Below are 65,570 nucleotides of genomic sequence, written 5' to 3'. Positions count from 1 at the left end.
TACTGCTGTCATATTAAACATGATCTGACACTTGCCTGTGCTGCCTCTTCCAGTCATGGGTGCCACCAGGTACGCAGCATAATATTGCTCATTCCCTCCTTGCCAAGGAGTGTATCAATATGCAAGCAATCAATAAGCATTGGTAGCAAAGCATCAGGTATGCATACTTGGCCAACTGGAGTGATCCAGAGGCATTTTGACGCAGAGTGCGAACACCCATGCGTCTTCCATATTTGTTTTTCTGAGTCAGGGGCATCCCCCTGTAAGCACGGTGCTGCGACAAGGTCTGGTATGCCCATTGTTTCTGAGGCAGGTGAACGACTCACTACCTGCCGGTTCATAGAGGACACAATAGAATTGCAAGCTGTTGCAGCATCTTTGGCAGCTTGATCAGCTCTGGCATTGCCATTACATGGGCAACACATTTGATTATGGCCAATTGCTTGGGGAGGAGGATGGCTTTGCAGAGGTATTGGACATATAGTTAGTTCTGAATAGGTGTCCCTGAGGAGTTCAGAAATTCGCGTTGCGACCATAGCTGGCCGACGTCATGGGCCACGCCAAAGGCGTATCGTAGGTCCGTGTGGATGTTCACCGATTCTCCTGTAGCCAGGATGCAGGCTCATGTTAGAGCAAAGAACTCTGCTTTTTGAGCAAATACTGGGGGATCGAAGGAGGCTGATTCCAGGGTGGTTGTGTGGCTCACAATTGCATCTCCTGAAAGGTGAACCCCTAAAGGTGATATCGAAGAGCTACCATCCACAAAGAGGGTAAGATCCCGTGTGGGGAATGGGGCTTCTGAAGGGTCCGATCGAGGGGAGGTTAAAAGGCAATCACCTGGAGCTCTTCTGGTGGGCTACTCAGAAAAGTCGCCGGGCTCACAGTTGAACAGTAGGAGAAGGTCAGAAGGAGGTTATTGAGGAGACCGACCTCATAACTTAGGAGTGCCTGTGTAAGATGTTGAGTCCAATGGGAAGTCAAGAGGGCTACATTAGCATGTGAGCAATAGACATTCAGGGGTTGTTGGAGAGTAATATTGGAAGCAGCAGTTACAAGAGAGTAAATAGCAGAGAGAATTTGTGAGCAGGGTGGGAGGCCCATGGCTACAGGGTCAAGGCGAGTGGAGTAGTAGGCTACTGGTTTCTTGCAATCCTCATGGGCTTGGGTCAAAACAGCAGTTGTGCAGTCCTCTAGATACTAGCATACAACTGAAAAGGCCTGTCATACAAAGGTCTTTTGAGTGCCGGGGCACTGGCAAGGGCCAATGTAATTCAGTGAAGGCTGACTTGCTCATCTCATAGGGTGAAGGTCTTTGGGGCCTTGCTTGAGTCCAAAGGGATTAACTATTTCATGAGTAGTGTTACGTTAGGGAGCCACTGTCAGCAGTAGTTAACTAAGCCTAAGAAGGCACGCATTTGCTTGGGACTTGTGGGCAAAGGGGTCAGCAGAATGGGTGCGATACGTTCCAGGGTCAATTGTCTATCAGAAGCGCTGAGCAAAGTTCCCAGGAATTTGACTTGGTGCTGGGTGCGCCGAACCTTGGCGGCCGGTATGGCATACCCCAAGAGTGGGGAGCGATCAGGAGACGGTTGGTATGTGCAACGTTCCGAAGGGCTAGCCAGGAGCAAGTCATCAACATACTGGACAATGGTAGAGCCATCCAGGAGCTGCCGGAACAATACCTGGGAGAACAAAGTGGGCAAATGAACAAATCCCTGAGGGAGGCGTGTCCAAGTGTACTGCTGGCTCTTGAAGGTAAAGGCAAACAAATATTGGGATTTTTCTGCCATAGAGACAGCACAGAAAGCATGCTGTAAGTCAACCAGTGTGAAAACACAGGCGTCGGCGGGGATGCTGCTAAGAATCGTCACAGGGTTTGGCACAACCAGGTGTAAAGGCTGGACTATTTTGTTGATCTGCCTGAGATCCTCACTAATCTCCATTCCAGGCATCCTGGGTATGGGACAGATAGAATGGGGATGTTGCAGGGAAATGGGATGCCTTGGAGGAATGATTCTATCAAGGTTGATATCCCTTCTATTGCATCTGGTCTTAGAGGGTACTGGGGTATTGAAGGCAGTTTCATCCCTGTTATAATCTGGATCTTGATAGGCTCTCTGGGGCTGCATCCAACATCATGTGTAGAGGCCAACCGGAGATCGGGAAAGGGTTCTTCCGAGGGGTTGTGTTGGGGTTGATGGTGGTAGAGTGGGCCTGTTACAATGAAAGGGTCAGAATAATAGGTTAAACTCCCAACGGTCAGTTGTTGGGGTATGTCAGTGACACCGGGGTCTGACTGCCAAGGCCTTTGCTTTGTATCCCTTGTTCACAGACCAGGTGATATGGGGAGATACCAAGCCTGGTTGATGCCTGAGGTGGACGGGAACGTCCACCAGGATGGTAGATCCCTCAATACATAACTCAAGGGTAACTCAATACGTCCTATAATGGTAACAGTGACAGTTGACCCTAGGAAAGGAGCAAAGGTGGTGAACAGCTCAGCGGAAGCTCCAGTGGAATCATAACACAGGGTTAAATAGGATTCAGGGACCTGCAGGGAAGGAGTAACATCCTCTAGCCTCAAGTCGACAGCTCACCACTAGGGGGAGCAATAGATCCAAACTTGTCTCTGAGTGATACTGTTTTAATGGTGATACCCTCGTTAAGGCAAAGAATTTCCACCACAAATCTCTTCCTGCTATATTAATCCCAAAATCAGGGGTTTGGGTGCATTGCACAGTAAAGATCTGAGGGCTAAATTGGGCAGTTAGTGGTTCTGTCAGGGGGTATTGTCTCTCCTGCCCGGTAAAACCGCTGAGGTTCGCGGAGGCAGATGAGAGCCTAAATCCGTGCTGGCTCACATAGGAGAGTTCAAGTGTTGAAGCTGTGGCCCCGATATCAATTATACAGGGGATTTCCTTGCCCTCAACAGTCATGCATACTAATGGCTCATCCTCAGGGTCCTTTGTCAATATGGGCAAGTTCGGAGGGAAGGATAGTCAGGACTAGAAAGGGTTACTGGTGGAAAAAGGTTGTTTTCTGCCCTGGGGCCTATTCTGCTGCTGTGTCTGTGGGCTGTTCCGTTGCCACCACAGTTAAAACAGCCCTGTGTTGAACTTATAGCAACATAGAAACATAGAAAATATGTGCAGGAGTAGGCCATTCGGTCCTTCCAGCCTGCACTGCCATTCAGTATGATCATGGCTGATCATCCAACTCAGAACCCTGTACCTGCTTTCTCTCCATACCCCCGATCCCTTTAGTCACAAGGGCCATATCTAACTTCCTCTTAAATATAGCCAATGAACTGGCCTCAACTGTTTCCTGTAGCAGAGAATTCCACAGATTCACCACTCTCTGTGTGAAGAAGTTTTTCCTCATCTCGGTCCTAAAAGGCTTCACCTTTATCCTTAAACTGTGACCTCTCATTCTGGACTTCCCAGCATCGTAAACAACTTTTCCCTTTAGAATTTTATACGTTTCAATAAGATACCCCCCTCAATCTTCTAAATTCCAGTGAGTATAAGCCTAGTCGATCCAGTCTTTCTCCATATGAAAGTTCTGCCATCCCAGGAATCAATCTGGTGAACCTCCTCTGTACTCCCTCTATGGCAAGAATGTCTTTTCTCAGATTAGGGGACCAAAACTGCACACAATATTCCAGGTGCGATCTCACCAAGGCCTTGTACAACTGCAGTAGAACCTCCCTGCTCCTGTACTCAAATCCTTTTGCTATGAATGCCAACATACCATTTGCCTTTTTCACCACCTGCTGTATCTGCATGCCCACCTTCAATTACTGGTGTACAATGACACCCAGATCTCGTTGTACCTCCCTTTTTCCTAATCGGCCACCGTTCAGATAAAAATCTGTTTTCCTGTTCTTGCAACCAAAGTAGATAACCTCACATTTATCCACATTAAATTGCATCTGCCATAAATTTGCCCACTCACCTAACCTATCCAAGTCACCCTGCATCCTCTTAGCATCCTCCTCACAGCTAACACCGCAGCCCAGCTTTGAGTCATCCGCAAACTTGGAGATGCTGCATTTAATTCCCTCATCTAAATCATTAATATATATTGTAAACAACTGGGGTCCCAGCACTGAGCCTTGTGGTACGCCACTATTCTGAAAAGGTCCCATTTACTCCCACTCTTTGCTTCCTGTCTGCCAACCAATTCTCTATCCACATCAATACCATACCCCCAATACCGTGTGCTTTAAGATTGCACACTAATCTCCTGTGTGGGACCTTGTCAAAAGCCTTTTGAAAATCTAAATATACCACATCCACTGGCTCTGCCCTATCCACTCTACTAGTTACATCTTCAAAGAATTCTATAAGATTCATCAGACATGATTTTCCTTTCACAAATCCATGCTGACTTTGTCCGATGATTTCACCTCTTTTGAAATGTGCTGTTATCACATCTTTGATAACTGACTCTAGCATTTTCCCCACCACCGATGTCAGACTAACACCTAACTATCAGACTAACTATAATTCCCCGGTTTCTCTCCCACCTTTTTTAAAAAGTGGGGTTACATTATCCACCCTCCAATCCTCAGGAACTAATCCAGAATCTAAGGAGTTTTGAATAATTATCACTAATGCAACCACTATTTCTTGGGCTATTTCCTTAAGCACTCTGGGATGCAGACCATTTGGCCCTGGGGATTTATCTGCCTTTAATCCCTTCAATTTACCTAACACCACTTCCATACTAACATGTATTTCCCTCAGTTCCTCCATCTCACTAGACCCTCGGTCCCTTACTATTTCCGGAAAATTATTTATGTCCTCCTTTGTGAAGACAGAACAAAATTAGTTATTCAATTAGTCTGCCATGTCTTTGTTCCCTATGATCAACTCACCTGTTTCTGACTGTAAAGGACCTACATTTGTCTTGACCAAGCTTTTTCTTTTCTCATATCTATAAAATCTTTTGCAGTCAGTTTTTATGTTCCCTGCCAGCTTTCTCTCATAATCTTTTTTCCCTTTCCTAATTAAGCCCTTTGTCCTCCTCTGCCAGTCTCTGAATTTCTCCCTGTCCTCAGGTGTGCCTCTTTTTTTTTGCTAATTTATACGTTTCTTCTTTGGAATTGATATTATCCCTAATTTCCTTTGTCTGCCACGGGTGCACTACCTTCCCTGGTTTATTCTTTTGCCGAAACTACAACAATTGTTCATCCATGCAATCTTTAAATGCTTGCCATTGCATATCCACTGTCAACCCTTTAAGTATCATTTGCCAATCTATCTTATCTTAAATTCACGTCTCATACCTTCAAAGTTACCCTTCTTTAAGTTCAGAACCTTTGTTTCTGAATTAACTATGTCACTCTCCATCTTAATGAAAAATTCCACCATATTATGGTCACTCTTACCCAAGGGGCCTCACGCAACAAGATTGCTAACTAACCCTTCCTCATTGCTCAATGCCCAATCTAGAATGGCCTGCTCTCTAGTTGGTTCCTCGACATGTTGGTTCAGAAAACCATTCCGCATACATTCCAAGAAATCCTCTTCCTCAGCATCCCTACCAATTTGGTTCACCCAATCTATATGTAGATTGAAGTCACCCATTATAACTACTGTTCCTTTATTGCACAGATTTCTAATTTCCTGTTTAATGCCATCCCCAACCTCACTACTACTGTTAGGTGGCCTGTACACAACTCCCACCAGCGTTTTCTGCCCCTTAGTGTTATGCAGCTCTACCCATATCGATTCCACATCCTCCAAGCTAATGTCCTTCCTTTCTATTGCGTTAATCTCCTCTTTAACCAGCAATGCTACCCCACCTCCTTTTCTTTCCTGTCTATCCCTCCTGAATAATGAATATTCCTGGATGTTGATCTCCCATCCTTGGTCACCCTGGAGCCATGTCTCTGTGATCCCAACTATATCATATTCATTAATAACTATCTGCACATTCAATTCATCCACCTTGTTACGAATGCTCCTCGCATCGACACACAAAGCCTTCAGGCTTGTTTTTACAACACTCTTAGCCCTTATACAATTATGTTGAAAAGTGGCTCTTTTTGCTTTTTGCCCTGGATTGCACCTGGATGCAGGTGAACTGGGAGAATCAGGTAGGTGCTGGACCCCAGGATAGGGAGTTTGTGGAGTGTCTAAGGGATGTATTTTTGGAACAGCTTGTGCTTGAGCCAACCAGGAACGAGGCTATTTTGGACTTGGTGATGTGTAATGAACAGGAATTGATAAGTGATCTTGAAGTAAAGGAGCCATTAGCAAGTAGTGATCATAACATGATGTTTTTATCTACAATTTGAGAGGGATAGGGGCAGATCAGAGGTGTCAGTGTTGCAATTAAATAAAGGAGACTACGGAGCCATGAGGGAAGAGCTGGCCAAAGTTAAATGGGCGGATGCCCTGGCAGGAAAGACAGTGGATCAGCAGTGGCAGATATTCTTGGGCATAATACAAAAGATGCAAATGCAGTTCATTCCAATGAGAAGGAAGGATTCAAAGAGTGGGAAGGGGCCACAGTGGTTGACAAAGGAAGTCAGAGATTGTATAGCATTAAAGAAAAAGAAGTATGACAGGGCTAAGATGAGTGGGAATACAGATGATTGGGAAAGTTTTAAGGAACAGCAGACCTTAACTAAAAAAGCAATACGAAGAGAAAAAATCAGGTATAAGCTCAGTCTAGCCAGGAATATAAAAGGGGATAGCAAAAGCTTTTTTAGCTATGTGAAGAGAAAGAAGATAGTTAAGAACAATGTTGGCCCCTTGAAGAATGAATTGGGAGAAATTGTTATGGAAAACAGGGAAATGGCAACAGAATTTAATGCATACTTTAGATCTGTCTTCACCAGGGAGGACACAAGCAATCTCCCAGATGTATGGATGGGCCAGGGTCATAAGATATCAGAGGAATTGAGACAGATTGACATTAGTAAAGAAACTGTGATGAGTAGACTGGTAGGACTGAAGGCTAATAAATCCCCGGGTCCAGATGGTCTGCATCCAAGGGTTCTAAAAGAGGTGGCTCAGGAAATTGCGGATGCATTGGTAATCATTTTCCAATGTTCCTTAGATTCAGGATCAGTTCCTGAAGATTGGAGAGTGGCTAATGTTGTCCCACTTTTCAAGAAGGGAGGGAAGGAGAAAACGGAGAACTATCGCCCTGTTAGCCTAACGTCAGTCGTGGGGAAGATGCTTGAGTCCATTATTAAGGACGAAATAGTGGCACATCTAGATGACAGAAATAGGATTAGGCCGAGCCAGCATGGATTTACCAAGGGCAAATCATGCTTGACTAATTTGTTGGAGTTTTTTGAGGGTGTAACAAGGATGTTAGACGAGGGTAAGCCAGTGGATGTTGTGTACCTAGATTTTCAGAAGGCATTCGATAAGGTGCCACATAGGAGATTGGTGAGTAAAATCAGAGCTCATGGCATTGGGGGCAGGGTTTCAACATGGATAGAAAACTGGTTGGCAGATAGAAAGCAAAGGGTAGCAGTGAATGGGTGTTTCTCGGACTGGCTGGAGGTGACTTGTGGGGTACCACAGGGCTCTGTATTGGGACCACAGCTCTTTACGATTTATGTCAATGATTTAGATGAGGGCATTGAAAACTATATCAGCAAGTTTGCTGACGATACTAAACTGGGTGGCAGTGTGACATGCGAAGAGGACATTAGGAGAATACAGGGAGACTTGCATAGGCTGGGTGAGTGGGCAGATACTTGGCAGATGTCATTCAATGTGAATAAATGTGAAGTTATCCACTTTGGAAGCAGGAACAAGAGGGCAGAGTATTGTCTGAACGGTGTCGAGTTAGGTAAGGGAGAAATGCAAAGAGACCTAGGAGTCCTAGTTCACCAGTCAATGAAGGTGAATGAGCAAGTGCAACAGGCAGTGAAGAGGGCAAATGGAATGTTGGCCTTTGTTACAAGGGGAATTGAATACAAGAGCAAGGATGTCCTTTTGCATTTGTACAGGGCCCTGGTGAGACCACACCTGGAATATTGTGTACAGTTTTGGTCTCCAGGTTTAAGGAAGGACATTCTGGCAATTGAGGAAGTGCAGCGTAGATTCACTAGGTTGATTCCTGGGATGGCAGGGCTGTCTTACGCAGAGAGATTGGAGAGATTGGGCTTGTACACGCTGGAATTGAGGAGATTGAGAGGGGATCTGATTGAAACGTTTAAGATAATTAAAGGATTTGATAGGATTGAGGCAGGAAATATGTTCCAGATGTTGGGAGAGTCCAGTACCAGAGGGCATGGATTGAGAATAAGAGGTCAGTTATTTAAAACAGAGTGAGGAAGAGCTTCTTCTCCCAGAGAGTTGTGGAGGTGTGGAATGCACTGCCTCGGAAGACGGTGGAGGCCAATTCTCTGGATGCTTTCAAGAAGGAGCTGGATAGATATCTGATGGATAGGGGAATCAAGGGATATGGGGACAAGGCAGGGACTGGGTATTGATAGTGAATGATCAGCCATGATCTCAGAATGGCGGTGCAGACTCGAGGGGCCGAATGGTCTACTTCTGCACCTATTGTCTATTGTCTATTGTCTATTTGCCTACCTGCCACTTTTACTTTTCACCTTACTACTTTTTGCTTCTATCCTCATTTTACACCCCCTCTGTCTCGCTGCACTTGTTCCCATCCCCCTGCCTCATTAGTTCAAATCCTCCTGAACAGCAGTAGCAAACACTACCCCTAGGACATCGGTTTCAGTCCAGCCCAGGTGCAGACCGTCCTGTTTATACCGGTCCCACCTCCCCCAGAACTGGTTCCAATGCCCCAGAAATTTGAATCCCTCCCCCTTGCACCATTTTTCAAGCCACATATTCATTTGAAATATCCTCCTATTTCTACTCTGACTAGCACGTGGCACTGGTAGTAATCCAGAGATTATTACCTTTGTGGTCCTACTTTTTAGTTTATCTCCCTAAATTCATCTTGCAGGACCTCATCCCATTTTTTACTTATATTGTTGGTACCTATGTGCACCATGACCACTGGCTGTTCACCCTCCCATTCCAGAATGTCCCGCAGCCGCTCAGAGACATCCTTGACCCTTGCACCAGGGAGGCAACATACCATCCTGGAGTCTCATTTGAGGCCGCAGAAATGCCTATCTATTCCCCTTACAATCGAATTCCCTATCACTATAGCTCTCACACTCCTTTTCCTTCCCTCCTGTGCCGCAGAGCCACCCACGGTGCAATGAACTCGGTTGCTGCTGCCTTCCCCTGATGAGACATCTCCCCCAACAGTATCCAAAACAGTATATCGGTTTAGGAGGGAGATGACCACAGGGGATTCCTGCACTACCTGCCTACTGCTACGCTGTCTAGTGGCCACCCCTTCCCTTTTTGCCTGTGTAGCCTTGGTGTTGCCGAACGGGGCGACCACCAATGGGTGGGAAGTTGTTATGATTGCGGAATCAGGGTGAAGGGATGTAGGGTGGTCCAAAAAGAGGTGCATTAGGGCCATATCTATTGGCCCATTCCGGGACACAATACTGGGGTTCCATTTGATAGCCTCTGAGGTCATCAAAGTCTATAACAATAGCATCTGTGCCCCTGTGATGGGACTGACGGGAAGGGCGCTGTATCATCTCATGTTTGACCTTAGCTGGCTTAGATTCTTTAATGCTATTCCAGTAATAAGTGAGCGCCCTTCTCATTCGCGGGCAAGTGTTACGCAGCCGATCCATATTGTTGGTCCTTGGACTGAGGCTGAAGTGGGGGGGCACTGGCAGGGGTATCAGTGTATATGGGTTGATATGGTTGGGCGGGTGGGGCACTAGGTGGATTTTGCCAATCCTTCTCCTGATCATCGGTGTCATTATTTTGGAACAGCATTGGCAGACCAGACATGTCAGGAGATACCTCCATTTCATTTCTGTACGGTAGTTCGGCTTGGCATTTCAATCCTGATTCCTTATTTTGTCTCTCCTTTTTCAACCTTTCCTGTTTTTTCTCTATTCATATCGTAATCCTCACACTGCTGCTTCAACACCTCCCAAGGCTTAGGGTTTCCCTCATGATCACATGGCCTAATCCCTCTCCTCCACACGTTATTCTCCCAGCTGGCCTGCTTAGATTTATTCGTTAATTCCTCAGCAGTCTTCCTCCACGTGGATATTAAAGAACCGACATGACACCCCTTTATTTTAGGAGACAAGCAGAGCCAGATATTTGGTGTTGGGCCCATTTTATAGTCAGGAAATGCAGGGAAAACACAGCAGGTCAGTCAGGATCTGTGGAGAGGAACCGAACTTGTGTTTCACGTCGATGAGCTCTCCCGGAATTGACTTAAACACTGCCTGTCCTGCTGCAGATTTCAAGTTTTTTCTGTTTTGTTTTTATTCCTCAAGCATCTGATTCAAAAAGAAATGGGGGTGCAGTCTAATTTCCTCCGGAAGGATCTCAAGAAGGTATCTGATAGTAGAGGAGAGGGGACCATTAGAGAAATCAATGTACATACCATCAGGTTAGAGGGTACACAGACAGAATATGAGGTGTTGTTCCTCCGACCTTTGTGTGTCATCGTGGCAGTAGAGGAGGCCAAGGGCAATGAGAATGGAAAATCCGGCCTTTTGTGGTGGGCAAAGCGAAAGTGCTCGATGAAGCATCCTCCAATCTACGCTGGACCTTACTGATGTAGAGTGGGCTGGACCAGTGTGCCAGATAGACTGGCTGACCCCGACAGTGTCGCAGATGGAGTGATGCCTCTGGAGACCTGAATGCTGGTGAGGGAGGACATGAAGAGGCAGGTGTAGCAATTGTCCCGCTTAAAGGATAAGTGCCCGGAGGGATGAGTGGACAAGGGATCACTTAGAGAACGGTCCCTACGGAAAGTACAGGAAAAGATCCCCACAGGAATTTGATGTTCTCCCTTTGTGTAAACGAGTATGGCAGTTAGCCTAACTGTTACAGCAATCACTTTGCAGTGCAGCCTGGAGGTCGAGTCCCAGGTTTCCTTCGGGTGCTCTGGTTTCCTCACATATTTCAGACAGGTTTATTCAGGCTTAGTGAGACGTGGACATGGTATTTTGGTGCCGGAAGCATGGCCATACCTGCTGGCTGATCCGTTCTTCGTTGACACAGAACGACACCTTTCTATATGTTTGTATGTGTTTCTGTATGTCATGTACATGTGATAAATAGAGCTAAGTTTAAAATTATCTTTCTCTGGTTCACCGTTCTTAATGCCCCAAATCCAAGAAACCACATGCTGACTGCAGCCTAATGGCGGAACATGAACCCATGCTCGGCTCCATTACTCGCTGATCTCGGCAATAAAAGCTTCGAGCAAGATTGAAATCAACCAGGACAAGAGCGGAAGTCGAGCTGGTGATTAGTGCTGTCTGCCTGAGTTTGATTTCAGATGAACATAAGAAGTAAGACCACGAGCAAGCCATCTGGCCTGTTGAGCCTGCTCTGCCTTTGAGTGAGATCATGGCTGATCTGACCATGGACTCATCTCCACCTACCTGCCTTTTCCCCATAGCCCTTAATTCCCCAACTATGCAAAAATTAATCCAACCTTGTCTTAAATATATTTACTGAGGTAGCCTCCACTACTTCATTGGGCAGAGAATTCCACATATTCACTACTCTCTGAGAGAAGCAGTTCCTCCTCATCTTCATCCTAAATCTACTCCCCTGAATCTTGCGGCTATGTCCCCTAGTTCTAGTCTCACCTACCAGTGGAGATAATTTTCTTGCTTCTATTTTATCTATCCCTTTAATAATGTTATATGTTTCTATAAGATCTTTCATTCTTCTGAATTTCAGTGAGTAGAGTCCCAAGCAACTCAATCTCTCCTTACGGTCTAACCCCCTCATCTCTGGAATCAATTTGGTGAGTCTCATCTGCACCACCTCCAAAGCCAGTATATCTTTACTCATTTAAGGAGACCAGAACCACACACAGTACTCCAGGTGCAGCCTCACCAGTACCCTGTACAGTTGCAGTATAACCTCCCTGCTCTTAAATTTAATCCCTCTAGCAATGAAGACCAGTATTCCATTTGCCTTCTTGACAGCCTGCTGCACCTGCAAACCAACCTTTTATGATTCATGCACAAGCAGTCCCAAGTCCCTCTGCACAGCAGCATGCTGCATTTTTTTACCATTTAAATAATAATCTGCTCTTTAGTTTTTCCTTCCAGATGACCTTGCATTTACCAACATCTGCCAGACCCTTGCCCACTCGCTTAACATATCTATATCTCTCTGCATCTTCTTCACAATTTGCTTTTCCATTTAATTTAGTATCATCAGCAAACTACACTTGGTCCCCTCTTCCAGCTCATTAATATATATCACGAACAGTTGTGAGCCCAGCACCAATCCCTGCAGCACACCGCTCACCACTGATTGCCAGCCAGAGTAACATCCATGTATCCCAACTTTCTGCTTTCTATTAGTTAACCAATCCTCTGTCCATGCCAATACCATCCCCCAACTTTATGCATCCTTATCTTAGGGATAAGTCTTTTATGCGGCATCTTATCAAGCACCTTCCGGAAATCCAAGAAAATAACTTACATCTGTTCCCGTCTCTCCACTGCGCTTGTTATCCTCAAAGAACTCCAGTAAGTTTGTCAAAAAGGACCTGGCTTTGCTGAATTCATGTTGAATCTGCCTGACGGAACAATTTCTTTCCGGATGCCTTGCTATTTCTTCTTTAATAATAGCTTCAGGCATTTCCCCAATTACAAATATTAAACTAACTGGCCTTCAGTTACCTGCCTTTTACCTTACATCCTTTTTTGAACAGTGGTGTGACATTCACCGTCTTCCAATCTGCTGCTACCTCCCAGAGTCCAGAGAATTTTCGGAATTTATAACCAAAGCCTTTACTATAACTTCTGCCATTTCTTCACGTACACTGGGATGCACTCCATCAGGACCAAGGGACTTATCTATCTTCAGGCCAACAACTTTGATCAGCATCATCTCTTTAGTGATAGCTATTGAGTCGAGGTACTCACCTCCCATCGTATCCATAACACTTCTCTTTGGTATGTTAGATGTGCTCTCCGCTGTGAAGACAGATGCAAAATAATCATTCAAAGCTCTGCCATTTCCTCATTACCCAATATCAATTCCCCCTTCTCGTCCTCCAAGGGACCTTTGTTCAGTTTAGTCACACTTTTCTGCTTTATATAATTATAAAAACTTCTACTATCTGTTTTTATATTTTGTGCTAATTTATTTTCATAATCTATCTTCCCTTTCTTTATTGCCCACTTGGTGTTCTTTGTTGCTTTTTAAAGTTTTCACAATCCTCCAGTATATCACAACTCTTGGCGAGTTTGTACGCACTTCACTCGTTTTCGCTCGCTGATGCCAGAGGAAGGTGAAGAATCTTGGGTATTGGACAGGGTTTGATTGGCGTGGCTTGTGGATTCAACTTGTTTTTCGAGAACATGTTACACTTGTTTCTGGTTGTTGGTAACTTCTTTTTTTACTTGCTACTTAGTGTGATTTTGAATGGGGAACTTTAGGGCTGACTGGCTCTGTGGCCTGCAGAGAACGAACGACACAGTGTTAAATTGAACCGAGCTGAACTATACTGAACATTCTTAGACCATTTCAGCGACTCTGCGGTTTGATGTTTAATATCCTGTGTGTTCTTTGCTTGTTTTTTGCTATTTGGACTATTGGTTCTTTTTTTTTGCATATTGAGTGTTTGATATTTTCTTTGAAAGGGTTCCATGGCATTTCTTTGTTCCATGGCTGCCTGTGGGAAGATGACTGGGATGTATACTGAATACATACTTTGACAATAAATATATTTTGAATCGTTGCAGATGCTGAAGACCGGACAGAGTGTAGGTGTTCAGCGAAACGGTCTCCCAGTCTGCATCAGGTACGCCACCTATGCTCTGTCCGCCAGAGAAAGCAGGATCTCCCAGTGGCCACACATTTTAATTCCATGTCCCATTCCCATTCTGATATGTCTATCCATGGCCTCCTCTACTGTTAAGATGCCTCCTCTACTGCCACACTCAGGTTGGAGGAACAACACCTTATATACTGTCTGGGTAGCCACCAACCTGATGGCATGAACATTGATTTCTTTAACTTCCGTTAATCCCCCTCCTTCCCTTCTTACCCCATCCCTGATTTATTTATTTTCTCCCTTCCCCTTTTTGTTCTCTCTCTCTGCCTATCACTCTGCCTGTTCTCCATCTCCCTCTGGTGCTCCCCTGATGAAGGGTCTAGGCCCAAAACGTCAACAGTGCTTCTCCTTATAGATGCTGCCTGACCTGCTGTGCTCCACCAGCATTTTGTGTGTGTTGTTTGAATTTCCAGCATCTGCAGATTTCCTCATCTTCACTTTTTTACTAATTTTTTTCAACAGATACTCTGGATTTGTATTTATCCACCGTTTAAAGCCCCAGTTGGCGTGTTCCTTCCCGTCCTGAACAAACTGAGACAAGCCCTTCTCTCGGTCATTGATTTTCAGCCTTATTTGTGTCTTCCCGATCCCTCCGTCACTCAAGATTAACTGGAAGAGACCAGGACACCTTACCATTGAACATCAGCAGAATGTTCATTCCCTGAATTTGCAGCGCTTGTGGTGGGCAATCGTGGTACTGCAGGGGTTCAACAGTTTCTCGAGAGTACAGTAAAAGCATTTTGAACCAGGAAGTACGTACCGGGAGCTAATATGGCTTCGAAAGGACAGGACGAGAATTTAACCGAGGAGGTAATTTGTCCCATCTGCCTGGATTTCTTTATCGATCCGGTTATACTGGAGTGTGGACACAATTTCTGCCGCTCCTGTATCACACGCTTTTGGGAAAGGGAGGAGAGAAACTCCTGTCCGGAATGTAGAGCGCAGTTTGCAGACCGCACCCTCAGGTCCAGTCGACTCTTAGCAAGACTGGCTGAAAAAGCTCGAAAACTGCACCTGAAGCCGAAAGAGAATGAAATTAAACGTCACTGCGAGGAACATGAGGAAGAAATGAAGCTGTTTTGTGAAACAGACAAGAAAATGATCTGCGTGATTTGTAAGTGTGCCCAGGAGCACAGAGGGCACCGCTTTCTGTCGATTAAAGAAGCTGTTGAAATCTACAAGGTAACTATCAACCGAATTCGATCACCTCTCTACCATTTTGCGTCTGTATTGTCTAATTCCTTTACTCTCTGGTTCTCAGGACCAGGTTAAATCTTCTATAGAATCCCTCACAAAAAAGAAATCAGACTTTCAGCAAATGGAGAAGCAACAGATTCAGAAGATTTCCGGAGTTCGGGTGAGGCCTGCCTGTGCGCAATTTCTGATCTTATTGTTTGGTTTTCGTTTCCTCGGTGGATGGCAGCTCCGTATCGCAACAGGCAGTGCTGCCTTGCGATCCAGTGACCCGGGTTCGGCCCCGATCTCTGGTGTTTTCTGCGTGGAGTTAGCAGGTTCTCCCTTTGATATAAACGGGTTTTGCGCCAATTTCAAAGCCATGCCGGTTGAATGGTTGTTTGCGATGACAGCGGTGGTGTAGGAATCGACTAGGAGTTAATGGGTATGTGATGGAGAAGAGATCTCTTAGACTGAAGGAATGGGATTGGTGGGATTGCTCCGAAAATCAGCACAAATTTTGCGGACGAAATGATCACTTTGTGTCATGGTACAGTCACATGATACGTTAATCTTTATTGTCATTTAACAGGAACAGTCTCGCCATGTTCAGTCCCACATCACAGCCCATTTTGTTGAACTGCACCAGATTCTTGCTGAGAAAAAGCAACACTTTCTCCGAGATCTCAGGGAAGAAGAGGAGAGGATTCTAAATCCAATGGAGAAAAATCTTCGTGAGATTCAAGAGAATTTAAATTCTATTCAGGAGGAGATTTCAACATTACGAGCACGGATGAATCTAACAGACAGTGTGAGGTTTCTCAAGGTGAGAGACAATATTACAAGCACATGAGATTCTGCAGATGCTGCTGTTTGAGAAAAACAAACAATGCTGGAGGAACTCAGCTGATCAAGCGGCATCTGTGTGGTCGACATTCCAACAGGGAATCTTCATCAGGACCGGACAGGAAAGAGGCAGGGCCAGAATAAGAAGGTGGGGCAGGGAGAGAAGTACAAGCTAGCAAGTGATAGATGAAACCAGGTGAGGAAGAAGGTGGGTGGCTGGGAGGTAAATTAAGAAGCTGGAGACGATGGGTGTAAAGGGTATCTAATAGGAGGATGAAGAAAGGGAAGGATGTGGGGCCCTAGAGGGAGATGATGGGTACATGAGGAAATGAGAAGAGGTGAGAGGGGAAACAGAATGAGAAATGGAATAAAGAGAAGGGGGATGGAGTGAAATTGCTGGAAGTTAGAGAAATTGATGCTACCTGGCCTACTACATTCTTCCAACATTTTGTGTATGTTTGCTTTGCATTTCCAGCAACTGCGGTATTTCTTGTGTAGCAAAATTGATGTTCATGTCATAACATTGGAGGCTACCCAGAAGGAATATGAGGTGTTGCTCCTTCAACCTGAGTGTGGTGTCATCGTAGCAGTTGAGGAGGCCATTAACTAACATACCAAAGTCAAATTGAAATGGGTGGCCACTGGGAAATCTCACTTTCTGCAGTGGACAGAACAAAATGCTCGCTGAAATGATCTCCCTGTTTGCGTAGGACCTCACTGATGTAGGGGAGGCCACACTGGGAGCATTGAAAAGAGTAGATGACCTTGATAGATTCACAGGGAGAATGATGTGCTGGATACAGAGGCTCGTGAGGTGGTAGGCAGAGACAAGGGGAACACTATCCCTGTCATAGCAGCAGGAGGATGGGGTGAGAGCAGATGTGTGGGAAATGGAGGAGATGCAGGTGAGATCAGCTTCAATGACAGTGGGCAGTGAACTCCCATTCTTTGAAGAAGGAGGGCATCTCTAAAGTCCTGGAAGAGAAAGTCTTGTCCTGAGAGAACAGAAGTCTTGTCCTGGCGGAGACTGAGGAATTGGGAAAAGTGAATGGCATTTTCACAAGTGACAGTGGGAGAAGGTACAATATAGTCAAGATAACTCTGAGAGTCAGTAGATTTGTATAAGATATCAACATTCATCTCTGGAGACAGAGCTTGGAAAAGGGCAGAGAGGTGTCAAAGATGTGAAAGGGAAGAGAGGTATCAGGCCAGGGTGGAAGTTCGAGGCAAAGTTGATAAAATTGATGAGCTCAGTATAGATGCATGAAGCAGTACCAATGCAGTTGTCAGTGAAGGAAAAAAAGCATTAGCAAGGAAGGCTGGAACACGGACTATTCCACGAAGTCGACAAAAAGGCAGGCATAGCTGAAGACATGCTGGTGTCAATGGCTACACCTTGGGTTTGGAGAGAGTTGAAGCAGCCAAAAAGGAAATTGTTGAGTGTGAGGATCAGTCCACCAGGTGGTGGTGGAGGTGAAATGTGGTTCAGTGAATGTGCACGGTAACGAAATTGCAATTGGCAGTTTTGAAACAGGTGCGATGTTTACCACCAACTCAGAACATATTGAAACTGTTCCAGCCTATTTTTGATTCTAAACTGACTTCTCACTATGTGCAGACTTCCCAGGAATAAGCTACTGTAAGCTATAGAGCTGGGGATTGTTTCTGTGAATTTCACATCTAAAATCCATCGAGACTCTTATTATCATCCAGTTACACTCACATGCTGTGAGCGTGTCTGGTGCGGTGGGTGTGAGCGTCTTTTTGTCGATGTGTGGCAACTACATTTGAATTGTAGAATGTGATACAACATCTGGCTTTCTCCAGTAGCAACTAATGTTATCAGGGAAATGTGTACAGTTTCCTTTCACAGATAAGTTCTGCATGATATTCCACTATTTGCTACATCAAGGACAACCACTTGGCCATCCCTGCTGTCAGTCCTCAGACCCAGACAAGTCTCCTTCGCCAACTGACCAGCCCCATCAACAGTGAACAGTGAACCATGGTCTCTCACGTGTTTCTCCAGCTTCCCCATTGCATTCCATCTCTCCTGCATAGGTCAATGGTACCGATGGCAGCGAGATCCACATTCTCTTTACTGAATTTATTGCAGGATCTATTGAAGACCACCTTACATTTTATCTTTGGCTAAAGACATCCACACACATTCGTTATCTTCTCCCATCCTTTATAACCTATAAATAATGTTAAATATCTGTCTGATCACCCCAGTATCTTACTCAGATGAGAATGCACGACCTGTCCTAGCTTTCTTGAAAGTCTTATCCTGCTGTCATAAATTTCCCAAATTTTCCTTGTACTTTCTCCTGTGGTCCTATGTCAGTTCCACAGTGACCTTTTTTAAAAATTATGAGTCAGCCGGAGTGAAAGTTCAGAAAAGGAAATATTCAACACTGAAAATATTGGCATAAAATCCCTGCTGTAGAAATCCAGTCTCAGTTATTTCAAACCTGTGTTTATTTTATTTTATTTTAGGAAGAAGTTCATCAGAAGAGAAGGTAGGACATGCTCTTGGCACAATTCCTTCTTAAAATAATTCAAGATTGTCCGATGCTCCGTTTATAACCAGCTGTTTAACATTTGCAGCGTAAGCGATGAAACCCCAATGTTGTCGGTGACAGACGGTGCCCTGACGTTGGAGAAATTCAATAATCTCTTTTCGCTAGAAACATTGTTGAAAGAAACTTATATTGCCATTAAGCAAGGTAAAACTTGCACCGTTTATTTCATCTTTGCACCGTTAAATAATAATTAGAAGCAAAAATTGACTGCAATAAAGTTTGTGGGGGGATTGACCTTGGGGCACACCCTAACCAACATGGCTAGGTTTTGATTTTGACACAAACCTCACTGCATCCTGCACCTATCCACACTGCATAAGTACAATACAGTCAGCTCTCCTTATCCGCGGATTCAATCAACCGCGGATCAGGAAAACCCAGAAGTTCTCTCTCCAGCACTCATTGTTTGAGCAGACTATTCTTTCTTGTAATTATTCCCTAAACAATACAGTATACCAACTATTTACATTGTATTAGGTATTATAAGTAATCTAGAGATGATTTAAAAGTACAGGCAGTTCCCGGGTCATGAAGGAATTCCGTTCTGAGTCTGTCTTTAAAATGGATCTGAAGTCAGAACAGGTACATCCGGTATTATTTAGCGTCAGTTAGTCAAACGTTTTTCTTAGTATATAGTATATATTTTACCTTTCTATGCATATTAAACACTTAAGAAACATATGTATTTCAATAATTAAACGACTGCATTGCTTAGTAATAATTGTAGCTTTCATTGGGGCAGGAGGTTTCGCACTATCCATTAAAATTGTTCCGATCTTTGACCAACTGTAGCCTAACGCTTTTCCAATGACCGATGGTGTTTCACCTTTTTCTGATCGCTTTATTACTTCCACTTTATTTTCAATCGTGATCGTGATTATTTTCGTGAACAGAAACACTGCGGATTCAGAGCTGCGCGGGTCCTAAAGACCACAGCACTAACACAGGTTAAATAAGGTCTGGGGTTCCGCTGGGTCCTAAGGTCCACCAGATTGGGACAGCTTAAATAAGGGACTTGAGCATCCGCGATGTTTGGTATCCGCGGTGGGTCCCGGAACCAATCCCCCGCAGATAAGGAGGGCCGACTGTACATGGGTATGAAATTCACCATAGTACTTGGGAAATTAAAATTTCTCTAATTAAACCAGAGGGAATAACAACTAAAATTGTTATGGAAATAGACCTGCACCCAGCAAGGCAGGAAATCTGTGCCACTCAGCCTGTCTGACCAGTCCATGACTGCAGACTCTGCTTGATTCAGGTCTGCCCCCTGCTGGACTTATGAGTCAAGCCATTGTTATCACTTCACCACATAGAAGCATTTTGGACTGAGACTGGAAGGAGCAATAACCTTGTCCCAAAGTTGGGTTTTGAGGGAAGCGCGCGCAGTCTAGCTGATATGGTAAAGATCTCCTCACATACGTTGAGAAGAATGATTGGCAGATTAGGGCCAAAACCATCACAATGTTCATTGTTTATGTAGGTCACCTGGCCCCTCAGCACCTGCCCATTTTCAATATGGCCACGGTTTCTCCACCCCAGGATTCATCTCTTCTTCGCTGCCAGACAGATTGCTCTGAATTCTCTAACATTACAGGAAATTATCTGCCTCGTTCCAGCATCCAGTAACCAATCACGTCAGTCCCCTCCATCATCCATTTGCCTCCCATTCTATGACTCCGCAGTAAAAGTTCCAAACATTGCACCCTTCCCGTTATAGTCACCCGCAAGATCATCTCCCGTTTCCCTCACTGTTTCTGTCTGCATGCCTCTGCACTCTCCCGGCAATCCCAGGAAACTCGCTCCGTCCAACCCAATGAAAATGTTCGAGAAGTTTGTTTTCCATGTATCCCTAGAATGGTGACTGTTGCCATTCAACTGGGCCTGGGGCCAATGAGTTTGACCTCCAGTCCCGACGCCACACTGCTCAATCCTTTCTCTAATTCTCTGCTTCCCTCCTCTCCACCCAACTCTACAGTCTCTGTGACCCTGGATGTGGAAACAGCAGGTCCGGGGCTCGTGGTGTCAGAAGACCGGAAGAAAGTGAAATGGACCAGGTCCACGCCAGATCTTCCTGACACCGGGAAGAGATTTACAGTCGGTGATTATGTGCTGGGATCAGAGGGATTCACATCGGGAAGACATTACTGGGAGGTGGATGTGGCGGGAAATCGGCGCTGGAGGCTGGGAGTCGCCGCGGAGTCTGTGGAGAGGAAGAGAGGGGTTAAACTGAAAACAGACAATGGATTCTGGACCATCTGGCGTCAGAATGATGAGATTAATGTGAACACCTCCCCTCCATCCTGTCTTACTGCCAGTTCCATCCCTGGGAGGGTGGGTATTTATCTCAGTTATGAGTCTGGGAGAGTTTCATTTTACAACGCGGAGAACAGATCCCATCTCCACACCTTCACTGGGAATAAGTTCACGGGAAAACTTTATCCTTTCTTTGGAACTGTGGATGAAAACGAATGGGTCAGAATCTGCTCTGTGCCCCTGCAGATCTGTACACGGGAGGGGTCTGGGCATCGGCGTCAGATGCCAGGCTCAGGTTCTGTGAAAAACCTCGCTGTCACCAGATTGGTGCTGAAAGGGTCCCTTTTAATTCCCAAATTCCGCACTGTGGTCATCCAGTGAGCCTGGAAATGGAATGCCTGTAGAGATATAAATGTTGACTTTAGTATTTTGGTTGATTGTCTGTCCTTTTGGGTGTGGTCTTACATTGAAAGTATTATGCTTCTTGGATTTTCTGACCATGTCAGGGTTACATATGGTGACATATATTTATTTTGATCTTGAATTGGAATTTACAAGACATGTCATTCAGGGATTTGGGTTTTATATATATATACAGATTAACAATGGGACTCTATGTGTACTGGCATCCTAAATGTGCCTTGTGCTCTGTATGACTGTTGGTATTGTGTTTTGCCCTGCAGGAAAACTCTTTTGCTTGGCTGTATTCATGAGTATTCTTGTAAGATTGGATGATAAATAAACATGAACTTGAACTTTCAGTCCTGATGAAGGTCTCAGCTCAAACCATTGACTGTTTATTTTCCTCCATTGATGCTGACTGACATGCGGAGTCCCACCAGCATCTCCTGTTTGTGTTTTATTTTGCTCAAGGGCTAAAGAGGGACAGACAAGAGAGTAAAACTGTGATGAAATATAATTTTTTGGCAAATATTCTTTTAGTTACTGCCTCACAACTGTGGGTGTGGAGACAATATTGTGTTGCAAAGAGCCAGATGCCATGGAGGGTGGACATCATGATTGATTGAAGCATATGGAAAAAGGGGGCGTAAACCTCATTGTGTGGGTCCTCCATTGACCTGCTCCGCCTGTACTGCACAGCCTGATGGTGACAAAGGTGGGTGACTGGTCTTGACAGATTTCCACCACAAGGATATTGTGGCTGGTCTTAACGGGAAGATAGAGGATATCCAATGTCAGTTTTCAACCTTACTGTCTGCCCCCATACTCCTCGCTGCCAACATCCTCAAGCCTCCATCCAATTATCTGTCCAGCATCTCCCCCAGTCACCTGGGTTAATGTTCCAGTCTCACCTGTTAGCTACCTGGCATCCCTGACACTCCACAAATGATCTTTTTCATCCCTTTCTCCAATCGCCTGACCCTCCCCAAAATAAATCACTGAACCCCTTCCCCCATTTGCTCAAACACCACCTCACCTTCACAACCACTTCCAATCATGTGCACGACCCCCTCCCAACACCCTGATTATCCCAAACAAGAGAAAATCTACAGATGCTGGAAATCCAAGAAACACACACAAAATGCTGGAGAAACTCAGCAGGCCAGGCAGCGTCTATGGAGAAGAGTAAAGTCAATGTTTCGGGGCAAGACCCTTCAGCGAGACTGGAGAAAAAGATGAGGAGTCATTGTTAGAAGGTGGGGGGAGGGGAGGGAGAAACTCAAGGTGAAGGCTGAGGATGGGGAGGGATGAGGTAAAGAGCTGGGAAGTTGATTGGTGAAAGGGATGCAGAACTGGAGAAGAATAGGAGAGGACAGACGGCCATGGAAGAAAGAAAAAGGGGAGAAGCACCAGAGAAAGGCAATGTGCAGGCAAGGAGATACGTAGGTGAGAGAGGGAAAAGGGGATGGGGAGTGCTGAAGAGGAACGTGGCCGTTACTGGAAGTGTGAGAAAGTGTGAGAAATCAAAAGTTATGCCATCAGGTTGGCGGATACCCGGTAGGAATATAAGGTGTTGCTCCTCCAATCTGAGTGGCCTCATTGCCACAGTAGAGAAGACCATGATCTAACAATTTGGAATGGGAAAGGGAAGTGGAATTAAAATGAGTCGCGACTCGGTGATCCCACTTTTTCTGACAGACTGAGCATAGGGGCTCGGCAAAGCAGTCTCCCAATCTATGTTGCTGTTCTCTGGTATAGAGGAGGTCACACTGGGAGCACCAGATACAGTAGATGACTCCAACAGACTCGCATGTAGAGTGCTGCCTCATCTGGTGGACTGTTTAGGGCCCTGAATGAGGGAGGAGGTGTAGGACTGCCAGAGGGAAATCAGTGGGGAGGGATGAATGGACAGGGGAGTCGAGTAGGGAGTGAAGCAGATGGTGAGGGGAGATATGCTTGGTGGTGGGATACCATTTAGATGGCAGAAGTTATGGAGAATTATGTGTTGAATGCAAGGCTGGTGGGGTGGTAGGTGAGGACAAGAGGACTCCCATCCCTGGTGGGATGGTGGTAGGATGGGGTGAGGGCAAACCTGATTGAAATGGAAGAGATGCATTGATGGTGGAGGAAGGTAACCCCCTTCCTTTTCATTCTGGAATGAAAAGCCTCATCCTGAGAACAGATGCAGCGGAGATGGAAAAATTGAGAGAAGGGGGAGGAATTTTTACAAGTAACAGGGTGGGAAGAGGTATAGAGAGACTGTGAGAGTCAGAGGGTTAATAACTTTCCTGCCTCTTTCTTATCTATTTCATAATTTTAAGATTACGTAGTCAACAACAACAGCTGACACAGGCATTATAGACAGTCAGAGTCTCTTTATCCTCAGCATGGGAATGTCAAATACCACAGGGGGTAAATATAAGGTGAGAGGAGAAAGTTTAAAGGAGATTGATGAGGCAAGTTTTTTTTTTGCACAGAGAATGGTCACTGCTTGGAATGTGCTGTCAGGGCACCTGTCAGGGCAGGTGGTGGAATCAGATTGAACAACATTCAGTGGCATTTAGACAGATTCATGACAGACAGGGAATGGAGGGTTATGGGCCAGGTACAGGAGGATGGGATGAGACTGAATTGGCACAATGTTCAGTATACACAAGGGCCGAATGGCCTGTTCCTGTGTTGTATTGTTCCATGTTCAGTATGTTCAGCAGTTTTGAAGGAAAGAGTTAACAACAGCTACTGATATACAGGTTCAGTCACTACGTAAACACACCCCTTTTGCCTTTCTTATTTCCATCTTCAGTGTGCTCCTACACCCCTTTTGGTCCTCAAGAGGTTCACTTTATCCCAGCTGATTTCACCTGACACATGACTCCATTTTTCTGGCCAGAGCCTCCATAACCTCATCAGCCAGGGTTCCCTCATACCTCCAGCCTTATCCTTCACTCTAACAGGGATGTGCGGTCCTGAACTTTTCATGTTTTATCAATAAAGCCTCCCCACTTATCAGATGCATGCTTAACTGTGAACAGCTTCCAGAAATTCACCTATAAAAGTTCTGTCAAAAATCAACCTTCCAATTTAGGACTCCATCTTTTGAACTTTTCCCTAATAAAAATCTAATAGAATTATATTCAAAGGTTTCAAATGTACATTTAATGTCAGAGAAATGTATACAATATACCTGAAATGCTTTTTCTTTGCAACCTTCCACAAAAGCAGAGGAGTGCCCCCAAAGAATGAATGATAGTTAAATGTTAGACCCCCAAAGCTCCCCCCTCCCATGCATAAGCGGCAGCAAGCAATGATTCTCCTCCCCCCACCAGCAAAACTAAGTACTGGCTTCCACTACCGAGCCCTCAGCATAGCAACAGCAAGGCACAGACTTGCAGTACCCCAAAGACTACTCCTTCACCCGATACTCAACATACCACACTCTCTCTCTCTCCCTCTCTCTCTCTCTCTCTCTCTCTCTCTCTCTCTCTCTCTCTCTCTCTCTCTCTCTCTCTCTCTCTCTCTCTCTCCCTCCCTCCCTCCCTCCCTCCCTGATAAGGGAGAAAGAGGTGTCTTCATTTCACAGCAAGAGGGGAGACATAACAAACAACACATTGGTTTAAGATGTTAAAAGGCTGTTGCATCACTTTTTCCGAGCTCTGTGCCAAAGATCTCAGGTCCAGCAACACAGCATATGAACTTCTGACTCCCATGACACACCGATCTGCCTGGACACTGAACTTCGGTCTGCTTGTTTCACACAGAGAGTGGTGGGTACGTGGAATGCACTGCTGGCGACAGTGGTGGAAGTGGATGCAACAGGGTCTTTTAAGAGCCTCTTAGCTAGGTACAAAGAGCTTAGAAAAATAGAGGGTTATGAGCTAGGGAAATTTTAGGCAATTCCTACAGTAGGTTACATGGTCGGCACAACACTATGGGCCAAAGGGCCTGTAATGTGCTATATAGGTTCTATGAAACATTAGAGTTTTTAAAAAAAGGTTCAGCACGTGCTTATTTGGGAAGGAACAGAAATGGTCGATTGTTTAAAAATGCAGGAAATGGACAAATGTTTGAATCATAAACAGTGAGTAATAATCATAAATTTAAAAAGCAGAAATGGCAGGCGACATTGGAAAGATAGACACATTCAATTGCATAAGATATAAACAGATATTGTATACTAAGAAAATTGAGCAGTATTGTAAAGCAAATGAAATAACTAATGAAAAGTGAGAGCCAGTTTTACCGATTGCATTAGGTGGGAAAGCAAGTAGTTTGCTTGGAGGTTTGACTGTTCCAAGCAAATCAGCCAAAATGAGCTTTGCTGATATTGGGAAAGTAATATAGGAACATGTAGAAAAAAAAATTGTTAATTGTAGAATGCTTTAGGTTTTATAAGTGGAATCAAAAGAAAGGAGTCCATTTCAGCCTACATGGCTGAATTGAAGAAATTGTCTGAACATTGTCAGTTTGGTGATGAGCTTAATGATGCATTGAGAGATAATTTCGTATGTGGAATCTTACAAGAAATTACTCAAAAACATCTCCTAAATGAAGCTCTTCTTACATTGAAAAGAGCAATTGAAATTGTTGTATCAAGGGAAACAGCAGTCAGAGATTCAGTTGAGTTGCAGTCTGGAACGAAAGTGAGGGTGAATAATAATAATAATAATAATAATAATAATACTTAATTTTAATAGAATTACAGTATCTAAACAGAAAGCATCCTGGCCAAGCAAATTGTGTTACCATTGTGGCAGGAGCTCATACACACCAGTTCAATGCAGGTTTTAATGCAATGGAAAATTTGCAGCAACAAAGGACACATATAAAGAGCATGTCATGTTGACATAAATAAATGGATTACACAGGGAAGAGAAAAAGATAAAAAGTCAAGCTGCAGCTTCAAAAAGAGTATTATTTTGCATGCTATTGATGAAAAATCTGATAACGATAAGAGTGACATGGGATCGGGTAGCTGAGATTTACGAAGTGAAAACTAACCAAAGACAATCAAATCAAAAAGACGAGAATTTCTGCAATTGTTGGAAATCCAAAGCAACACACACAAAAATCCTGAGGATCTTGGCAGGTCAGGCAGCATCTATGGAAGTAAACAAACAGCCAACGTTTCAGGCCAGGTCTGGAAAAGGAGATGCCAAAATAAAAAGGCGTAACAGGGGAAAGAGGATTGCTAGAAGGAGATAGGTAAAGCCAGGTGGGTAGGAAAGGTAAAGGACAGGAGAAGAAAGAATTTGATTGGACAGGAGAGTGGACTATAGCAGAAAGAGGAGGGGACCAAGAGATGAGTGTTCTATGGAGGGCTATGGTATGAAGGGATAAGTGTGGTATGGAGGGCTATGGTATGAAGGGATGAGTGTGGTATGGAGGGATGAGAGTGGTATGGAGGGCTATGGTATGAAGGGATGAGTGTGGTATGGAGGGATGAGTGTAGTATGGAGGGCTATGGTATGAAGGGATGAGTGTAGTATGGAGGGATGAGTGTGGTATGGAGGGCTATGGTATGAAGGGATGAGTGGTATGGAGGGCTATGGGATGGAGAGATGAGTGTGGTATGGAGGGCTATGGGATGGAGAGATGAGTGTGGTATGGAGGGCTATGGAATGGAGAGATGAGTGTGGTATGGAGGGCTATGGTATGGAGGTTTGAGTGTGGTATGGAGGGCTATGGTATGGAGGGATGAGTGTGGTTTGGAGGGCTATGTGTATGGAGGGCTATGGGATGGAGAGATGAGTGTGGTATGGAGGGCTATGGTATGGAGAGATGAGTGTGGTATGGAGGGCTATGGTATGGAGGGATGAGTGTGGTATGGAGGGCTATGGTCCAGGTGCAGGTCAATGGAATGTTGCAATTAATTAGTTGTCAGTCTGCATCTTTGGAACCAAGCACAAGATCATACAGAGTTACACAAAACTAGGAATTTTATTAACAAAAAAGACTAAACAGAACAGTAGGTTAAATGCCTAGAATAATTTGGCCAGCATTTCATGTGAGAAGAGGTAGAAGGCCAAAGTGGGGAAGAGAAGAAGAGGGGATGGGGGTGTTCAGGGCCCTATAAGTCCTTCCCGGTGCAATAGTGATTCATATGGGAACTTAACAGCGTTAATTTTTTGCATCCTTTTCTCTCAGTGTAGCTTCCTCTCCACTGGAGAGACCTAAAGCAGACCAGGGGATCACTTTGTCGAGCACCTTCGTTCTGTCTACTGAACCAGCCTGCATTTCTGGTAGCCAACCATTTTGATTACACTTCCCATTTCCACATCAAATTATCTGTTCACAGCTTCTAGCACCAAGATTATGCTAGACACAGATCAGATGAACAGAACCTCATACTCCCCCTTGTTAGTCTCCAAACTGATGGCATGAACATTGATGTCCTGCATTCCACTCTCTTCCTTCCTTATTGACTTTCGCCCACCAGTCCCCAATACCCTATCATTCTCCTTATCATCTGGCCTTTGCCCAGACACATGTCCCATTGGATTCCCTCCTCACCTCCCTCACTTTATTCCATGGTGCACTATCCTCTCCTACCAGAGTCCATCTTCTTCTGGTGAGACAATGTCCTAACGCAGGTTCTTAGAAGTAAACGGGAAATATCCATGCTAAGCAGGTTCTTAGAACAATGATTCACTAAATGATCAATTACCTCATAAGTACCTTATGTTACTGTTGCTGGGCAAGTATAGAAGAAATTGCACATTTGCTTAACAAGTGTATGTGACTACATGTGCATAAAAGAGCCATGCTGTACAAGTAATTGCAGACCCCGATGCAGACTCCAAGAGAGTGCTGAAGGAAGGGTCTCTCTAGTAGCGAGCTACTAATAAAAAGCAGTTGCTGTGTGTTCTTGGATCGGGTATTGGGTAATAATTAGAAGTAAGGTTTAACAGAACAGAACAACACCTTATATTCCATCTGGGTAGCCTCCAACCTGATGGCATGAACATCAATTTCTCAAACTTCTGGTAATGCTCCCTTTCACCATTCTTCATCACCTTTTCCCCCTCTCACCTCATCTCCTTGCCCACCAAGCACCTCTTTCAGGTGTTCCTTCCCCACCCCACCCCCTGCCTCCACCACCCCTTTTTCTTTCTTCCATGGCCTTCTGTCCTCTTCTATCCTTCTGTCCTTCTGCAGCCCTATAACTTCCCAGCTCTTTACTTTATCCCTCCGCCTTCCAGTTTCACCTATCACCTTGTGTTTCTCTCTCACATCCCCCATTGACTGTACTCTTTTCCATAGATGTTGCCTGACCTGCTGAGTTCCTCCAGTATTTTGTGTGTGTTGCTTGGATTGCCAGCATTTGCATATTTTCTCTTGTCTGTGTGTGTTTTCTGGTGCTACTCCTGCAGCCATTAAGGATGCTGTGGCCATCGCCACAGGTCGTCTTCCCGCGCTTCCCATAGTAACCTAGGGAGAATTCCATTCTGCTCCGGGGACTTATCTATCTGAATGATTTTTAAGCTCCAGCACATCATCTTCCTTAACGTCGACATGTACCAGCTTATTAGCATGCATTACACTGTCCTCGCATTCTTCAAGGTCTCTCTCACTGGTGAATACATAAGTATTACAGATCTCACCTGCCTTCTCCTCTGTTATTCCTATTCAGTCCTCCCTCGACTCTCGTTGCCCTCTTGTTCTTTACGTACATGCAATATATCTCTGGATTTTCCTTAAACTTACTCGCCTTCTCACGTCCCCTTCGATCTATCTCTCCTTAGTGTCATTTTAAACTCCTTCCTGGGCACCATATAACCTTATCCTTGCTTCCTGTAACTTTAGTTTTGTTTCTTTCTTCCCCTTGACTAGATGTTCCATATCTATTTGCAACTATGGTTCTTCCACCCGACCATCCTTTCCCTGCCTCAATGGTGCTCCCTTTTCACGGACCTACACAGAATAACCACTGCAGTACCTACTGATATTGCTCCAATACCGTAGGCATGGGCCACGCCGTCAAAATAGGGGCATATTTTTTTTAGGATTAAAATATAAAATCTGCTACTCGTACCAACTCTTTCCCTTTGTATTTTATCCACTGCATTCCTTAAAAAGTGAAGCTTCCACCACAGACACCAACCACATCCCCTCCCCACTCCCGCACGCCCCCACCCGGTCACAGGGCTGCACTGCCCGAGGCTTTCTCTGATCCTCTCTAATTCTCTGCTTCTCCCACCATGTTTGTGACTCTAGATGTGGAAACAGTGTATCTGGAGCTTGAGTTATCTAAGGACCTGAAGACAGTGAGAAGGACCGGGACACGAGGTAATACGTTAAAATAATCACAAATACAGAATAAAATGTGACCACTGTAGAGAAACATGGTGCAAGTGAAGATCACAACAAGGTAGTTTGCAAGATCACAAGTTTATTTTGTCATCTGAAGCACCTTTCAGTAGTCTTCTACAGCGGAATAGAAGCTGATCTTTAGCCTTGTGGTTCTTTTTTTTTTCAGGCTTTTGTATCTTCTGCCAGGTGAGAGAGGAGAAAAACAAAATCACTGTGGTATGGGACAGTTTTTAATCCTGCTGGCTGCTTTACTGAGGCAGCAAGAATACTTCAGGAGTAAACCCCAGGAAACTAATTCTGGAGCTGGATTCTCTAAGGCAGTGTCACACTGAGTTCAAAGCTCACTGGCAACCTCTGCAACGCCACTGGTGCCAAACTATCAGTCTCTGCGTTCGTCAGCTGCGTAGGGAGGTGGGGCCTGCAGCATGGGCAACAACGTGATCTCCATATCATATTGTCCTGGCTTGCATATCGATGTCGCGTTGCAGCATCGACACTATTCAGGAGAGGACTCTCCTACCTATAGATGCGGCCTTTGCAACACTCTCACATTTGTCTCCTCAGCCAGAGCCGGTGCTGCACCAACACACTACAGTAGTCAGCTAGGGTGCAACATCCTTGGTCGACCTGGACCGATAGAGAGCCATACATATAAACAACGTCCATAGAAGAGAGAGTGGTTTCCGTTATGTTTTGGGCTGTGTCCACAGCTCTCTGCAATTTCTCGCCATCGTTGACAGAGCAGTTGCCAGAGCAAGCCATTATGTATCCAAATAGGGTGCTTTCTACGGTGCACCAATAAAAACTGGTGAGCATCCATGGAGACATGCCTCCTGTAGAGGCGTTGGTGAGCTTTATTGGCCGTGGAATTTACATGGCTGAACCAGGACTAAGCATTAGTGATGTTCACTCACAGGAACCTGAAGCTCTCAACCTTCTTAAACCTCAACACCATTGATGCAGTTAGTAGCAGGTTCACCCCAGCCTCCCCACCCCCACTTTCAACAGCATTTTCCTCAGTGTTTTGCTGACACTGAGGAAAATGCTGTTGTTATGACTACTAAGGTCTCTATCTCCTTCCTGTACACATACACCATTATTTGAGAAGGCCCAGTATGGTGGTATCATCTACAAACTTGTAGATGGACTTAGAGGAGAATACGGCCACACAGCCAAGATTATACAGGGAGTAGGGTAGTGGACAGAGGAGCCAACCTTGTGGAGCACCAGTGTTGAGAATAAACGTGGCAGACGTGTTGCCAGCTTACCCTTACTTATTGTGGTCTGTTGGCCAGGAAGTAAAAGCTCCAGTTGCAGGGGAAGATATTGAACCCCAGTTCCTAGAGTTTGGTCATGTTTGCTTGGAATTATAGTATGGAAGGGTCAGCTGTAATCAATAAACCACCGTTAAATGTGGAGAGGGCTTGACCCAAATGTATAGGTGCGGAGACACTTCAGCTGAGAATGATAGCTTTAACAATAAAGTGCACAATAACAAACCATGAGGGGGCACTAAACAAGAGAGGAGATACTGAACACAACAAGGCACCAAGGTAACAGAAGACTAGGGGCAACTGGTTTACACTGACTGGTTCAATGGGTGAACAAGAACTGTGGATGAGAGCTGGGTTTAAATAGGCTGCAGGTGTTGAGTTGGAAACTGATAGCTGTGTAGAGACTGAGCGGTATATGCCTGTGATGGCCTGACATAAACAATAGTCTAACATAAGTGCCTTTGCTGTCCAGATGTTCTAGAAATGAGTGTAGGTTCAGGAAGAAGGTGTCTGCCTGTTTCAGTCAGGCTAATTGCAGTGGGTTGAGATAGTCTTGGAGGCTGGAATTAATGCATAGCATGACCAACCTTTTCAAGCACTTCATAATGGTGGGTGTCAGAGCCACAGCTGGTAGTCATTAAGGTATATACATTATTTTGTTTTTTTTTCTCCTCTTGGATGCCAGGATGATAGTGGTCTTCTTAAAGCAGACAAAAGCCCCGGATTGAAGCAGGGAGAGGATTAAAATGTCTGCAAGTTCCTCGCCCCTCGCCAGCTGACCAGTACAAGATCTAAGGACAGTGCCAAGGATACCATCTGTGAGGGTGGTGGTGTCATTCCAATTCCCCTTCTCTTCCAGCTATTCTTTAATGGATATGCTGTTATCAGGAAAGCTTACCGAGTTAGCTGCAACCTTTATGTTTTCACAAGATTATTTCTGTTCCATTGATTCATGCAGTTAACTTGTTAACAATATCTGTTTGATAGCTCAAATATCAATTATTTTTATTGACATTTCCAACATTTATATTTTCTCTGGTTCCATGTTAACCTATTGCCAAATAATTTTTGCCTCACATAGCCCAGGTCCCGTTCTTGACACTGGTCCAGCGACTCAACCATTTTACATAATTTGTCTGACAGCACATTGTATTGAATTGACTTGATTATTTACATCCTTTATATACATTAGGAGTAAAAATCTTTATATTATGTCTCTGTCTCAATGCACAATGTGCAATTTATAGTAATTTACAATAAATAGTGTGTACAACAGGAAAGTCAGTATAACATAGAAATACAACTGTGTCAGCATGAATTAAGCAGTCTGGTTGCCTGGTGGAAGAAGCTGTCCTGGAGCCTATTGGTCTTGGCTTTCACACTGCGGTACCTTTTCCCGGATGGAAGCAGCTGGAACAGTTTGTGGTTGGGGTGACTCAGGTCCCCAATGATCCCTTGGGTCTTTCTTACATGCCTGTCTTTGTAAATGTCCTGAATAGTGGGGAATTCACATCTACAGATGCGCTGGGCTGTCTGCACCACTCTCTGCAGAGCCCTGTGACTGAGTGAAATATAGTTCCCATGCCAGGCAGTGATGCAGCCAGTCAGGATGCTCTCAACTGTGCCCCTATAGAAAGTTCTTAGGATTTGGGGGCCCATACTAAACGTCTGAAGTGAAAGAGGCGCTGTTGTGCCTTTTTCACGACACAGCCAGTATGCATAGACCACGTGAGATCTTTGGTGATGTTTATGCCGAGGAACTTAAAGCTGTTCATACTCTTCCTTGATGTCACAAGCTCACAAGACAAAGGAGCAGAAGCAGGCCATTCGGCCCATCGAGTCTGCTCCGCCACTCCACCATGTGCTAAACTATTCTCCCGTCTAGTTCCAATTTCCGGCTTTTCCCCCATATCCCTTGATACCCTGACTAATTAGATACTTATCAATCTCCTCCTTAAAAACCCTCAATGATTGGGCCTCCAGAGCTGTATGTGTCAACAAATTCCATAAATCCACAACCCTCTGGCTAAAAAAAATTCTCATCTCTGTTTTAAATGGGTACCCTCTAATTCTAAGACTGTGACCTCTTGTCCTGGACTCACCCACCAAGGGAAACAGCCTTTTCCACATCTACTCTGTCCAACCCTTTCAACATTTGAAATGTTTCTATGAAATCCCCCCTCATTCTTCTATTCTCTAATGAATACAATCCAAGAGCCAACAAACGCTCCTCATATGTTAGTCCCTGCATTCCAGGAATCATCCTCGTGAATCTTCTCTGAACCCTCTCCAACATCAGCACATCCTTTCAAAGACAGGGGGCCCAAAACTGCACACAGTATTCCAAATGTGGTCTCACCAGTGCCCCGTAGAGCCTCATCAACACCTCCTTACTCTTATACGCTATTCCTCTTGAAATGGAATGCCAACATAGCATTCACTTTCCTTACTAACCTGGTGGTTAACCTTTAGGGTATCCTGCACTAGGACCCCTCTGTCAACAGGGACTAGTCTGTCCCATTCCTCCTGTTGTCTGTGGGACAATGCTGCTGACTGGCATATTGCAGGCTGAAGTATTATTTGCTGGGGGTTGCACTGAAGCTTGGCAAAGCCACCATAGGGTTGAGTGGGGAAGGACCACTGTATAGTGCTCTTCTGCTACCGGAGAGGGGCAGGTTTAGGTGAGGAAGCCCCTCAACTACAAGAGTAATTAACTACCCCATGGACCAATGTGTGGCAACAGTCCCATTGGCTTCAATAGAACACATTATGTACTTTCTGAATACTTACCTCAAAGTGCTTTTGATAGGCACGTGGATGACAGAGAAATGGATGGTTATTAGGCTTTTCTTTCAATTCTGGAGCATCTGGATAGCTCCATCAGGACATCTTTGGACAGCAAAGATACATATAGTAGGATACTCTTTTATTGACTGCAACTTGGCATTCAACACCAACATTCCCCCTAAATTAATCAACAAGTGTCAAGACCTTAGTCTCAATACCTCCTTGTACAATTGGATCCCCAGTTTCCTCACTTTCAGACCCTAGTCCATTTGGATTGGCAACAACTACTCTACAGTTTCTATCAGCCCAGGGGCACCACCAGGCTAGGTACTTAGGCTCCTGACTAATGCCTGTGGGACTAATCAGAGCTCCAATGCCATATTCAAATTTGCTGATGTTATCACTGCCATAGTGATAAATTAGCATCTAGTAGGATATTGGAAGTTTTGCTGAGTGGTGCCTTAACAACCTTTTAATCAGTATCAGCAAGACAAAGGAGATTATTATTGACTTCAGGAAGAGGAAGCCAGAGTTCAATGAGCCAGTCCATATCAGAGGATCAGAGGTGGAGGGCGTCAGTAACTTTAAATTCCTCAGTGTTATGATTGCAGAGGACCAGCATGTGAGTGCAATTATGAGGAAAACACAGCAGCACCTCTACTTCCTTAGTAGTCTGTGAAGATCCAGCATGTCATCTAAAACTTCTATAGACGTGTGGTGGAGAGTATACTGACTGGCTGTATCACAGCCACATATAGAAAAAAATGCCCTTGAATGCAGCATTCTACAAAAAGCAGTGGACATGGCCCAGTTCATCACAGGTAAAGCCCCCTACCCCTATCATTGGGCACATCTACATGATGTGTTGTCATAGGAAAGCAGGATCCATCATTGGAGACCCCAACCAACCAGGACAAGCTTTCTTCTTGCTGCTGCTATCAGGAAGCAGGTACAGCAGCCCCAGAACTCAAACCACCAGTTACTACCCCTCAACAATCAGACTCTTGAACCAATGAGGATAACTTCACTTGCCCCATCATTGAAATGGTCCTACAACTGATGTACTAACTTTCAATGGATTTTCATCTCATGTCCTCAATATTTATTATTATTATTATTTTGTTCTTTTTGTATTTGCATGGTTTGTTGGCTTTTGCACACTGGTTCAGCACAAGTGTTGATTGGCTCTATTATGGGTATTATCCTATTATGGATTTATTGAGTATGCCCACAAGAAAATGAATCTCAGAGTCGTATTTGGTGATATATATGCACTTTGGTAATAAATTTTATTTGCAGGAAGGGCTAGACTGACAGGCAGGTTAATAGGTCAGCACAACATCTTGGGCCAAAGGGCCTGTACTGTGCTATAATGTTCTATAAATATAATAGAACACAACTTAAAGTATTGACTATGAATGCAAGAATGAAAGGCACTGCATGGCTGATTGTAAATATTTTTATAGTGAAAAACATTTATTTTGGCTTATAAAAGTGCTTCCCGCTCAGTTCACTTTTCCCACCCCTTCCCCCTCCATAACCTCATTTGATCTTCTCATCATCTCTCCGTTATTTGGTTTTAAGGCTCAAGAGGCTGCAGGTGCTGGGCACTGGCTGAAGCTAGTCAGTCAGTCAAGGAATGGTCAGCGTTTGGAGTCAATAACCTGCACCATGACTTACAATCCCAGCAACACACAAACAAAAGCAGTAGGAACTCCACACATTTGTGGAGGGAAATGGACGGTCAGCGTTTCAAGCCAGGACCCCTTATCTGGACTGGAAAGAAGAGGGGAGGCCACCAGAAAAGAAAGGTGAAGTAAGAGCTGGCTGGTGATAGGTGGAGCCAGGTAAGGGAATGACAGACAGATAAACGAGGGGTGCAGTGCAGAAAGGATGTCAGAAGCTGGGCAGCAGTTAGAAAGGACTGAAGATGATGGAATCTGATAGGAAAGGACAGTGGAGCATGGAGGGTGGTGGGGAGGAGTGTTTAGGTGATGGACAGCAGATAGAAAAGGTGGGTGAGGAACATTCAGATGGTCCCAATGCTACTGCAGTTTATTTTCTGGTCTACATTCTCAGCCACTGGTTTCCATCCCAAGTCCAGAAGAAAGGATAGAGCCTCCCTGTGAATTTATCCCCAGTGAAGGTGTAGAGATGTGACTTGTTCTCCATGTTGTAAAATGAAACTGTCCCAGACTCATAACTGAGATAAACTCCCACCCTCACGGGGATGGGACCGGCAGGGAGACGGGATGGAGGGGACCTGAGAACATAAACTTCATCATCCCGCTGCCAGATGGTCCAGAATCCATTCTCTGGTATCAGCTTGACATCTGTGCTCCTCTCCAGGGACTCTGCAGTGACTCCCAGACACCAGCCCTGAATACCCGCCACCTCCACCTCCCAGTAATATCTGCCCGATGTGAATCCCTCCCGACCCAGCTCACAAGGCCCATTTGTGATCCCCTTCCCGGTGTCTGGAAGACTCCTCAGGGTCCCGGCACAACTTGCACTTTCCTGATCCTCAGACACGTCAAGCTGCAGAGCTGCTGTTTCCACACCCAGGGCGACAGAGACTATATGGGGAAAATAGAAAATTAGAACCCCCGGAGATCGGGAAGTGCGGAAGAGGAGACTCGCGTAGTGCAGCCCTGGGTCCAAGAGAGAGGCTGCTGGATCTTTGTTAGAATTCATTCATGCAACAAATAGATAACAATCTTCTCCCAGGAGCTTTCTCTGGACAGAAGAGCAGAGGGAAGGGTAGGGGTATGGATGGCAAACATGATCAGAGAGAGTGGAGGAACGTGGATGTGAATAGAGAGCTGTGCTCAGCAATAAAATGCTGAAAGTAAGTCAATGGAAAAGGCACAGGGGCCGGGTCCAAGACTGAGGAACTACCCGAGGGCTGGCCAATTTAAGTGCCAGGCCATATTGAAAAGGTCAGAGTGTCTGGGCCAAAGGGGAGAGACGGGATGGTTTACTCCTCTCTGCGCTGAAATGAGGTCATAGCCCGCAAGTAATAGGCTCAGGTATCAGCTGCAGTGATGACCGGCTTTGCGGCCGTGCACTCACTTCCATTCTGAATACTTTTATCATTTGCACGATTGGGTATTTGACAATCTTTTTTTTAAAAATGGGTTCTATTGGGTTTCTATGTTTTATGGTTGCCTGCAAGGAGACAAATCGAAGGTTGTGTATAGTATACATACTTTCATAATGAATGTGGTGAGATTGGTGGAGGAGAGAAGTTATTGGTTTATTTCAATTGGAGATTCATATCATTTTGCAAATTCAATAATCTGACAGTGGTGTGGAACTGGCACTGGAAAGGGATAGAAAACTGGGGCAGATTAGCCATGATTATACTCTTCTTCACGTTTCTGAGAGAGAGGGGTGCTTTGACCATGCTGGGGTTGAATGATTGAGTGTGAGATGGAATGGGTGGAGACATAGAATTGCATGATCGCTGAGGGAGAGGAGATTCACAAGTGGGAAAAGCAAACTTAATGCCTGACGAGTTATAGGAAATTAATTTTGACTGAGTAGGAGCCAAATTGTCAACCCAATTTAACACAACCAACCTCTTTCCAGACCATAAACACAAGCGATTATGCAGATACTGGAATTGCAGAGTAACACACTCAGCAAGTCAGGCAGCATCTATGGAGAGGAATAAGAGTTGACGTTTCAGGCCAAGACCCTTCATCAGTACAGGATCCATCATGATCTCAACCCAAGATGTCAGTACTTGATTCCTCTCCACAGATGCTGCCTGAACTACTGAACTCCTTTGTGCGTGTGTTACTCTTTTGACACTATCAGAGCTTCTTGAGTAATGGTCAAACAACTGCACATGATCAATGAAGATAACAATTAACTTGAACAATGTGTCACTTTAGAACCTAAAATTGTAATAAGTATGAGCTGGAATAGGTATTTTGGGCCTTTGTGTCAGCCCTCCTGTTCATTCAGATGATAGCTGACCCCCTACTCAGCACCATTTTGCTGCACTACACCCACATTCCCCCAATTCCCTTCACATCCAAAAACCTATTGCCCCATTTCAAATTAAATCAATGACTGTGCCTCCTCAAGTTTCTGGGTGAAGAAATGTCTCCTCATCTCTGCTCTAAATGGTCTAACACATATCCTGAGGTTGTGAAAAGTACAGCACAGAAAAAGCCCATCTAGTCCATTTCAAACCATTTAACCTGCCTAGTCCCATCAACCTGCACAGGGACCATAGCCCTCCATACTCCTCCCATCCATGGACCTACTCAAACTGCTTTTAAACATTGAAATTGAGCACCACTTGCACTGGCAGCTCATTCCACAATCTCCCAACACCTTGAAGAGAAAGCATTCTCCTTACATCAACTCTTCTAAACTCTGGGGAACATGGACCTAGTCTACTCGAACTCTCTTGCATTCAGAAAACTTCCGCTATCACTTTCAATATTTTAAAGTTTAAAGATTTGCTATATTTGTCACATGCACATGGAAACTTAAGGGTAATAGAGAAATGCAGCACAGAGACCCTTCATCCCATCTAGTCCATGCTGAAACAATTTAAACTGCCTACTCCCATTGGCCTGCACCAGGACCACAGCCCTCAATACCCCTGCTATCCATGTACCTATCCAAATGTTTCTTAAACATTGAGATTGAGCTCTCATGCACCACCTGCATTGGCAGCTCATTCAACTCTTTCATGACACTTGAGTGAATAAGTTTCCACTCATGTTCCCCTTAAACTTTTCACCTTTCATCCTTAACCTGTGTCCTCTGATTGTAGTCCCACCCAACCTCAGTGGGAAAAACCCTGCTCGCTTTTACCCCATCGATCTATGGACCACACCATGCATTTTGAAATTAATGGTATCATGGTCACTGGATGCAAAGTGATCCCCTATACAAAGTCCTGTCACCTGCCCTGTCTCATTCCCTATTCGCAGATCCAGTATTGCATGCTCTCTCACTGGGGCTTCTACGTACTGATACATACATTGAAATGCCTCTTGGTGCATCAACGACCAACACTGTCCAAGAATGGAGCCCACAAGTGCTGCCTTACCTCCAGCACCAACATAGCATGCCCACAACTTACTAAACCCAACTGCACAGCTTTGGGATGAGGAGAGGAAACCAGAGCACCCAGAGGAAACACACACAGTCACAGAGGGAACGGACAAATCCCAGTGGGAATTGAACCCTGATCAGTGATTACTAGTACTGAACAAGCAATGCATTAAGTGCTACTCTATGGTGCCAGCCATTGGGGTATTTGGGAAGGACAGAAGGGACTGAGGTGCAGAGTCATCAAGCAGTACAGTGTATTGGTTGTACTGTGACCCTGTGCTGGTGTGTTCAGGGGTCTGACATCTCCAGCTGACAATGGGAAAGTGAGGTGGGGTTGGTGCCAGAATTAAACTTCCACTCCCCTTCAGCCCATTACTAATGTGATTCGTTGCAATGAATTGTTAATTAAATTTGTCAAGGACAAAGAGATTTGTGTAGGTTTTACCTTGTGTAACAGCATCAACAATTCCTCTCCACACTGTGGACAAGGGGTGATTGAATTTCTTAGCACGAAGGGCACCTTCTACCACTGCAAACACCGATGTATCCTTATTAACCCTGCAATTGTTTAACAGATGGTGATAAGCTAGGCATCAGAAAGTTGTGAATTATTTTTCAAATCCATGCAGAATCTTACTGAAGAGCATGTCCCACCTTCTCTTCCGGCGAGCTTCCTCCTGAAATAATTAAAAGCCAGATCTGAAATGACTGAGACTGACCAATCACATCCCGACAGACGGAATTGTGCCAGATTATTACAAGTTGCTTAAAGTTCTCACCTCCCAGTGCTCAGTCTGGCTGGCACACAACCAGAAAGAGGAAATACCAACAGTTCAGTACCCTGGAGTTACTCAACACCAGGTTTAAATACAGTTACTTTCGTTTAGCCATTCGATTCTTGACCCAACCCTGATTACTGCAACACTATGGCCATTTTGATAAGACCATAAGACATAGGAACGGATGAAGGCCATTCAGCCCATCGAAGCTGATCACCATTCAATCCTAGCTGATTGACTATTCCTCTCAACCCCCTTCTCCCGGCTTCTCCACATAACTTTTTGACACCCTTACTAATCAAGAACCAATCAACCTCTACTTTAAACTGACTGATTTGGCCTCCACAGCCATTTGCACTAATGAATTCCACGGATTCACCACCCCTGAAAAGAAATTCCTCCTCACCTCTGTCCATGTATTGTGAGGCTGTGCCCTGTGGTCCTCAACTCCCTCACTATAGGAAACATCCTCTCTACATCCACTCTATCTCAGCCTTTCAATATTCCATAGGTTTCAGTGCTATACGGCGTGATACTGTGACACTGCAGTAAGTGGGTTTTTCATTGCACCTGTGCATTCTTGTACTTTTGACAGTAAACTTGACTTTGATGTTCTTACAATAAGGACATAGAACCACAAGAGAAAGTACAAAGAAATAGTGTGAAAGTTGTGCCATATCTGAGAGTATGCATTCAAGTACTTGCGCATATGGCAATAAACTTGAATTTGAGCTTACTGCAGACAGGACCTAAAACCACAAGAGGAAGTACGAAGAAATTCTGTGAAAATTGTGCCATATCTGAGAGTGTGACCCTCACAGGAGATACTGACCAGGTTCAGTATATTTCAGCTGGACAATATATCAGATGGATTTAATTGGGTAGGATAGAGAAAGTATCTATTTGTGGGAAGAGGAAAAGTCAAAACCTAAAAGGCAACAGCGCTTCTCCCTATAGATGCTGCCTAGCCTGCTGTGTTCTACCAGCATTTTGTGTGTGTTGTTACCTAAAAGGTAATCTTTGATACAGTAACTTCCACAGGAATTCAGTGAAAAGAACATGAAATTTTCTACGACAGATAATTTGAGAGAATTATAGATAAAGTATATCACAGGGGAATGTGGAATTCAGGACATTGTTGATGGGTAAAGGACCATGTTGAAAGAGAGTACGTCTGTGTGATAGCACTAACAGGGAAAGAGTAGCTGGACAGAATGGAATCGTTCATGAGACAATTAAACTCGGGAAACAGAAATGATCAGAAAGTCCAATTAAGGTCACACCAACTTGTTCCTGAGCATGTCCAGGTATTTCAGGAACTTTGGAAACTTAGCCCACCAAAATAAACAAAACCTGTCTAGTTTAAATCAGTTCTGAATTTTTGCTGGAATCTGTACTGAATTCAAAACTTCCACCCAACATTTTGTGACACATCAATCTGTGAATTTAGAACATTACAGGCCCTTCTGCCCACGCTGTGCCGAACTCTTCACCTACTGTAAGATCATTCTTGTCTATTCTGGTAATCTAATCTGGTATGAAAATTGTCTTGTCCAAGACAGGAAGAAGCTGCAGAAGATCATGAACACAGCCCAGCACATCACACAAGCCAATCTTCTGTCCTTGGACGCACTTTACACCGCACGCTGTCGGAGCAGTGCTGCCAGGATAATCAAGGACATGACCCACCCAGCCAACACACTTTTTGTCCCTGTTCCCTCCAGGAGAAGATTCAGGAGTCTGAAGACTTGTACGGTCAGATTTGGGAACAGCTTCTTTCCAACTGTGATAAGACTGCTGAATGGATCCTGACCCGGATCTGGGCCGTACCTTCCAAATATCCGGGCCTGTCTCTCGGGGTTTTTTATTGCACTACCTTACTTTCCATTTTCTATTTCCTATTTATGATTTATAATTTAAATTATCATTTTACTATTGATTTGTACTCCAGGGAGTGCAAAGCGCAGAATCAAATATCGCTGTGATGATTGTATGCTCTAGTATCAATTGTTTGACGATGATAAAGTATTCTGCTTACATAGTACTCCACTGTTCTGTCATCCATGTGACTATTGAAGAGAGTCCCTAATGTATCTGCATCCACCCCTAGCACAGCGTTCCATGCACTCACCACTCTCGGTGTAAACAAAACCTTAGTGTGATACCCCTGTACATTCCACCAATTCCCTGTATTAGCCATTTCCGCCCTGGGAAGAGGTCTCTGGCTGCCCACTCTATCTACGCCTGTTATCATCATGTACACCTTTATCAGGTAGCATCTCGTCCTCCTTTGCCCCAAAGAGCACTGGCTCACTCAACTGATCTTCATAAAATATGCCCTCTAATCGAGGCAGCACACTGGTAAAACTCCTCTGCACCCTGGTTTAAATCAATTCTGAATTATTGGCAAGTTGTACTTAATTCAAAAACTTCCACCCACTGTTCCAAGACTTACATGTTCACTGCTCTAGACTGAAACACAGTCCCTCACCTTCAGAAATACCACACAGTCATTTTGATCCATCTGTTTCTGTAACCTTGAGATTTCCTCCTCAATAGAATTTAAATTCTCTTGAATCTCTCGAAGGCTTTTCTCCATTGGATCTAGAATCCTCTCCTCTTCTTCCATGAGAACTCGGAGTAAGCGCTGCTCCTTCTCAGTGAGAATCTGGTGCAGTTTAGCAAACTGGGACCTGATGTGGGACTGAATGCTGTGTGATAGGTCCTGCCAAATAAAGCTATGGATTAATGTCATGAATTGTATTTCTTTCTTTCTTTATCAATCTTTTTATTGATTTAAAATGAGCATAAATACAGACAGTAGAATTATCTCAAATATATATCAATAACAATACAAACAGAATGTGAAAAACATTATCAAACTCATACATAGGTCAAGCTAGTATATAATATACTTAAAAAAACAACTAATTCTCCTCTTATCAGTTCATAAAGAAGAAAAAAAACTTTAAATTATTGATTGAAAAAGAGAAAAAAAAAACCACTACACTAAACAAAAGGAGGGAAAAAAAAGGGACTGGGCAGTCCATTCTGAAGATATGACCAAAAAAAAAGGAAAAAAGACTGATCAAATCTAACACGTCAAAAAAGAAATTGAAGTAATAAATTAAATCAAATTAAAATATTGAATAAAAGATCGCCAGATTTGCTCAAATTTAAAGGATGTATCAAATGACCAACTTCTTATTTTCTCTAAAATAAGACATAAACTTAAACAGGACATAATGGAGGAAAGCCAATAAAAGAGAGTAGGTGGATTAGAATCATTCCACTTCAGTAAAATGGCTCTCCTAGCCAATGAAGTTGAAAAGGCTATCATATGTTGAGCGGTAACAGGAATATTTCCCAATTCCAATGGGGTAATCCCAAATATTGCCGTAAATAAATTAGGTCCAAACCCAGGACTTCAGATAACATTTTAAAAAGGCAAGATGGCGGCGCAACGGCAGTGTGCAGCGGCCACTTCAGTATGAATATCTGTTATCTGTTAAGTAGGATGCCATGCACAATCCTGATTTGATGGAGACAGACGTGAGAAGCACAGAAGAACATCTAGTGAAACTTCTGACATGTCTGTTTCGCTGACGCTACTACAGTGTGATCGAAAAAATCTCCGGAGAGAAAGTCCCTGAATCCTCGGCTTTGCCCGTTGCTTGGCGGCCGGGGCCGGGGTCGAAGCGCTCGGCAGAGATGGTGCTCGGTGTCAGAGGGCTGGTCGGAGGCTAGAAGTTTTTCGGACGGACTCAGAGTTGGCTGCGGTCGGGTGCTTCCAGAAGCTGCATCAGGAAGTTTTGTGGAGCTGGAGGTTCATGGCAGGAAGAGTTTTTCTTCCTTCTACGTGAGATGATGGGCTATCAAGGACTTTGAGACCTTTTTTTTTTAAACCGTGCCCATGGTCTGCTCATCAAATTACGATATTGCTTTGCACTGTTGTAACTATATGTTATAATTATGTGGTTTTTGTCGGTTAGTCTTAGTCTGTCTTGTGTTTCTGTGATATCATACTGGAGGAACATTGTATCATTTCTTTATGCATGCATTACTAAATGACAATAAACAAGGCCTGAGTGTCCTCATAATCTAATCTAAAAACATCTCTCCAAAAAATGTCTAGTTTTATACAGAACCAAAACATACGAGTTAAAATGGGCACCTCAATATTACATCTGTCACAAACAGGATTGATATTGGAAAAATTACATGCTAGTTTATCCTTTGACATATGGGCCTGATGCACTACCTTGAAATGTACCAAAGAATGGTGGGGCACAAATAGATGAGTTATTAACCAAATAAAAAATTTTGCTCCATTGATTATCTGAAACTGACTCCTGAAATTCCAATTCCCTAGCATATTGTATTTTATCATTAGATATCATTCATAAATTCAATAGTCGTTTATAAATTATAGCTATCAGCCCCTTTTGAAGTGGTTCAAACTGAAAGAGAGCGTCTGTCATATTAGGTGGATAGGCAGAAGGATAATTTGGCAGCAGCCCACGTAAAAAATTCCTAATTTGTAAATATCTAAAAATGTGTACATTAGATAAATCATATTTGTCCACTGAGAAAAAGACTAAAAGTACCTTTTAGTATTGCTAAAAGTTACGTTACTTATCTTGGTATTAAAATTACCAAAAATTTTAAGGACCTGTATAAATACAATTTTCTCCCATTAATTGATTACACCCAACAAATGCTTTTTAAATGGTCACCTGTGACGTTCTCACTAATAGGTTGAATCAATACTATTAAAATTATAGTTCTACCAAAATTCTTACATACATTTAAGGCAGTTCCTAATTTTGTCCCTAAAATGTTTTTTGATAGAATAGATTCTATAATCTTATATTTGGAATAATAAAAATCCTAGATTGAGTAAACATTTACATTTACATTTACTTGGTAGTCCCCAAGTTACGAACATCCGACTTATGGACAACTCATACTTATGAGCCGAGGAATGAGAACACCGTCCACCATTTTAATTCAGATCACGACACCGTCTGCCATTTTAAGTCGGATCATGACGCCGTCTGCCATTTCAAGTTGTTGCCGTTGACACTGTGTTGAGTGTTTAACTTTGTATTTGGCTTAAATTTTTCTTAGTAAGATTCACCCTGACTCCGCCCTCCCCCCCCCCCCATTCCAGTTGTCTGCTGGCGCAATGAGATCAGCGCCAGGCTCGAGAGCAGAGGTTCCCGAGTTCGATTTAGTGACAGACCGCTTCTGTGCCGGGTTGATGTCGACCCAGTGACTCCCGGACCATTCGTGCCGGGTTGATGTCAAGCTCGCAACTTGACCTTGTAAAAAAAAACACTGCCACCTCCAGTTTAAATTCCCTCGCGGAATATTGTGGAGGATCAAATACCCACACCCGGCACTTGTCCCATTTAACCTGTCTCAGTGCGGTGGTCCTCAGGACCCAGGGAATTCAGTGCGGCAGACCTCGGGAGCCAGCGGAGGTCGGGATCCGCTGCCCACAGTATTTCTGTTCCATTGACGGGAAGCAATCGCAATTGAAAATAAAGCGTTTGGAAAGAGGTGAAACGCCATTGGTCATTGGAAAAGCATTAGTCTACAGTCGGTCAACGATTGGAAAAATTTTAAAGGATAATGGATAAAGTGAAAATAATGAAGCATGAAAAAGGCCCTACCCCGATGAAAACTACAATTATTACTAAGCAACGCAGTGGTTTAATTATTGGAATACATATGTTTCTTAAGTTTTATATGCATAGAAAGGTAAAATTTGTACTATATACCAAGACGAACGTTTGACTAACTTACACTAAATAACACCAGATGTACTTGTTCTGAGTTACATACAAATCCAACCTAAAGACGGACTCAGGAACGGAACTCATACGTAACCCGGGGACTGCCTGTATCGCAGAAGTTAAAAAAGGATGGTGGCATGGCTTTGACAAATTTTAGATTGTATTATTCGGCAATTAACATTCGATATATTACTTTTTGGATTCATCACTCAGACATACATGAATGTCCTTCATGGTTGGATTTGGAGGAAAACTTGGTGAAGGGGTTCACTTTGGCTTTACTAAGTGCTCCTGTTCCCTTTTTGTTTTGTAAGATTAGTAGACAAGACTTTGTTATGAGTGCTGAACAGACCTGATGGAAAATGGGGTCCAGAGTTAACCCCCCCCCCCTTTGGGAACTATGCTGCTAATGAGAGAGAGAGAGAGAGATGAAGAACAGAGGTAGAGACATCTGCTACAGATGAGAGACAGTTGATTTATGTATTATGGCTCTTCACTGATTATTTACCTTTCACTACAAGGACGTTTCTTTGCTCATTAACATTCCTGAGGAGACAGCAGGAGTGGCCTAGTTTGATGTACATAGACATGTGGAGTTGATGGATGGCTGATACCCCGTCAGTGGGGATGGAAGACGGGTCTGGGGAGACACCCCTCAGACACACCAGTGGACACCGAAAGAATGTTGTGCACCCACAGGAAGGTGGGGGCTTAGAGGACCGAATCAGGAGATCAGTCAATAAAGCTCACAGTGTGACTGCAGGGCTGGTGGGGACTTGTGTGTGTGTGTCCACTCATGCCAGAGTGACGAGTCCACCACAGAAGAATGGTCTAGCTGAGAACAGAGGGTCATAACCGAATGACCACAACGGTACAACAGAATCAGAATACAACAGAAGGTTTGCCTGCTGCAGCTGCTCAATCTCTTGCTCTCTCTCTCTCTCCCCAACATTGCAACACAACAACCAACTACCTCAGCACGAACGAACTGAACTTTATATTCTTCTATGACAATTCATCTACCCCAGACAGCAATAGAGCTTGTTTCTTCTTATTATTATTCCTGCACTTGTTTTTATTATTGCTAACCTGTTTTATATGTATATCTGGCATTTTTGATATTGTATTGCTTAGTTTACTAATAAACACCTATAGTTACAGTACCACCAGACTCCAATGTATCATTCCATTTCTGCTGGTCTGTTAACCCAGTTATGGGGTACGTAACAAATTGGGGCCTCATCTCCAGGATTTGATTATCAAATTGGCGGGCCGGTGAATTGGGATAGAAGTCCCTTATCTGATCCAGTTGTGTGGATAACCAGACGGGAAACCAGCAGAGATGGATATTGACAAATTTTTTAAAGACCCAACTTCGGGGGCATTGGAGGATGCCAGAAAGGTGGAATTGTTGAGTATTGCGAGACAGTTAAATCTCTCGGTGGTGAAACCGGCGATGAGAAAGTTGGAGATACAGAGAGCAATAGCTGCGTATTATGTATCCCAGGAGGTGTTCTCATTAGAGGTGTTGGAGCTGTTCCCTGAGAGTAAACCAGCCGAGAATGAGCTTCAGCTACGGTTGTAATCATTAAGGTTGGCTGAGGAGGAGAAGAAAAGGGAGCATGAGCTCCGGATAAGGAAGCTGGAGTGGGAGGAGGCAGAAAAACAGCAACAGTTCGAGAGGGAGAAATGGCAACGTGTGAATAGCAGGGCAGACCGTGGGGAAAAGTTCAATGTTAGTCAGGAGATTAGGTTGGTACCTCCATTCGAGGAGACGGACATTGATCGGTACTTCTTGCATTTTGAAAAGGTGGCCGCGAACCAGAAGTGGCCTCGAGGTAAGTGGGTGGTGTTGTCACAAAGTGTACTTAAAGGGAAGGTCCAACGAGCATATTCTGAGGAGCATTGTCTGAGGAGGTTGCAGAGGATTATGAGGAAGCAAAACAGGCTATCCTTCGGGCCTATGAGCTGGTACCCAAAGCGTATAGACAAAAGTTCAGGGACTTAAGGAAACAGTGGAATCAGACGTTCACAGAGTTTTCATACAAGTGTGTGTACTTTGACCACTGGTGCGCTGCAGAAGGGGTGGAGGAGGATTTCTACCGCCCAAGAGTTGATTCTGATCAAAGAATTTAAAGGTTGTGTTTCGGATGGTATCCGGACATACCTGAACGAGAAGGAGAATAAGTTTAATATCAGAATCTGCCAAGCTAGCAAATGAATACGCCTTAAACCACAAGATAAAGTTTCCCCCAAATAAGAGCTACCAGAGGGGTAGAGAAAGCCCACAGGCTAAGTCAGAGAATAAGCTGGGAACTAGTGGAAGAGGCGAGGAGGAAAAGCAGGCTGGCAAGAAGTTTCCCAGATTTACGTGTTATAATTGTGGGAAAGCTGGCCACATAGCATCTAAGTGCTTTGCTCTGAAGAAGGAGACAGGAAAAGGAAAGATGACAACTCCGACTGGTTGCATTGAGCCCATCAACAGGCCGATGAGGAAGGCGAGGTTAGATAGAGCCCAAGAGGGGCGTGAGAGGTTTATTTTGGAAGGAATGGTATCTGTGAAGGAAGGAGAAACCCCAGTCCCAGTGCGGATCTGGAAAGATATTGGGGCTGGTCAGTCATTGATTCTAAGGAAGGTGTTAGAATTTGGTGCTGAGACGGAGACTGGGGAGGTAAATGTGATAAAAGGTATCGGAAAAGGGACTGAGGCCGTACCTTTGCACAGAATATTTCTGAAATGTGACCTGGTATCTGGACGAGTCGAAATAGGGGTGCGGTCGGAACTACCGAGAGACGGCGTGGACGTCCTACTCAGTAATGATTTTGCAGGTGGGGATGTGTACTCAACAGTGAAGCTGACAAGCAAGCCTGTAAGTACTGAGGACCTGCCCATAGATTCCAAGATTTATCCCGCCTGCGCAGTAACTCACAGCATGTCTAAAAAGGCAGCTGAGACAGGAACCAGTTTAAATGAGTCCAGCGTTGATCTAGCAGAGACGTTTTTACCGACCTTATTTCAGAAGGGGTTACTGGATGAGGAGAAAAAGGATAGTGGGTCTAAGAAAAGTAAGGGAGACAAAGCAGATTTAGTGTTGTCAAGGAACGGAATTTTGAACCTTACCCATAAGGTACCCATAGGTGAACATTTTGGAATGAGGAAGGAGGTCATGGAGGCACAGAGCCAAGATGAGAAACAGATGTGGCAGCTAGAAGGTCCAAGGTTGAACACTGGTGATTTATGTAGCTTGAAAGAGCTGGTTGTAGTTGAAGAATTTAAGTGTGTTCCCGATGATGTAAGGGCAGTCCCAGATGAAAAGGATGCTGCTACCTTGAGGGAGTCTGCTGGGTTAGCAGACAAGGTTGTTTTAACCCGCAAAGTTGAGTTTACTCCGGAGGGGAGTTGCCCAGAGAGTAACTGGGAGGATCAGGGGAACTTGGAATTTGAAAGGGGGACTGGTATTGAAAGACTAGGAGAGGCAGATGTCCCGTTGGCCTGTGTTCCGGTTGTTGGAAGTACCTGTGGATGCACAGGGTACTGAACCTTGTGTGAAGACTCAGGAAAAGTCTGAGGTGTCTGACTTGGTTAAAAAGGAATGCAGTCCTTTTGGGTCAGATGGACTTGGTTCAGTGAAGAAAGGGTTAACCTTGGCACCAGTGGAAAGTGAGAATTCTCAGTCACTTGTGTTAAAAGTTAACGAGGAGATGAAGAATACACAACGCTGGGAGAACTCAGCAGGTCAAACAGCATCCGTGAGAAAAGAGTAGCCAACGTTTCGGGCCGAGACCCTACGTTGGCTACTCTTTTCTCACGGATGCTGCCTGACCTGCTGAGTTCTTCCAGCATTGTGTATGTATCCTTTGACCTACAGCATCTGCAGTTGTATTTTTGTGAACGAGGAGATGAAAACTGGTGATGCAAATATTATTGAAGGAGAAGGGAAAAGTAATGTTCCTAAACTTTTGAATAAAGTAAATTTAAAGTATGGTTTGGTTTCAGAACTGTTGATCAAAGTGAAGGGACCATTAACTAAACAATGGTTTGTTAACAAGGTGCCTGCAAATCAATTACAGTTTGTTTTGAAATTTAAGGATAAACAACTTGATGTTGTTCAAGTATGTGATTTAGAGAGGCAGAATTTGAAGTGTTGTTTTGACCAAGAGAGATCACCTGCAGATTTTAAACTGGAAACTAATAGAATTAAAGATCCTGAAGATAAAATTAATGAGTGGTGTGGAAGTTCAGCAAATGGGCTTAGTTTGGAAAACATTGGTGATAAACTAGCTCCTGTGAAGGCCTAATCTGGGCTGGTAAACCAGCTAACCACGTGAGAGTTAAGTGGAAAAGAGGCAAGGGTTGACCAAATGCCACTTTGAATAACAGGAATTTGCCGGAATTTGACTTTTTAGGCAAAGCATGTGAATAATAAAGATGATATCATAGCAGATTGACTGATTGTTAAATTTAAAAGTAAAATAGAGATTAGTCTTTGCACAAACTTCTGTAATGTACTACATTATGATCACATGTATTGGTTCACATTTTGTAATATACAACTAAGCTAAAAATTACTCCACTGTAGAAAAAGAATTACTGGCACTTATCCTGGCATTACAGCATTTTGAGGACTACATTTGTTTGGCACAGAGACCCTTGATAGTTTACACTGATCATAATCCCTTGGTATATTTGGCTAGCATGAAGAATAAAAATAGGCGGTTATTAAGTTGGAGTCTGTTACAAGAATTCGATATTAAAATGCAACATGTAAAGGGGAGTAACAATGTAATTGCTGATTGTTTATCCAGGTGTTAATTTGAAAGTATGTCTGTGTTACTCTTGTAATCAATGACCACTTCTGTATTACATTAGACTCTGTAATGTGCTTTGCTAGTTAACTTTCACCCTGGTGAAAATTCCTGGAAGGATGAGGGTGTTATGAGTGCTGAACAGACCTGATGGAAAATGGGGTCCAGAGTTAACCCCCCCCCCCCCCCGGGAACTATGCTGCTAATGAGAGAGAGAGAGAGAGAGAGAGAGAGAGAGAGAGATGAAGAACAAAGGTAGAGACATCTGCTACAGATAAGAGTGAGAGAGACAGTTGATTTATGTATTATGGCTCTTCACTTATTATTTACCTTTCTTTGCTCATTAACATTCCTGAGGAGACAGCAGGAGTGGCCTAGTTTGATAGACATGTGGGGTTGATGGATGGCTGATACCCCATCAGTGGGGATAAAAGAAGGGTCTGGGGAGACACCAGTGGACACCGAAAGAATGTTGTGCACCCACAGAAAGGTGGGGGCTTAGAGGACCGAATCAGGAGACCCTGTGACGGCAGGGCCGGTGGGGACGTGTGTGTGTCCACTCATGCCAGAGTGACGAGTCCACCACAGAAGAATGGTCTGGCTGAGAATGGAATGACCACAACGGTAGAACGGAATAAGAAAACAACAGAAGGTTTGCCTGCTGCAGCTGCTCAATCTCTTGCTCGCTCTCTCCAACATTGCAACACAACAACCAACTAACTCAGCACGAACGAACTGAACTTTATATTCCTCTGACAATTCATTTACCCCAGACATTGATAGAGCTCGTTTCTTATTATTAATTATTATTCCTACACCTGTTTTTATTATTGCTAACCTGTTTTATATGTATATTTGGCATTTTTGATATTGTATTGCTTAGTTTACTAAAAAACACCTTTAGTTACAGTACCACCAGACTCCAACGTATCATTCCATTTCTGGTGGTCTGTTAACCCAGATACGGGGTACGTTAACAACTTTAATCCTATTATTAAGCATACTTTATGAAATTGGTTTCAGTTTCATAGATTTTTTGAGTTATATCTATTTAGTAATATCTATTTGAATTATATATCTATTTAGTTATATCTAGTAATATCTATTTGAATTATATTTTTAAACATTAATTTTGGATAAGGCCTTTTTAATTTGGAAAACCAAGGGAATAACAACTTTTTCAGATTTGTTTTTAGGGGAGTGTTTAATAAATTGTATTTGCCTTATAGAAGGTACGCATTCAGCCTATCAACACGTATGCTTTCATTTGGAGCAATTCCGCCAACCTCAACCCACACGTGCCCCGCCCCCACCTGTCCTGGTTCCCTGCAGCTCATTACACTGTACTTCATTTGATCACTAACTACCACTGGTTCACCTACCACAGAATAGCCAACCAGCCATGCATGTGTGGAATGAGAAATTAAACCAAGGTGGTGACAGGGAAAATGTGCACACAGCTAGCAACAAAGAATCAAACTCACGAAATGGGACCGAGGAGGAAGCCTACAAAGTAGAGAATACAGCCCAATCCATCACAGGCAAAGCCTTTCCCACCACTGAACACAATGGCACACTCCCCACCATGCAGCGCTACCACAAGAAAGCAGCATCCATCATCAAGGACTCCCACCGTTTAGGCCAAGCTCCCTGCTTGCTGGTGCCTTCAGGAAGAAAGTGCAGGAGCCTTAGGTCCCATAGCATCACATTCAGGAACAGTTTTCACACTTCAACCATCAGGTTCCTAGATCAGCGTGGTAGATAACTTCACTCGCAACATTCAACTATTCCACAACCTAGGGGCTCACTTTCAACACCCCTACAACTCAAGTTCTCAATATTTATAATTTATTTTATTTTTAGTATTTGTAATTTTACAGTGAGCCTTTTTATGCACATTGGCTGTTTATCCAACTTAGTTTGTGTATTTTTTTAAATAATTCTATTTTATTTCTTTGTATCTACTGTGAATGTCTGCAAAAAAAAAAATGAATCTGGAGGTACTATATAATAGAATACATTTGGGTGATTCTTTTTAATTAGGGAAACTTTTCTGTCCCCGAGGTAGACTTTTAAGAAAAAAAGTGTTTTTTTTTTACAAAAACCAGTAATTTTTAAAATTAGGTAATAGCAACTCTAAACTTTTCTCAGTACGCTCCATAAATAATATTTTCTTAATTTTTAAGTGATTTAAAAACTTGAATGTGCCAGAATATCACTATTTTGGGCTTGTCCCTTACCCAGACTCTGTACACTTTGTCTTCAAAATAAAGTAATAAATTCATGAAACTTTTAGTTCACATTTTCTCTCAAGAAATTTTAAAACACATAAAATGTATGTGTTTGTATACAAATTGTATATTTTTTATGACAATGAACCGCTGTCCCCAACACTTCTGTCATTACTGATACGCAACACATTTTAGAGACCAATCAGCTTTTTTTTCCCCAAACAACTGCTTATGTGGTTGCCATGGAAATGAGAAGTGACTATCATGGCAGAAGACTGACATTTTGATGTCCAGAAATGTGAGTAAAGATTTATTCCTCCCAATCTGAGGGTATGTTTGTCAATACCAACTGAGTTACTATGAGTGTTTTAATTTTAAAATAAATAACCACTTTATTTCTGTATATTTAAATTGTATTTACAAGCTAGCTATCCAGTTGAGTTAGCAAGTGCTAGACTTAGGAAACATTTTCTTCAAAAAGTGAGAAATGTCATTACCATCACACAACTGACGGTGAAGTTGTCAAGATGGCTCCAATGTCATCAAGGTTGATCAAATAAATATAGACGCAATTCAAGAAGACCCAGTGAAATGTCAGCAGAACCTTGAAAGAGAGAGACGCAAAAAAATGGGAGACAGGAAAACTTAAGATCATCTCACAAGTACGTACCAAAGCGCAAATGACACTGAAGAGGTGACAGTGGAGAGTTAAGCAAAGGGCTGATGATCAGAAGAGACAGGCAGTACAAAGCTTTATGTCAGAGAACACCCCACCAGAATCTCCAGGAGGACAGCAACAAGAATGGAATGACCTTCATCTTCCAGAGGCTTCACCAATACACAAATGGAGACTACAAGTAGGTGCTTAAATATTAATTGTTGCTTTTTTCAGAGTTATTGAGATTCTGAATGTTTCATAACTCCTATTGAATAAAAAAAATAAGTGAGTGGAGGGTTGAGTAAATATTTTATCAGTGTTAAAGAAAGTGTTCTCTCATATGGACAGTTGAAAAATAAAAGGTCTCTATAATCTGTTAAAAATTTGAATTGCTGCTTATTCCAGAGTTGTGAAAGGTTAGGCAGATGTTTTGTTTGCATTATTTTTTTTAAAACAAGACTAGACAATACTCAGTTTTTGAACATAGGGCTGCCTATGTTCATGTTTCACTTAGATGTTCTTAACAAGGTTCACTAGCCGCCTACCTTAACTGTGCTCTCTCATGGAATTTTGATAAATAGTACAGACTGTAAATTGTATTTTTAGTTATAGGTGTTGCTTCTAGTTGGACTGATGTTTTGTCAGAGTTAACGTTAAACTAAAACCATTGTTTGTCAATGTCAAAAGTTGCAGTGGCCATCGTCTGAGTGGGCGGACTCCTGGTGATGATCTTGTGGCTTAAGTTCTTCAGGGCCTCGGTCACAGAACAGAAAAAACAGAAAAGCTCTAGGTTAAGTTTTTTTTTCCCCCTTCTCACCTTTACAACTGCTCGAGTCCTCAGCAAGGACTTTAGTAAAGCATTTGCCAAAGTCCCACATGGGAGGCTGGTCAATGGAGGTTCAGTCACTCGACATTCAGTATGAGGTAGTAAATTGGATTAGACATTGTCTTTGTGGGGATGTGGTTGCAGATGGTTGCCTCTTTGACTGCAGGCCTGTGACTGGTGATGTGCCACAGGGATCGGTGATGTGTCCCTTGTTGTCTGTCATCTACAACAGTGATCTGGATGATAATGTGGTTAACTGGATCAACAAATTTTCAGATGCCACCAAGACTGCGGACAGTGAGGAAAGTTATCATGACTTGCAGAGGGATCTGCATCAGCTGGAAAAATAGACCAAAAATGGCAGATGGAATTTAATGCAAGTGTGATGTTTTGCACTTCAGTAGGATCAATCAGGGTAGGTCTTCCACAGTGAAGAGTAGAGCCCTGAGGAGTGTGGTAGAACAAAGGGATCTGGGTATACAGGTACATAATTCGCTGGAAGTGGTTTCACAGATAGATAGGGTCATTAAAGCGTTTGGCACATTGGCCTTCATAAATCAATGCATTGAGTGCCAAAGATGGAATATTACATTGAAGTTGTATAAGAAGTTGGTGAGGCTTAATTTGGTGTATTGTGTGCAGTTTTGGTCACTTACCTACAAGAAAGATGTAAACAAGTTTGAATGGGTGCAGAGAAAATTTACAAGGATGTTGCAGAGTCCAGAGGACCTGTGCAAAGACTGAATACATTAGGACTGTATTCTTTAGAAAGACCAAGAGGAGATCTGATAGAAGTATACACAATTATGAGGGTACAGATAAGGTAAATGCAAGTAGGCCTCTTCCACAGATTGGGTGGGACTTCAACTAGTAGACATGGGTTAAGGATGAAAGGTGAAAAGTTTAAGGGGAACATGAGGGGCAACTTCTTCACTCGGAGCGTCATGAGAGTGGAATGAGCTGCCAGCACAAGTGATGCATGCGAGCTCAATGTCAATGTTTAAGAGAAGTTTGGACAGGTACACGTAGGGATGTAGAAGTAGGATGTAAAGGGTTTATTGTCCCTGTGCAGGTCGATGGGAGTAGGCAATTTAAATGGTTTTAGCATGGACTAGATGAGCCAAAGGGCCTGTTTTTGTGTTGTACTTCTCTATGATTTTATGACCACTGTATTTTGTTATTACCATCACAGTGCATATCTTGATGGAAAATAACGTTTTGTTTAGTAATACTGGCCTGAACCTATTTGCCGGAGTCAATTGCTTTGGTGTCAAAATCCACATTCTCTCAAAGAGAGTTAAAATTCCAATAGTCTAATTAGTAAACAAATGTTTTGTTGGTAAGCCAATGAAAATATTGACACCCTGAAGAAAAGGTGTCTCAAAACATATTCTGAATGTACTTAAAAATGAATTAATACAAATTAAAAGTGATGGTTTTTAATTTGCAGGATTGGCTTTGAAATCTTTGAAATTAAATTTTAAATTAAATTCAGTACTTTTGATGGTTTCATACTCATCTGTGAAAGCTCTGCAAAAATGCCCTAAAATATAAAAGTTCACTTAAAGTTTGCTCAATGTCAAGTTATAACATAAACAAAACAGAGTTCCAAGAAATTTCTTTTATTTCAGAATTTCAAGTAGCCTAAATTGAATAATCACCCATGTAATTTGATAACAAATTTACTTTGAACTAACGCTACCCACTGATCCATTACGGTACGCCATTGTTACCATGCATTGCATGGAACATATTTACATAAAGATTAGAAGAGAACTGAACTCACCCAAAATCCAGAAATCTTCTGTGTCTGTTCTTCCTCCATTTCCTGGATTAGAGCTTTATATTTCATGAAAGAGTCTAAGGAAGACTTAACCTGCACCTGAGATTGGGTTTGAGAATCAGAGATCAAAACAGTTAAACGACAAAAACGCAGAGGAATGGTCAGCAATGCAAGCTCGGTTCACCATTACCTTGTAGATTTCAGTGGCTTCTTTAACCGGCATGAGGTTGTGGGCCCTGTGTTCCCGCGCAGTCGCGCAGATCACACATATCAGTTTCTTGTCGGTTTCACAAAATAGCTTCAGTTCTTCCTCGTGTTCCTTGCAGTGACGTTTATTTTCCTTCTCGTTCAGACTTAGGCTTAGCCTTCGAACTTTATCAGACAGACTTGCTAAGGCCCAACTTGACCTGAGTGTATGGTCTGCAAACTGCGCTCTACATTCCGGGCAGGAGTTTCGCCGCGCACTTTTCCAACACTGTGTGATACAGTGGCGGCAGAAGTTGTGTCCGCACTCCAGTGACACTGGATCGGTGAAGAAATCCAGACAGATGGGACAAATTGCTTCCTCGGTTATACTCACGACTTGGTCTTTCGAGGCCATGTTAAATCCCGGAACTTCCTTTCACTGCTAACGGCTGCAACACGGCGAATGTCCACTACATGCGCTGCAGTCTCCGGGAATGACTTTGGTCAAGATTTCACGTACACAAATGTAAGAGTTGTATACACAGCGCAAAACACAAAAAAAACATCCAAATAACATTAATAAAACACACACCATAAATATTAATACATACTTAGGCGGCACAATAGCGTAGTGGTTCGCACAACGCTGTACAGTACCAGCGACTAGGTTCAATTCCCGCTGCTGTCTGCAATGAGTTTGTACGTTCTCCCCATAAGTGCACGGATTTCCTTCCACAATCCAAAGACATGCCTGTTGATAGAATAATTAGTAGTTGTAAATTGTCCCGTGATTAGGACAGGGTTAAATTATGGGCTCTGGGGGGCGATGCTGCAAGGTCCGACCCTGTGTGGTATCACAATAAATAAATGTTAGGTTACAATACCCAGACTGATTGTATGTTTATAAAGTGACGCTAGGCTGAACATAAGGTGACTGATGGGAAATAATAAAGTAATGGAAGTGTTAATTAGTCTTACTAATGGGGAAAGGAACTGTTTGTAGTCTGGTGGACCTGGCATGGATTTGATGCAGCCTCATGCCGGGGAGTCCATGAGTAGTAATGTGGGATCTTTCATGCCGTTACTTTTGTTTTCAGCACCTTTCTATAGATACATCCTCGATAGTGGGCAGGTTGCTGTAGATGATTCATTGGGCAGTTTTGACTACCCATTGGGGAGCATAATGGACCAGGTGGTATCCACTACTTTTGTAGGATTTTCCTTTCAAGAGCATTGGTGTTTCCATACCAGGCTCTGATTCAGCCAGCCAATATCCTCTCCACCACGCATTATTCCCAGTCTACTTTCTGTCATTTCCTAGGGACTTCTTTCCATTTTCATTTATAAACAGTTTTGTGTCATGGTTTGTCAACGCTGAACACTTGCAACAAGTCAAAACTCACCAACGTATCCATTTTCTGAGGAAGCTGAAGAGAGCTGGACTGTGTATATTCACACTCACTCCATTCTATGTGCAGATGTGCAGTAGACAACGTCACTGTTTAGTATGCAAACTGCCTGGCGACTTTACAATAATCAGACAAAACTTATAAGGATATATTTTCATAAACCAAAACAAGATTCAGCACTCCGATAAGACGTGCAAATCCAATGAGGCATACACAGCACTAAAGTTAAATGACCCAGAAAAATGAAGAAATTATCGCTATACTTTCCATGGAAAACATCTCCATGATCTGAGCAGACTAGATGTTGTTGAGGAAGAATCGAACGCCTGGCTCAGAGTTGCAGTCTCTTCCCATTGTACATTGAGCTGAGAAAAAAATAGAGGGCTATGGGTAACCCTAGGTAATTTCTAAGGTAAGGACATGTTTGGCACAGCTTTGTGGGCCAAAGGGCCTGTATTCTGCTGTCAGTTTTCTATGTTTCTCAGAAACAGAAGGTTCCTTTGGCAATACAGGACCAGGTGCTTAACACACACACAAATAAACAAATCAAAAGTACATAGAAAACAAAAATACATTAGCGGAAGACCAATCGATTTGAAGAGAGAAAGTGAGCTTCGCACAGGTCAGGGAGAAAAGTTTTTAAAAAGTGCATTTGGTGGAGCTCAGCGCATTAGCGATAGAACGAGCAATTCATAGGGAAAGAGAGCTCAGCACAGGTCGGAGAGAAAGGTTTCAATAAAAAGGAGTGTTTCATGGGGCTCGATGCATTAGAATAGTGGATAATGAATAATGAATGCGAGGACAGTTTTCTGTTCTGGGTGTGAGATGTGGGATGACCGGGAGACTTCCAGCCTCCCTGATGGCCACATCTGCACCAGCTGCATCAAGCTGCAGCTCATCAGAGACAGGGTTAAGGAACTAGATCAGCAGCTCGATGACCTTTGGCTTCAATGACCTTCGGCTTGCGAGTGGGGAGCTAATAGAAGATACAGGCAAGTACACACCAGGGCTACGGGAGGCAGATAAGTGGGTGACCATCAGGAGAGGGGTGGGAGGGCATCAGGTAAATGGAGAGCAGCCCTGTGGCTATCCCCCTTAACAATAAGTACTCCATTTTGAGTGCTGTTGGGAGGGACTATCTACCTGGGGAAGCAACAGTGGCTGTGTCTCTGGCACTGAGTCTGGCTCTGTGGCTCAGAAGGGTTGGGAATGGAAGAGGAGGGCATCATTAATAGAGGACTCTATAGTTAAGGGGACAGACAGGAGATTCTGTGGATGCAAAAAAGAAACAAGGCCGATAGTTTGCCTCCCAGGTGCCAAGATTCGTGATGTTTCTGAGTGTGTCCACAATATCCTGAAATGGGAGGGTGGTACCATATTGGTATCAACAACATAGGTAGAGAAAGGATGGAGGTCCTGAAAGCAGAATACAGAGAGTTAGGAAGGAAACTGAGATGCAGGACTTCAAGGTAGTAAACTTGAGATTGTTGCCTGTGCCACACGACAGTGAGTATAGGAATAGAATGAGGTAGGAGGATAAATGCATGGCTGAAGGATTGGAGCAGGGGGCAGGGATTCAGATTTTTGGATCATTGGGACCTCTTTAGGGGTAGGTGTAACCTGTAAAAAAAGGATGGGTTGCACTGGAATCTGAGGGGGACAATATCCTGGCAGGGAGGTTTTCTAATGTTGTTGGGGAGCGTTTAAATGAGATTTGCAGGGGGGTGGGAACCGAAAAGAAAAGGCAGAGGATGGGGAGGTTGGAGCACAAGTAGAGATAGCTTGTAGGGAGTTTGTGAGGAAGGATAGGCCGTTGTTAGAGCAAAGATGCACTCGGTCTGATAGTTTGAGGTGTGTCTATTTTAATGCAAGAAGTGCCATAAACAAGGCAGATGAACTTAAAGCGTGGATCAATACGTGGGTGGAAATGTGACGTGGTGGCCATTACAGACAGTTGGATGTCTCAGGAGCAGGAACGGCTGCTGAGCGTGCCAGACTTTAGATATTTCAAAAAGAACAGAGGGTGAGGCAAAAGAGGTGGGGGAGTGGCACTGCTAGTTAGGGATAGTGTCACAGCTGCAGAAAAGGAGGATGTCATGGCTGTAGAAAAGTAGAAAGTCATGGAGGGATGGTCTACTGAGTCAGTGTGGGTGGAAGTCAGAAACAGGATGGGGTCAGTAACTCTACTGGGTGTTTTATAGACCCCTCCCCCAATAGTAACAGTGATATGTAAGAGCAGATAGGGAGGCAGATTCTGGAACGGTGCAATAATAATAAGGTTGTTGTGATGGGAGATTTTAGCTTCCTGTCAGGGTGCTGGAGCAGGGATCCAATCACAGACCCAGTACTGTGCACACAGTGATATTAATTGAGTAACAAATCCCGAGGTGCAAACAAAGTTGGCGTCAAAGTTCAAGCAGAGATCAAAACATCCAGAGAAATCCAAAAACCAGAATCGAGAAACAGGCAAAGTCAATATTCAGATGAATGGAGTACAGATACAAATGCTGGAATGGCTCAGGAAAATTCACTGGCACTATCAGGCAATGAACAGGTGAAAACTCAGGACAAAAACACACTGAGCAATAAAAAGAGAGGCAGATGATAGATGGAGCACAATGAGTCAGAAGTGGCAGCAAAACAGGTAAAAACGAGAAACAGGTGAGAGGCGGAGTACTGAGTAATACGGGCTGGAGTAGAGCAGGTGCAGGGACAGGAGCAGATGGGGATTGATAACAAACAAGAGCACATGGCAATACAAAGCCACAGACTGACAGCTAGGGGGAAACTCACACAAAAAGACAAAGTTCAACTGGAGGTACTGACACTTTCCTAATATTGACTGGCATCTCTTAGCGCAAGGGGTTTGGATGGGGTGGAGTTTGTTGGGTGTGTTCAGGATGGCTTCCTGACGCAATATGTAGCTAAGCCGACTAGATGAGAGGCTGTACTTGATCTGGTATTGGTCAAGTATCGGAGCTATGGTGGGAGAACATTTTGGAGGTATTGACCACAACTCTATCTCCTTCACCATAGCACTGGAGAGGGATAGAAGCAGACAATTTGGGAAAACATTTAATTGTGGTAGGGGGAGATGTGATGCTATTAGGCATGAACTTGGGAGCATAAAGTGCGAGCAGATGTTCTCAAGGAAATGCATGGCAGAAATGTGACAAATGTTCAGGGAAAATTTGCATGGGGTTTTGCACAAATATGTTCCATTGAGGCAGGGAAGGGATGGTAGAGTAAAAGAACCACGGTGCACAGGTATGTAGAAGAAAAGAAAAGCTTACGAAAGGTTCAAGAAACCAGGTACTGTTAGAGCTCTAGAAAATTACAAGGTTGCTAGAAGGAGCTTAAGAGTGGAATTAGGACAAGCAGAAGGGGTCATGAGAAGGCCTAGGTGAGCAGGATTAAGAAAAACTTCTACAAGAATGTGAAGAGCAAGAGGAGCATATAGACATTAAGAAAGAGGATATGCTGGAGCTTTTGAAAAGCATCAAGTTAGATAAGTTACTGGGACCAGATGAGATATACCCCAGGCTACTATGGGAAGCGAGTGAGAGATTGCTGAGCCTCTTGCATTTATCTTTGAGTCATCAATAGGTACGGGAGAAGTACTGGAGAATTGGAGGGTTGAAAATGTTGTTCCCTTGTTCAAGAAAAGGAGTAGAGGTAAAACAGGAAATTATAGACCAGTGAGTCTTACTTCAGTGGTGGGCAAATTGTTGGAGAAGATCCTGAGAGGCAGGATTTATGGGCATTTGGAGAGACATAATCTGATTAGGGATATAGTCAACATGACTTTGTGAAGGGCGGGTCATGCCTTATGAGCCTGATTGAATTCTTTGAGGATGTAACAAAGTCCTTCCATAAAGGTCAGAGCAGTGGATGTAGTGTATATGGATTTCAGTAAGGCATTTGATAAGGCTCCCCATGCAAGGCTTCTTCAGAAAGTAAAGAGGCATGGGATCCAAGGAGACCTTGCTTTGTGGATCCAGAATTGAATTGCCCACAGAAGGCTTCCTTTTCTCTTGTGGTCCACTCTCCTCGCTCATCCGATTTCCTCTCCAGCCCTTTACCTTTCCCACCCACCTGGCTTCCCCTATCACCTTCCAGCTCTCCTCCTTCCCCTTCACCCAGCTTTTTTTTATTCTGGCATCTTCGCCCATCCTTCTCAGTCCCGAAGAAACGCCGACTGATTGTTTCCACAGATGCTGCCTGACCTGCTGAGTTCCTCCAGATTTTTGTGTGTGTTGTTTTCCATACCAGTGCCTCAGGTATATTTTCTGCTTCCTTGCCCCTCTTCCATTACACAATCTACCAAAGTTGAGAGAATACTCATCAAATCTCTCATTCTCCGCTTACCAACACCAAAGACAAGCTTCCCTCCTCTCTATCTTCCGCCCCATGACATTAGCTAGATAGCCATCTGTAATTTCAGAAATATCTATCGTTCTCAACTCACAACGAAATTCATGATCGTCCCCAAAAGAATTCCTGTGACTACCGTGCACTGGTACACTGCCGTCTCCTCCTGCAACCGCTCCCTTTCTGTAAGAAGCGCCCCCTGCACCGGCAGGGGATGCCACGTCTGCATTTTTACCTGCTTCTTCCCTACCATCCTGAAAAAGCCACACACTCAGTCTGGGTGAAGCAGCGGTGGCGTGCACCTCGCCTAGATTCGCTTACTGCCCTCAACACTCACAGTGATGCCTGCTTAACACGGCGAGGGCATCGCCGTTTGCAGATTACTTTCATTTGCCACCTCTTTAATTCCACATCCCCCTCCCAAACTGAATTCTGCCCCTGGCTTTCCGCCCTTCAGCAACGAAACCCAGAGAAGCTTGTTCTCTTTCTTCCATAAAGTTTCCAGTTCCGTTCCTCCCTCCATATTTGCCTCTGTCACATTCACACTCGCCTTCTCCACCGACCTGCAGCTAACACTGCCAAAGAGCTTCATTCACACTCTCCTGGACTTTCCCAAGCACTGACCACGCCGCTGCTGCTTTGCACCCCCTTCCTCTCCCCCTCCCGATCTAAACATTTAAAATTTCTAACTCTTCTCAGTTTTAATTTACCTGAAACATCAAATCTATCTCTTCCACGGAGTCGAATTAAGGACCACGATGCTGACAATGGTAGACGATTGGTCGGGGGAGTTTAGGACCCGGGGAAGCCGAGGTGTTCAGGACCCACCATCCATGGTTTATCATGAATCCGCTGAACCCTCAGAAAAGCCAGTTGTTTCAGTCTTGATAATTTCACAACATATTTCTTTTCCGTTGACGGCTGTAGTTCATATTAATTTTGAATATTAATACTATTTTAATGTACTACTCACACATTTATTTTTGCACCGATTTTATTTATAGTCTCATTGAAGATTTACAGTTGCTGAATTTCATGATTAAGTGCGACCGATACAGCTCCGACCATTGTCGGCGGAGTATCTACCCCTCAGCCCCTGGGCACCGCTCCTGACGCCTGTTTCCGAACCCGACCCACTTAGAGACCTGGAATGGAACCGGGGCAGATTCTCAGCCAGTTTTTATCCCCGGTCCAAAAAAGAGGATAAAGATTCTCCGTGAATTTATTCCCAGAGTAAGCGTGCAGATGGGACTTGGTCTCCGCGTTGTAAAATGACACCGTTCCGGCTTCGTAACTGAGATAAACTCCAACCCTCCCGGGGATGGGACCGGCAGGGAGACCGGATGGGGGTGTGGTGAGAATGTAAAATCTGTCACGCCGTCTCCAGGTAATCCAGAATCCATTCTCAATCATTAGCTTGATGTCTCCTTTCCTCTCCACAGACTCTGCAGCGACTCCCAGACCCCAGTGCTGCCACTCTGACACCTCCCAATAATGCCTGCCCGAGGTGAATCCCTCCGTTCCCAGCACATAGGACCGACTTGTAAACCTCTTTCCGGTGTCAGGGAGGTCACTCCAATACCCGGTCCATCTCACACTCTTTAAATCTGGGAGTACTTCAAGCTTCGGACCGGCTGTTTCCATATCCAGGGTCACAGGGACTGGAGAGGGAGGGGGAGGGGGAGTGAGGGGGAGGGGGAGTGGGGGGGAGAGACACAAAATTAGAGAATCCTTGGAGATCTGATTACGGAGCGACGGCGGAGGAGATTCGGATAGCGTGGCTTCTCTCATAACGAACCCCTTGGAAATTATGAAGTAGGCACGAATGGGAAAGGATTTGGCATGGATCCATCCCCGGTGTTTTGTTGCGAAAGGAACGTTCGAAGACAGAGGGTGACAGAGACAGAGAGAGCGTCTGAACTTGTAAACTGACAGGCATTAATCATCTGTCTGTGTCAACGTGTTCATGTCTGTCTGTGTACCTGGTCTGCAGTCATCTCGAAACAGCTTACAGTGGGCCAGGACCAGGCGCAGTTAACTCTGCTTGGTAGTTGGTACACAAAAGGCACCCGACATAAAATGAGAAGACACACACCTTTCTTCCACTAGCAGACTAAAAATTATCTCAATTAAATTAATTAATTCAATTAATTTGCTCTGATTCACAGCTGGAATAAAGTACCAGTTCCCCTTCACCCCCAATTCTGCCAATTCATGACGCTAATTATTACTTTAAGTTGCCCTAATCAACAAGGACAAATGAACCTGTAGAAATCCTACCTGGCTTAATTCCATCAGCCAATGCTCTCCACGCTGTGTACAATAAGGGATGATCGAATTTTTCAAACGAAAGGGCACCTTCTGACACAACCATTGGTTTGGATTTGTGGCCAATTCTGCAAACATTAATGAGCTGATTAATATTTGTTAACTGAGCCTCAGCATGTGAGCGTCACTGCGAATTAAAGTGCAGGGATCAAGGAGACAAACAAATTTAAAGACTTATCACAACAACAATTAACTAGAAAGACTAACAAGAGCTCAGGCAAACAATGCAGAAACTTGACGAACAGAAATTACTCGTGATACACTGACAGAAGAACTCTGTCAGAGTTTCACCAGACAAGGAACCGAAACGACCCAACAGAGAGAGGTTGGCATAACACCCCGCCCCCCCCCCACCCCCAGAGCAGCTAAGAATTCCAGACATTGAAAATAATATGCTAAATAAATTATCCTAAATTAAAGAACAGTGATAAATACAAAGAGTTTAACGATCCCCACGATCCCAAATGAGACACCTTCAAAACAGAGTGAAAAAGCAGAGCTCGTGCAAACACAAACAATTAGATGTAAAGCTGAACAATCCAAGGAAAACGCACACCCACAAGGTGTCATTGGAGGAAAAACCACAATTCACATACTAACTGATAAAAAAACAATTAAAACGTTCGCTGGTTGTGATACGGTAGGTGGCTATATTACAAATCCGTGTACAGCGTCAGTAAAGACCATGTCCTACCTCCTCTTCCGACGAGATTCCTCCTGAATTAGATAAAACACAAACCTGAAACGATTGAGACTGACCGTCTACGCCTACGGCAAGAGGAATTCTACCCAAATTATAATAAGCTGCAGAACATTCCCATTTCCCAACTCTCACTCCCACTGACACATACAGATAAGGAGGATATTGCAGAAAGAACAGAGAACCACGGAGGGGGGGGGGGGGGGGGGTTACAAGGAATTGTCATCACAAGTCTATCTTCTTAACTCAGAGGTTAAAATTTACAGCAAGGATGGTGTGTGCACTTTTGTGTGATAAATTAAAGATCAGATGAACAAATTTAAGATGATCGATATACATACATACATTTATAGTAATTAATTAATAATACTGTATTTATATCTATACTAATATATACACTCAGAATATACCCTGGTTTCTGCTCTAGCTCATCCACTTCACGATTCAACGTATTGTGTGGTCGGAGATGCTCTTCTCACATCACTGTTGTAACTCGTGGTTATTTCAGATACTGTTGCCTTCCTGTCAGCTTGAACCCTTTTGGTCATTCTCCTCTGACCTCGCTCATTAAGAAGGCGTTTTCCACCATGGAACCGCCGCTCGCTTGATGTTTTTTTTTCCTGCGCTATTCTCTGTAGATTCTAGGGACCGTTGTGCGTGAAAATCCCGGGAGATCCGCTGCCCGGCGAGCACCAACAATCAAATTCACTTAGATCACATTGATCCCCATTCTTATCTTTTGGTCTGAACAACAGCTGAACTTCTAGGCCATGTCTGCATACTTGTATGCATTGACTTGCCGATACCTGATTGGCGAATAGATATTTGTATCAACGAGCCGGATTAAGTGTACTTAATAAAATGGCCACATAATGTACTGTATATACAGGTACATAGAATATAGTATATTTAGTAAGGACATCAAAGTATACGGGGAGAAGGCGGGAGATTGGGGATGATGGAACAGCAGAGTGGACTCGATGAGCTGAATGGCCTAATTTTATTTCTATGTCTTGTGGTACTTATGTGACGCTGCCGCTAAACAGCAAACTTCACAACATGTCTCAGTGAT

General features: G+C 43.8%; 2 protein-coding genes across 3 annotated transcripts; one reads left to right on the top strand and one right to left on the bottom strand.

Moving 5' to 3' along the window:
• The first annotated feature begins 13,838 nt into the window (after nucleotides 1-13,838).
• On the top strand, nucleotides 13,839-21,530 carry LOC132394640 (zinc-binding protein A33-like). 2 transcript variants are annotated; one of them, XM_059970995.1, is made up of 7 exons: nucleotides 13,839-13,875; nucleotides 14,371-15,090; nucleotides 15,170-15,265; nucleotides 15,680-15,907; nucleotides 18,427-18,449; nucleotides 18,538-18,656; nucleotides 20,491-21,530. In XM_059970995.1, the coding sequence occupies exons 2-7, from the start codon at nucleotides 14,680-14,682 to the stop codon at nucleotides 21,147-21,149; spliced, it is 1,536 nt and encodes a 511-aa protein (XP_059826978.1). In that variant the 5' UTR covers nucleotides 13,839-13,875; nucleotides 14,371-14,679; the 3' UTR covers nucleotides 21,150-21,530. The 2 variants fall into 2 exon arrangements, with proteins under 2 accessions (XP_059826978.1, XP_059826977.1); XM_059970994.1 differs by having other exon boundaries at nucleotides 13,841-13,875; nucleotides 15,674-15,907.
• Nucleotides 21,531-34,348: 12,818 nt separating this feature from the next.
• Nucleotides 34,349-56,144, bottom strand: LOC132394645 (zinc-binding protein A33-like). The gene is made up of 6 exons (XM_059971001.1): nucleotides 55,695-56,144; nucleotides 55,508-55,603; nucleotides 41,891-42,124; nucleotides 39,275-39,297; nucleotides 39,066-39,178; nucleotides 34,349-36,117 (listed from the first exon to the last, which is right to left on the bottom strand). The coding sequence occupies exons 1-6, from the start codon at nucleotides 56,103-56,105 to the stop codon at nucleotides 35,609-35,611; spliced, it is 1,386 nt and encodes a 461-aa protein (XP_059826984.1). The 5' UTR covers nucleotides 56,106-56,144; the 3' UTR covers nucleotides 34,349-35,608.
• Between the last annotated feature and the right edge of the window lie 9,426 nt (nucleotides 56,145-65,570).

This window comes from Hypanus sabinus, chromosome 5 (assembly GCF_030144855.1).
Source record: "Hypanus sabinus isolate sHypSab1 chromosome 5, sHypSab1.hap1, whole genome shotgun sequence".
Classification (NCBI taxonomy): Eukaryota; Metazoa; Chordata; class Chondrichthyes; order Myliobatiformes; family Dasyatidae; genus Hypanus; species Hypanus sabinus.
Note: the sequence above shows the minus strand (reverse complement) of the source record. Positions and strands in the feature narration are given on the sequence as shown.

What these genes read in the sequence shown, in the direction of transcription:
- LOC132394640 (XM_059970994.1), top strand. Translation starts at nt 14,680, where the DNA reads ATGGCTTCGAAAGGACAGGACGAGAATTTAACCGAGGAGGTAATTTGT. An exon ending in AGAAGATTTCCGGAGTTCGG is followed by an intron (nt 15,266 to 15,673) that starts GTGAGGCCTGCC and finishes GTCATTTAACAG; the next exon opens with GAACAGTCTCGCCATGTTCA. An exon ending in ACAGTGTGAGGTTTCTCAAG is followed by an intron (nt 15,908 to 18,426) that starts GTGAGAGACAAT and finishes ATTTTATTTTAG; the next exon opens with GAAGAAGTTCATCAGAAGAG.
- LOC132394645 (XM_059971001.1), bottom strand. Translation starts at nt 56,105, where the DNA reads ATGGCCTCGAAAGACCAAGTCGTGAGTATAACCGAGGAAGCAATTTGT. An exon ending in AAGCCACTGAAATCTACAAG is followed by an intron (nt 55,604 to 55,694) that starts GTAATGGTGAAC and finishes ACCCAATCTCAG; the next exon opens with GTGCAGGTTAAGTCTTCCTT. An exon ending in AGAAGATTTCTGGATTTTGG is followed by an intron (nt 42,125 to 55,507) that starts GTGAGTTCAGTT and finishes TTTATTTGGCAG; the next exon opens with GACCTATCACACAGCATTCA.